Below are 56,926 nucleotides of genomic sequence, written 5' to 3'. Positions count from 1 at the left end.
CAGCTGCAGACAAGTGTGTAGGCAATCCAGGCAAGTAAATTAATGAGCTTTGCTTAACAAACTGCCCCAGGGGAATTCCTGAAGCAATTTACTTTTTAGATGTATAGCAGTAAACATTTATAGATGTATAGCAGTAAAAATTTAGACTAGCTCTTTATGAGGCATAAAATAGCAAGGGATTTGTAGTGAAGAGGAAATATGACTTGGTAACTAGATAGGAAATTAATAGCTCAGCTAAAGGCAGAGTGCAGACAATGAACTGAAATGTTTTTTTAGAAGGATTTTTCCATTAAGGCTAATTGTAACAATAGCTGCTCAATAACATAATCCTCAAGCAGCATGAAATGCTTCTGGTCCCATGCACTTAAGCTTAGCTGAAAGAATTTACAGGCCTCTAATAGAACTCCAATTTTATGAGAAAGCTTCTTGTATTTGTATTATTGCTGCTTCTGGACTTCCATCAGCTTAGCTGACCACTGACAGCTCTTAGCTCTGGCCACTGCCTATTCTGCAGGCAGACTCTTACAGTCAGCCCTGATGCAAACTTACTTTTACAGAGTTCAATTAGCCTAATGACCAAGCCCCGTTCTGGTCCTGAGTGTTGCATTCATGCTTGGAGAGGTGCAGGTTAGTTTTCAATTAGCTGTGTAGACAAAGGACTTGAGAACTTTGCTACACCAGAGGTAACATGGAGGTGACCAAAAGGCACCAAACATCTCACATGTTCTCAAGAGGTATTGTGTTCTTCCCATTCTCACACTGAGTTGCTGCAATAATCAGTTGCTACAAGCCACATGAGAAGAAATTCTCATCTCTTCTTTTTCTCAGCAGTGCCCCCATTCAAAATTAAATCAATATGTGAAGTGGCCCAGCTGTTCCTATGTCTATCATTGAGCAGCATATGCAGGGAGCTTGCTGGCACACTGTAGGTGCTACTGTGTGTCTTTCCATTCCTCCTTATTATTTGTCTGTTCTGGAGGGCTGGGAGAACCAGGGTGACGTTCTGTGATTTTCCTGCTGGGCTGGTCACTGCAAGTTTCCAGGCAGCTTCTGAGTCTGGATAATTTCAGCACCTGGCTGTTCCTCTGTCACTGTTTTGGGAAGTGAGTTGTTTATTCCCAGTTCATCTGGGGCCGATGCTCCTACCTCATGATATTTTGCAGCTGGGATGTTCAGCCACCACCCAAGCTGAGGGTATAGGATTAAGAGAGATAGGGTCATGAAAACAGAACTTCTATCTGTTTGGAATTATATCCTCAGGTCACACAAGCAGGGATGAAATCCAGGATGTCTTTTGCATGCATAGAAATCTTCAGTTATAGGGTTGTCAGTGAGTATGTTGAGCCATACATGATGCATGGAGATTGGAAAGAAGAAGGAAAAAATACCTCCTGGTCCTTTCTGTGTGATGCTGCCTTTCAGCTGCCAGCAGTGAATGCAGGAGCTCTCCAGTAGCCCTGAGTCACTGGAAAGCCTGGCTAGGCTGGCTCTATGGGACAGGATTGTCAGGATACCTCAGCCCAGAACCAAAACCACATCTCTTTTACCACGGGAGGAATCAAATTGTTTACAAACTCAGGACATTAAAGCAAGTAAATGATTAAGGGTTCTCACAGCAATTTTTGCCTCCTCCAAGGAGTTTGAGAGGACAGAGATATTACATTCCTGCTGGTTTTATGCTAATTGGATACAGGTCAGACCTCTGCCTGCCCAACACTCCTTTTTATTTGGGGCATATGTAAACAGTGACTTTCCAGTGCTCCTACCATAAGCTAGTGCTGAAAATGAAATGATGTTCCCATTTTCTGTTCACTGTTATACAGCTCCTCCAGACTCTTACTTGACTCTTACAGAAATACCTTCTCTGACTAAAGGTGTCAGCAGTCAGCTGAAATTCCTTTGTACTTCAGCCAGCAGCCAGGCAGCACAGCCCTAGAAAACTCTGCTCCCCTGCCTCTCCTTTCACTGCTTCATTGTTGTTGCCCTTTATCTAACCAACAAGTTCTTACTGTTTCATCACTGCCTTGCAAGGTCTGTGCTCCTGGAGTGATCATCAGTATTCATGGGATTTGTCAACACCATGATTTTATTGATGCATTGAGCACATTGAACGCTTTCTGTGGAATTCCCAGCTCCTGTGTCACTGTCATCTGGTAGAATCTCAGCTTTTATGAAAGAAAGTACTCTTGTCATGGTCACAAAGAAAAGCTGGAACACAAGGTCCTGGTGCACTCTGTAAAATCATAAAGCTGTGGGCAGAGGAACCTTAAAAAGAATGGAAAATATTGCAGTTCTCATTTCAGTGTTTACAGCATGGCTTTGGGATTTGGGGTTGGAAGTGCTGTGAATGTTATCCACAAGCCCTGCAGTGAGCAATTGTTAGCATGGGGTTGGATTGTCTGCAGCTCCCACAGAAAAATTGTGTACCAGGAGGAGGCAGCAGAAAAGTCTGACAAAAGCTTCTTACAATGGATTTAGCCTCCTGGAGGGGTAGAGTGGACTCTGCAACCTGGCAGGAGCAGAAGGTACCCAGTGCTGTGAACATGCAGACTCAAGCGAATGGTGCTGGCTGCCTGCCTGGGGTCTGCACTGCTTTCAGCCAAAACTTTTGCCTGCTTGGTGTGGAAATTGGTGACTTCTGACCTGCAATTCAAACCTGGCTTCTGCCCTGAACAGCCTGCAAACAGCCCATGCACCAGCCTCCCACAGCTTGTCCAGAACCTGCACTGCTTCAGATTCAGATGCGACACCTCCCTTAGCAGTGATCCAGCTCTGCTGCCTTCCCTGCCATGTTTGGATTGATCATCAAACCAGGTGTCCATTCCACACAGTCAGTGATCTATAGAACAAACTGTTGGAATCATCAGACATTGACCTATTCAGAGGAAGACAGTGAAACAAACTGCTATTTCAGGATGTCTTGTGGCCTTTTCATTGGAAAACCTTAATAAAAAATGCTTATGTTGCACAGGAAATCTGGTTAGTCTCCACGAAAGAACCTCTCAATTGTTAATCTCATTTCTGCCAGAGACTAAAATTTGGCTGCCGTGATCATTGTCAGCCTGTTGATCTAATATTCGTAATCATATCCGTAATTACACAGCCAATCACTTTTTAACGGGCAATAGGACCTCAGAAAAATGCATCTGGATGGGCTAGCAAATCCACCCACTCTGGAGATTCCTGCTTCTAGCTTGTCTTGCTTATAATATTGAAGAGTTTGAAAACTTCCACTGAAGTCCACACAAGCCATGATTGATATTGTTCCCCTTCACTGTACAAATGCATCATTTGTGTACCGTTTGTTTTGATTCCGTTTATCTTGTTGGAATACAGCAAATAACCCAGTCATGAGGTGAAAGACAGATCAGCTGCTCCAAATATCTAAGGGAGACACAGACTGAAGTTAGTTAATAAGAAGAGAGACATTCTTCTTACGAGGCAATGAGTCAGATTCTTTTTTTAATTTCCTTATATCCTATAGATAGCATTTTGATTTCCTTATATCTTAAAGACGGCATATTCATGGCTTGGCATGTAGCATAAGTGAAAATACCATGACTATACATGCTACAGATTTTTCTGTCTGAAGAACAGATATTTAAAACTGAGACTTTACTAAACTATCATAATTACAGTACCATGCCTGCTTCTCGTCTGCCTCACTGTGGTTCATACTAGAACAGGGGAGTTTGTAGTTACTATAGAGATAAAGGCCATAAATTTAGATTCTCAAATGACCAAATGTCAAATTGGACGTGAGAAATCCACCAAAATCCTCTGGAATTGCATAGTTGTGAATTCCTTCTTGTCACCTCTTGGAAATCATGACTTTCACTTGACTGTGGGAAATGCCTAGTAAAAGTCAGAACCTCCAAAACAAGATTCAGAGTGTTGGGCTGTGTTTAAGACATGTTGTGTAGTATCTGCTATAGAAGAAGTTTTGCATCTTTAAAGAATAAACCAGGAGCAAAATAAATGGAATTTTCACTTTCCTTAATCACAGCTGATTCCTGAGACTTATCAGCTTTCTGGGAGCACACCACTGCCGTCTAGATTTCAGAGGAGTGCCCTACTTTTCTTGTAAAATCACTTTCTAGATAATATGGTTTGCATTTGCCCAAACTGTGGCATGGGGATTTCACCCTTGCTGGGATACTCACTTTCAAAGCCTCAGTTGTTTCTCCGCAGGAATAGTGCTTATGTTAAGCAAAAAAGAAATAATGTCTCATTATCAAGAAAATGTAAAAAAGAGAAAAAAAAGAATGTTATTTGTCACTCATATTGTAGAAAAGGAGACTATTTCATGTCTTTGCAAAGTCTTCCCCCCAGAGCAGAGAGGAGGTGGACTAAGAGTGGAAGTCAAAATAATGGGAGAGGGCTCTTGGCTACCTTCCAGGGAAACAGAGTGGGAGTTCCCATTGAATTGCAATAACACCAACTTGGAAATGCTTCCACTTTACCATGTAGTAACTGTGCTCCAGTCTGAATAGCCAAAAGCCTGAACTTCAAAGCTTAAGCAGAAGACAGAAAATGAAGCATTAAAATGTTGACAGTGTTGCTAAGGAACCAATAGCAAATGTGGTATGTTCCCCTTGATTGCTTTCTGTAACCCACAGCTGCCATCGAGGCTCTGCAGAGCTGCTGCAAGGCCAGGGCCAACTCCACCCAGCTGGCCAGTGCTGAGACAGGGGGCTGGAGGGAGAGTGCCTTGAGGGTGCTTACCAGCTTTATGTAAATAAAATAACATATCCCTTGTTTGTCACGCCATCTTTGACAGTCTTGTGCACTTTTGGCACCACATAAGAACCGAAGTGGTGTTTGGGGTCAGTCAGAGCTGAGGGACCACGTGAGCCAGCAACGAAGAGAGATTTGCATGTTCAGAGGGCACTTCCTAAGGAAACTCCACAGTCCTTATGTGAATAGCTGAACTCAGGGTTTTTTTCAGGGAGTTTACAGAGCCACAGGTAACACAGTTGCCCAAAATAACAATGCAGGACCAATAAATGGTTTCCAACAGCCACCTAAATGCAGAAAAGGGGGAGAACGCTGTGACTGTGTGATGCAAAATGCAGTGTTCACCACTGTTGGATGCAGAACTGAATTTATTTTATTGCAACAGTGCTACTTTCAGTCTCAATTAAATGCACCCAATAGACCCATTTTCAAGTGTTATTCATACTGTATGACAAATTCTTCATTTACAAAAGGAGCATCCTGAGATAAAAATTAGTAATTCTTTTTAACAACAACAAAAAAATTCCCAAGAAAGCAGGTTTCAAGAGAAGGAAATTATGTGCCACATACTACTAGGAAGCAGACAGTCCAAACACTTCACACTATAACCATTGAATCATAAAATGTTTTGGGGTAGAAGTGATCTTAAAAATCATCTAGTTTCACCCCCCTGCTGTGCACAGGGATGCCATTCACTACATCAAGTTGCTTAGGGCCTCATCCAACCTGGCTCTGGACAGAGTATTAAGTATATTATCCTGATAAGTGTAAAATTTGAGTGATATGAAGGAAACCAATATAGAGAGCTGTATTTACAGCAGGGAATACAGACAATTTAATCAGCTATAAGCATATATCTGAAAGCCTTTGCCAGGGCTGACTTAATGTGAGAGTGGGGAAAGAAATCTGTGTCAGGGAGGGACAAAGTTTCTTTAACAGACATGTTTGTAGAAGATAAAATACAGCTTCAGAGCCACAGCACCTGCACAGCTCCAATGCTTTTCCAGACAAAATTAGTATCTCCAAATACTCTGGAATTCATCACCCTGACAATTATTAGAAAAGCCCATATGAAACGAGATCCAAAGCAAACAGGGATCCCCACATTTCTCATTTGTCACTCCATCTTCCAGTACCACACACATTAGACTGAATTCAGGGCCTTCTCCAGATGTTTTGGATGGACAAGCATAGCCTCTACAGTACATGCTGACATGTCCATGAAGGGGCTGTGGCTCTTACTTTCAATAAGAGTATATTTTCTGTGAAAAAGCAAAGGAGAACAAAAAAAACCTTCCTCAGCAGCTAAAGGAATCATCTGTAGAAACTGCTTCTTGAGGATGACTGACTTGACTAACTCAACAGATTCAATTTGCATTATTAACAATAAACATAATTACATAGATATATCAACAATACTTCCAGATAGTGCTGCAATTACAGGCTGATTGAACAGACTGTGCATCATGAAATCAAAACCACAATTACTCAACAGAGAATGTGAACATGGTGAGACACTTGTGCAGTATTAGATTACAGTGCTGCAGGAAATGACGGAGGAGCCATTACATTTTAGTCAACAGATTAATGCAGAACCAGTACTTCAGGGAGGAGCGATTAAAGCCAACATATCTTCAGTTCCAGTGGCAAGGTGGTGAAGCTTGTGGCTCCCAGGTTACCAGGGCCTTGTTTTGCTGATGTCTCACACAATTACTTCCCATTCCCCTACACTAATGATAGCTCTCTCCCTTCTTTCCAATTTCCACTGCCTTTAATAGAAGTGCATTCAGCCACTTATGCTTTTCATTGTTAGAGTCAGCCTTTCTTTCTATCCACCTCGGTGGGCTTTGGGACTGTCCCTAAATGCTTTCTGACTTAAAGACTCCTCCAGACTCCTGTCTTTATTGAAGGCTTTGCTGGTCTATTTGTGTGGATGGCTCTGCCTCTGGCCTCTCTCTGCACTGTGAGGAGAAGACCTGGAGCACGCATAATGACTTTCCTGGGTTTTGCAAAGCAGGAACACTTGCAGCATTAGATGAGTAATTATAACAACTCTGCCCTTTCATGATGGAAAACATACAGATCATTAGCAGTTAATAAAACAATGGAGCACACAGATTTGGCAAACATTTATTACTGTCTAGGAATTTCAGACTCACAGCCTAAGTAGTAGCCAGTATAATATTTAGAAAGCATTTGTGTCTTTAGAAATACTGCTTTCTCAGAAATGAAAAGAAAAGCCTGTTTCTTTTTCTTCTCTTTACATAAAAATTATTTCACTATCTTTTCATAATTTGATTGAGTCCTGCAAAGTGAATCCAACTAATTTATGTGAATATTGATGTAATTACTGAAGAAATGTTCAGTTTGTTAAAACCCTCCTCAGCTATTAGTGTATCAGTGGGTTGACTCTGATGACCACTGCATGATGGGATCTTTTCAACATCAGCAATCATTAATTAGCCAGGTGAAGAACTCTCTATTCCATTTAGAGGATAACTCCATATTTGATCACTTATCTTTTTCTCTTTGCCCCAAAGGTAGTAAGTTTCTTATCCCATAGTCTTTTGTTCCATCTTTCCTAAAGCTACAAAAAACTCTACAGAATTTTAACCAGCTAATATGTTAGACTTCACAAAAAAATCAGTTTCTTATTACATTTTCCTGCCACACAACAAGGAAGCAACATAGCAACATCATTCTGGTGCTCACTGCTGAAGTACCACAGGATCTTCTCTTACCAAAATACGAGGCCCAAGAAGCCACACTACCTGGTATTTGCTAACCTCTGCACAGTGAGAAAGGGAGAAAGGTATATTCTTCTTACACTCACTTTCCATTGGGTTTAGGATTCCACTTTGCTCTGGCTCTGCTCTCACTCCTTGGAATCCTTTGGGCCAAACTTTGCCATCACTTATGGGAATGTATTTGCCACCAGGTGGGCGAGGTGTCTCTGATACTTCTCACACTAAGGGAGAAATAATTTCACTTCAGCTGTGGGATGGTAAGACTGAGGCAGTCTCCTTCAGCTACCAGCCTGCCTGCTAGACTATGAGGCCTAACTTGGGGGAATTGTATGATCCTCTGAGACTTCCAAATGAGATCATATAAAGACATAGGATATTATAAACATAGTTTTAAATAAAATTACTTCTTCTGCAACATTCTGAAAATATGTATGAAACAATCTTCAAGGTGTCAGAGTCTGCTACAACATGGAAAGATTCCCAAGAGTTTTATTACCAAAATTTTTGAAAGCATTCATGCGCTTCAGATGTTTTGAATTCTGCTTGTCCAGTTCTAAATAATTCCTGCTCCAAGAACTCTGCTTTTCATTGGTAATCAGACCACAACAACCACACATTATCAGTGGGAATTGATGTGCAGATGAGTCAGTAGCCAGAAACTCAGGTGAGCTATCCAAATTAATAGATACTGCAAAAAAATTAAACATATTAGTTGTGGCACTAATCAACACCTACCACAGCCAGAAGGCAAACAGGATGGGACAGAGACTTCATGATGTGCCAGCACACCTCAGCCCCTAGAACAGAAAAGGGAACTAAAAATTATGCCAGCCTGTTTATGCTGTAGTAAAGCACAGTGGGATTAATACAGCTCTGAGAGTGAACACTTGCTGTACTGCTCAGCTGTCTCCTTAGTAATTATTTAGCTAAGAAACAAACATATATTTCCATTTCCTTACCATTCTTGCTGTTCAGCAGTTGGTAGTTTTTCTTCATTTCCTGATCTCCCTCTCTCAAATACACACATTTTAGTGCAATACCTTCCTTCAGCTGTAACAGTATGTCAAAATGAACTCTGCCCTTTGCAGATAGAAATTTTTTTTTCTACTCTATTCAATTTGGCATCATTTGCCCTTCAAATAAATCTTTGATATATTAAATTTGGTCCTTTTGGCTACAGAACCAAAACCAGATTTGCTCAACTTTATTTAAGGTAGTTGTTAATCTGGAAAATGGACAAACATGTCACTTCCTCACAAAGCTAATTACGAATATCTGGTTGGACATTTTGACATTTCTCTTTGCAAAGTGTTTGGGGGTTGTTTTTTTTAGACTATGGCAAGGGTTGGTTACAATTCATTTCCTTATTCAAAGAAAGCTTGAGAAAAAACTTCATTGTCAACTAATTCTACTTGCTTTTTAAACTAAAAACATATATTGCCTTTCCATGTGGATGAAAAAAACTTAATTCTGTTTTCAAAGAAAATGTTACAGTATACTCCAAGTTTAATTAATAAATCTCTTAAACTAGTTATGGTTAAAATTGAGTGCATCAGCTATTTTAAAGAATGGTCTCAGCAACCTTTCCCTTTCATATATGATCTTATTCTAACCAATATGTATAATCAAAGCTTCACAGCAAGTTTGTGGCTAATGCTGTCAAGACAATTAGTTTTTAGTATACCTAAATGTTGCTTTAATGTGGTTGATGCCAAGAAATAAAATTTTACAACAGCAAACTATGCATAATTATGTTTAGGAATATAATAAATGCCAACTCAGATTGTGTAAATGGAGGACAGCATATCCAAGAACATGAAGTTCATCCAGATTATTTCTAGCCATGCAGAAAATTTAGTTTTCAAATTGTTTAGGAAATAAGAATGTAAGGACTCCTCCTCTACTTCAGCATCCCCTTTCCAATGCACAGTAGAATCTGTGCACTTTGGAAATTGCTTCAATTGGAGTAGCTGAAGATTCTCACTGGAGTATTTGGTATCACCAATGGTGGGAACATGCATTGCTGTTTCAGAGGGATAAGCTCGTGGAGCAGCCCTTCTACTCTGCTGCAGCTGCTTGGTGCTAATCCACAGCCATGAGGCTGCACTAAAGATGGGCATCTGTCTGGGCTCTCCAGAGAAACAAGGAATTAGCAAGGTGCCTTCATTTCCTTTTCTTCCCTTCCCTTGGCAGCCTGGCCAGCACAGGGAAACAGAGGCAGGGGAGAGCTCTTTGTGCCTGGGGACACAGCAGAGCCACTGCAGAGGTGCTGGAGCTGCTCTCATCCACACTGGGAGCCAGGCACAGAACATCAGGAGGGCAAAGGACCACGGCCCTTCCCAGCTGAGAAACACAGCACCGTGCCAAGGAAGACTGGAGAACTTGTGACTGATGGTTCGAGTCAGGAAACATCAGTGAATCTTTTCTAAGGGAATGTCATCTGTGTGAACACCCAATCACTCACATCAAAGGGGTTTCAGCTCAGAGCCATTGATGGAGCTAGGGCTGAAGCTTGTTGGCTTCCACTCCTGGAAATGAACTGGCTCAAATGTACAGTAGAGACTTCAGGAAAAACAGTGGAGGTGCAGGTGACATTCCTATTTTTAAAACCATTTTAAAAACCATATTTAGTGATGGGAGAAGGAGGAAGCAATCATGTTGCCTGATATCAGGCACTTATTTGAGCACCTTAATTTTAAAAGTCATGTCCATAGTCCCATGGATGGACAATATAAAGTAAAAGACTTTCAGAAGGTGAGAAGCCTTATTTTGAGTTTGGAAGAGAACCTCTGCTGAATTGTTTCTGTGAGGAACCCATAAGGATTACTATTCTGCTCACAATTATCCTTCACATTGTTACTAATTAGTAGGTGGTAGGAATACCTTCCACCTCTGAACTGTTTGAATAATTTGTAAGCATCAGAGAAGCTTAATGGTTAATTTGCTACTTTGACACATGCACTTTTTTCTTTTCTAAAAGAAAAAAAAAATCCAAATGGTCCTTAAACCCTTGCAATTTTATTCATTGATTGAAGTTAATGTAAGTTTAACGCCCATTTATGAAAAGAAGGTGTCCAAATTGCAGCTTTTGAAAATGAAACCCACTATATGTAGCTGCAATAGCAAGATTAGTATTTTTCCAGTCTGTGGGTTTATTTCATTTTATGCAAACATAAAAAGCTCTAGGCAGCTAGACATATACTAAGACAAATTAACATCAACAACATAAGCAATCCTCGTAATTTCCTGTATGTGCAAAGGGAAAATAAACCTCTCTGCTATTTATTAATCCCAAGCCCAATATCCCCCAGCCCTCAGCTGCCCTCTCCCTCCTCAAAGGCCTGGGAACAGAGCTGAGGGCTTTAGAGTATGCCTAAAAGAACAGCAGTAAGCTTACTGCAGAATAAAGAAGAGGGGCACTAACTAAAAACAAAGCACAAAAAAATCCATCCTCTCTGAACAAGTCTCAGTATTTTTTGATATGAAGAGGTTTTTGATGCCCCTAAGGCTATGTTCATCTTTAACAAACAAGGACTGTGTGTTCCTTCCTGTTACCCTGGCTCACTCTTTTGGGTTTGTTTGTTTTTTTCTAGTAAGCATAACCCTAGAAATCAGGGGCTCTTGGATAATTTTTATTTTTTATACAATATTTATTGTTTAAAGTTCCTAATTTGACATTATCTGTACTCTGCAGCCAAACTAAAATTCAGGATGCGTAAAGTTAGGGCAAGCAGCCAGGTTACAGAACCATATTTGTATTTTGCTTCCAGTTTGCCAGCACTATTCACCCCAAGAACTGAAAGCCATTAACCAGATCATCCCAAACACAGTGTTCCCCTCCTGCAGTTCATGTTTTCTGTCACAGCTGTTCCACAGTATGTCTTTAAGTGAATGAGGTGGGAGACAATCTTGCCAATAACCTTTTACACTTGTTCCCATATATAGTTTCCTAATATTTATTAATAGTAAAAAACCAGATAGGTGTTACAAATTTGTCTTGTCAGCTTATAAATGGAAAGTTCAGCTTTTACACTCATCCTACTCCACTACCATTTAGATCAGTTTATGCCATAATCCTCACAGTTAAAATGTCTGCAAAGCTACATGGCACTAAAATCAGGCTTTCTAAAGAAAAAAGTGATAAAAATTCTCAATTATAACCAGAACTACCAATTACAGGTATAATTTAGAATAAATATGGGTATATCTTAGTCTAAAGGGAGGTTAAAGGGAGTAAGAATTGTGTGAGGGAAAGAATGTTCTAGCATCTTTACACTATAAGGTTAAAAGAAATACAGATGCAATCCTGTAAGACTGTAAACTCCAAGAAGTGAATGTTATTAAAGCAAAGAACACCTGTTATATTTAATTTTGTTTCAATGCCCTTAAAAGTTACAGAACAGCTGATACTGTAATAAAAAGGCAGCTAATTCAAAAAACAATAAAAACAATAGAAAAGTCAAATCCACAGTGCACAACAGTAACCCTTGTGAGCAAATGGAACCAAACCAAAGTAAATTATCAAAACCTCACACCTTTCTACACAACTTAGCCAACGACATTAATAATTAATAAAGTTCCCTACTCAGACAGGAATTCTAGAGAAAGTGTGAAAGAAAAAAACAGCATCAAAGCAAAGCATCCTACTGTCTGCTGCAAACCGAAGCCTCTTTTCGCAAATGCTCTGATCCCTACCCTGAACACTGATGGATGTAAATATGATCTATATGCTGGCTGACTGGGTGAGAGCAGGCTGGCAGTGTTTTCAGGCTATGCCTTCATCTTGGCTGTAACCTCCCTGCTGTCAGTGATGCCCTTCCAGCCCAAGGCAGAGGAGGAACCTGCAGACTCCGGAGGAGCAGAGCTCCGGCCGTGGCGGGCACGGTGTCACGGAGCTGCCGCCTGCAGACTCCAGAGGAGCAGAGCTCCGGCCGTGGCGGGCACGGTGTCACGGAGCTGCCGCCTGCAGACCATGGAGGAGCAGAGCTCCGGCCGTGGCGGGCACGGTGTCCCGGAGCTGCCGCCTGCAGACTCCGGAGGAGCAGAGCTCCGGCCGTGGCGGGCACGGTGTCCCGGAGCTGGCGCCGCCGGTGCCGTGGAGCGGGGTGGAACCGGCGGGACCCGACCCTGCCTCGGCTCCATCGGGCTCGAGTCCAGGCCGAGCTGTGCCCTCGGGAACGTCAGAAGCGGACACTGACAGGTTCTCCTGCATTTCCCCAGGAGCACCACAGACCGGTAGAACTCAGTGTGGGTACAAAAGTTATGTTTTTATGGAGGGAGGGATTTCCTGAAAACTTTACCCATGTTCCTAAAGTGCGGCTACAAGAGAAACAATTCTTACAGCACACACAAAAACCTTTTTGTATTGGCTAGCTGATGCAAGAGACGGAAGGAAGGATCAGGTCGAGGAAAAAGCCCCCTGTAGCTTTAAAGGTTTGCCTCTCTTTTTGCCGTGCCTCAGCCGCGCTCCCCTCACAAGCCGCGGGCAAGGGCGCCCCCTGCCGGCCGCTGCGGTGCCACACCCGCGTTTGGCCCCGCTCGCTCGCGTGTCCCTCTCCGCTGCCCGTAGTGACGCGGCCCGTGCGGTGCGGGCGGTGCCGGTGCCGGGCGGTCGCGGCGCGATGGTGAGAGCGGCCCCGGCACCCCGGGCAGGCCCGCGGCACCGAGCGCGGCCTCGGGGGGCAGAGCCGGGTTCTGACTGCAGCGCCGAGCCGGGGCCCCGCGCCCCTTCAGGCTCCGCCGGCGGCGCCCGGCGTTTTGCGGAGTCACCGCCGGTGCCTGCAGGCCGCGGCCCGGCGAGGGGGGAGCGGGGGCGCCGGGCGGGACGCTTCTTTGGTTTTGGACAATAAGTTAAATAAGTTAGCGCTTTGTTTAGACAGGAGAAATCAAATTACGGGGTTTCTGTACGTGGAATTGCCCGCAGGCGTCTCGATTCATAGAACTGTACCTATATTATTGTTTTTGTCGTTTGTTTTTTTACCTTTTGTCTAGGGTCAAAGTCAGAGTGGTGGACACGGTCCTGGTGGTAGCAAGAAGGATGACAAGGTAACTGAAACTAATAAATACTACAGAATGAACAAGTGTGATGCTACAGAGCCTGGCTGCAATAGACTTCTTAAATTTACTTCTAAAAATTATTGTTGTATTTGGAACTGCATAAAATTATGCTCTTGCTGGGTCTGATGAACGTCTTTTCTGGGTGTACATTGGAGAAAACAAGTGTTGTTCATAAATAAAAAAGGGAGTTTAAGAAAACTGAAATTTCTTCACAGTGACTTGTTTTTCTGAAAAAGAAACAAACTATAAATGTGTCAGGGTTAGGAAACACTAGTTGCCTTCAAGCTGTCACTTAAGGAGCTGTTGTTGGCTGGGAAGCCACATTGCACAATGATCTGCTGTAGGAGTGTTCTTCAGGTTGGGGGACATCAGGGGCCTCCCTGGTCTCCTTTGGAAAAGGAAAGTTCAATGCACATGGCAGGCAGTGACTAGGCTGGGAAGCTGAGTGTGTCTGGTTTATTGACTGAAGAGCAGCAGGAAGGTAGAGATTCAATATTTTTCTCATTGTCTCTGTTTGTGATTTACTTCAGGCTTGAGCCTTCTTTGTCCTGTATTCACTGAAAAATGGCAGAAGTTTAAATTAGGGAGATGTAAAATAAGCAGGAGAAAATTTTTTGAACATTCTTAAAAAATAAGAGTAATGTTTCTTTTGGGCTTATTGCTTAGAGCTCATAAAATTTTGTTATGAAGTCTTTCACCTTGAGCCCTTTTTTAGTCTGTGCACTTAACACCTGTGTGTATTGTTTACTTGTTATTATCCCAATTTTTTTTTTAATTGAATTCTTTTTATGAATAAGGACAAGAAGAAGAAATATGAACCTCCAGTTCCAACCAGAGTCGGGAAAAAGAAAAAGAAGACCAAGGGACCAGATGCTGCCAGCAAACTCCCTCTGGGTAAGCAATCTGCCTCTGTGGAGGTCACTAACACAGTGCCAAATGTTTTATTTCTAATTGACATAAAACAGCCTCCCACAGAATAAGATTATTGTTTTGCAAGGTGCAGCCCATGAACTCCAGGTAAGAGAGAAAGAAATTGAACTGAGTGAAAATGCAGGGGAAACACTAAATCTGTTTTTCACCTGGAGTTACAGTGGGACAAGTAAGGTACAAGTTACAGTCAGGAAAATAAAGCAGGATTTCTGGTAATGAATTAGTGGTTAGTTGGTGCCATGTAAAACTTGTTCTAAAATCCTGTGATTCTGCTTTGGTTACAGTGACTCCCCACACACAGTGCAGACTCAAGTTGTTGAAATTGGAGAGAATTAAAGATTACCTCTTAATGGAGGAAGAGTTTATCAGAAATCAAGAACAGATGAAACCTTTGGAAGAAAAACAAGAGGTGAGGTTTGAATGAAGTGTTACTTCTAATGTTACAGTAAATGATCTTAATTAATGTGAGCTGCTTCATATCAGAGCAGTGGAAATAAAGTACCAGCAGTGTTGGTGCAAGTTGATGCAAACATATCAGATTTATCACAATTCCTCATTAATTGGCTATATTGTTTTAGACCAAGCACAGATCACTACAGGTGAAGCCATGGGGATTTTTTGTTTGTTAATGCTCAAAGTACAGCTCACAGATATCCATCAACAGAGAGAGAAGATTCTAGTTATTCCCATCCATATGAATGGTGTCCATAGAGTAGCTCTAAATTAATAGTGGGTTTTGTTACCGAGCTCTGTCTTTTTGGGGCAGTAGAGCAATAGAAAAGACTGGTTCTGCTGTGTTCTGTCTGAATTGTTGAGCCAGTGTTGTACAAGAATGTTTTTGCCTGTGTTGTTCAGCTGTTTCCTGGATTTTTGCTGACAACAGGAGGAAAGGTCCAAGGTGGATGACCTGAGAGGAACACCGATGTCTGTGGGTACCTTGGAGGAGATCATTGATGACAACCACGCCATCGTGTCCACATCAGTGGGATCAGAGCACTATGTCAGTATTCTGTCTTTTGTGGACAAGGACCTGCTAGAGCCAGGCTGCTCTGTTTTGCTAAATCATAAGGTAAGTTGTTTTTATAAAATCAAGTTTCTTACAAGTTCTTATACTGTTTTTATAAGAACTTCTTACAAGTTCTTATACTGTTTTTATTTCTTTTTCTGAAGACCGCAGAAGAGAGAATGCTATTTATTTCACACACCTAAATAAGTGGGCATAGGGATTAGACTTCAGCTTGTATTAAAATGCTGCTTGCCTTCTTTGACAACTCTTAATTCTTGAATTAGGTTCATGCTGTGATAGGAGTCCTGATGGATGACACAGACCCTCTAGTGACTGTGATGAAGGTTGAGAAAGCTCCTCAAGAAACCTATGCTGACATTGGTGGCCTTGACAACCAAATTCAAGAAATCAAGGTATTCAGTTGTACTCATTTACAGTTAACCAGGAGTGTAACTTGTGCTAGGAGTTGAGAAGGGAAGCAGCAGGACTGGCTGCTGTTCCTGTAGTGGTGTCCTTTATCTTTCTGTAGTGTATTTCTTCATTAGATTCCACTAGGCAGACTTGTGGACCTCAATTTTTTAAGTGAGTCACCAGAATCTGTGTGCACAGGAACCTTTCGCAGTGCTCGGGAACCTGTAAATCCCAGAGCTGGTAAAATCTCTCTAATAGCTTACTACTTTGCAACAGGTAACGTTTCAGTTGTTGCAAGATGAGGGTTAAATTGTACAAACTGCAGAGGCTATTCTGAGTGTCTGATGCCATCCAATCTAAACTTAAGGATTTAGTCTTTCAGGACAATTGCTTGTTTTGTTTTTGCATTTGTTTGTTGTTTGGTTGGGGTGTGTTTGGTCAGTCGATTTTTTTCCCTACCAGCAGAACTCTGCTTAAACCTTGCTAAAACTCAGCCCTTTTGTTCTGGCTAGGTGTCTAAAACCACAAATGCTCTTAAAATCGATGGTATTGGGTAACTCTTTATAGAAGGCACCCTTTCATAAAGAGTTCCCTGGCCCCAAGGTCATCCATGGTTGTTTGGGGTCCAGGAGCTCCAGGGTTCTAAATGTGGGATGGTGCATTGAGGATGGAGGAGGGGGAATGTTCACTGCTGCTCTACCACACGTCAGGTGGGAACAATAGGAAGAGTTGTGCAGATGGAGTAGTTGTCTGCCTTAGAATTGGAGGCAGCAGAGGGTCATACTGTTTGATGTGTGTCTTGAAATCAGTTAAGTTCTTTTTGTCTTCACTGCTTTCATTATTGCTGTTTTGAAGATCCCTACAGATCTCTGTTGGAGACCACTCAGCCTTATAAAAACATGTTTTTCTTGTGCTTCAGGAGTCTGTGGAGCTTCCTCTCACCCACCCTGAATATTATGAAGAGATGGGTATAAAGCCACCCAAAGGAGTCATTCTGTATGGCCCACCTGGCACAGGTATTTTACAGTCAGTAACATCTGTGCTGAGATAATACAAGTTAAATTATTTACACTTGGTTAGCATTTAAAGCATTGCCAAGTCTGTCACAAATTTCATACAACTCTTGTTAGGACACTTTTTTCTTTCTCTTTTCCTTCTCTGCAAACTAATCACAATGTTTCTTTCTAACTAAAAATAGGCAAAACTTTACTGGCCAAAGCAGTGGCAAACCAAACATCAGCAACGTTCCTGAGAGTGGTGGGCTCCGAGCTGATCCAGAAGTACCTGGGGGATGGCCCCAAGCTGGTGCGGGAGCTGTTCCGCGTGGCCGAGGAGCACGCGCCCTCCATCGTCTTCATCGACGAGATCGATGCCATCGGCACCAAGAGGTGCGGTGCACGGGGAGCGCCAGGGCAGCAACAAACACAGCTTACAAAAACACTTCTTTTGCAGCTATACTGAGACTCACTTTCTTTGCTCTGCTGCTATTTGCATACACTGTTTTGATGTAAGCTTTGTAACACTTCAAGTAACTTCGGTGGAAATACAATTTATCACAGCCTTGTCATACTAAATAGACGTGATCAGAGATAACCTCTGTTCTCTTGTTACATGGCAGCATCTCCAGGAGAGAGTGTCAAAACCAGAGACACTGTGTATATGGCATTGCCTAGCTGCAAGTCCATATACAATAACTGGATTCAGTGATCCAATGTTAAAGCAGAATAGTTAATATAGAATATATCCTTTTGTTGTTTGCCTCTCGAGTAGGTGGCTAAATGCTTCTGTTCTGAGAGTATTTTACAGAAGGTTACACAGTGTATGTCATGGAGAAGCATTGCTTCTGCCACACTAAACTGTTGTTCAGCCCATATCCAAGCTGTATTACTTTGAAAATTCTGTAGGTTTGTTGGAATGGTCCAGGGCAAATAGTCTGTAAAGTAGTCAGTGTTTTTTAAATAAATAAGAAAGTAAGAAAAATACACATTTATTACAAGGCCACCAACCCAAAGTGCTGCCAGCCCAAAGTGCTAGCTGCTGCCTTATGTATGGATGTATGTGCTGTTAAGAATTAGATTTTTTTCCTTTTTATGTTGATTTTGTTAGGTGGGAAGAAGATATTTCCAAATATATAACAAACATGGAAAAAAATCCCACATCTCCTTCACTTGATGGCTGTTACCTTCCCCAGCTACCAGAATAGTTCAGTCTCTTTACTTAACCTAGATGTCACAACACGATTCTGGAAATCTATGTTTTGTTTATATGGATAAACATTAATTTTTTATTTAAATCTCTTATGGATATTTACAAACAAAATACCCCTCTCCCACCTTTGTGCCAGTTACTTAGTGCTTTTTCCAACTATGTTTTTTTTCTAAAAGGTATGACTCAAATTCAGGGGGTGAGAGAGAGATCCAGCGCACAATGTTGGAGCTGCTGAACCAGCTGGATGGGTTTGACTCTCGGGGAGATGTTAAAGTTATCATGGCTACCAACAGAATAGAAACACTGGACCCAGCTTTAATTAGACCAGGTAAGGGATTTCCCTGCTGTGTATGCTTAAGCCACCTCTCTTGTGAAAGGACTTGTCATAACTGGACAAACACAGGCTGGTAAAAAGACTGCAAACTTGTTCTTATTCACCATCTCATCTATGCTGCTGCATCTGTTGAAATCAGAATCTATTCACAAGCTTCTAAATAGGAGAAAAATCTTTGGAAGTGAAGAAATGTGTTAATTCCTTTATATATACATAAACAGTATGAATATTCTTCCTTTGTATTAAGATGGCACAGCCATTTTAAGTAGTTATTAAGCCAGCTGTGTGCAGCAGCAGCAGCAGCACACCTGCAGCACCTGGGGAAGGCAGGGCAGCACCCCCTGTGTTTTGAGGGGTGAGAACCTAGGCTTTACCAGAGACAGCCTGGATCCTGGTGCAGGGAAAGCAGGCTGCTCCTTACTGACCTGGCACACTCCTGCCATTTGGGGGCTGAGTGAGGGAGACATGTTGAGCTTGAGCAGGCACAGGAAGTATTTTTAAATGGCCACTAAAAATGTACCAAAGCATAGGATGTCTGTGGTGTCTGTTAAGTTGGAAGGTAGAAAACAACACAGAGATGAAAAGAATAAGCTGAAATACCTCCATGGTATGAAGTTGCTGAGGTATGTTTGGCCTGGTTTTGTCATCACTTAACTTTGGACCCCTCAGCTCAAGCCCAGTGCTGTTAGAGTACAGAGGAGATAATACTGTGCCAGAATTGAAAGAGATAGTCTGACCTTGCTTTCTACTCCAAGACATGATTCATTGTGGCAGGAAGAACCATGGAAGTGCTCAGTTGGAAAGAATCTTTCAGGTCATTGAGTCCAACCATTAAGGTGTCATGGCCAAGTCCACCACTAAGCCACATCCCCAAGTCCACTTCTACACCTCTTTTGAGCACCCAGGGATAGCTTCACCCCTTCCTTGGGTAACCTGTTCCAATACTTGACAACCCTTTCCATGAAGGAATTTTTCCTAATATCCAATCTAAACCTCCCCATGTGAACTTTCGGCCATTTTCTCTTGACCTGTTACCTGCATGAAGAGACCAACCCCCACCCAGCTACAGCCTCCTTTCAGGCAGTTGCAGAGGGTGATAAGGTCTCCCCTGAGCCTCCTTTTCTCCAGGCTAAACACCCCCAGATGTTCCTTCAGGTGTTCCTCACAGGACTTGTGCTCCAGACCCTTCACCAGCTCCACTGCCCTCCTCTGGACATGTACCAGTTTAAGTTACTGCCAGTTAAACCCTTCAGGTGTTCTTCCTGCTGTTTCCAACAGCTGCATGCAGAAAACCTAAGGCTGAACTTCTCTTTTGCACAGGACGTATTGACAGGAAAATAGAGTTCCCTCTGCCTGATGAAAAGACGAAGAAACGAATCTTTCAGATTCACACGAGCAGGATGACCTTGGCAGATGATGTGACTTTGGATGAGTTGATTATGGCAAAAGATGATCTCAGTGGTGCAGATATTAAGGTCAGTGCACATCACCATTGTTTATACGTCAAAGCAAAAATCAAATCTCATTTTTGCTGCATCCAAAACCATTGTCACCTGAACTGTTTGCCAGTTTTCTGTGCATACATCACCGAGGGACAGTGGGATGGTTTAAAATACCTTTTATGAGTATCAGGTACTCTGCTTTACAAATGGGAAATTATCAAAATCGTAATTGTGAGGTAGCTTGTGCTGGTAGGAGTATGTACCTGTGTTACCTGAATATGAAATTTTAAAGTAGTGAAGTAGAAACTAAAAAGAGAGCATGGAATCTTGTGCAAGGTATCTTAACAGTACTTAAGATAGTTCCTAAAAATGCTACTTATCCTGTACTATGTTGCAAGGCAGATAAAAATGCAACTGTATATTAGGAAGCTTCAGCGATCCTGTCTGCTTTTTTAAAGCAGATAGAGCCCTTGCTACCGTTACCACACTCGTGAACTTAAACCACCATGACACAACTGTGACCTCCCTGCAGAAGGATCACACAGCTGGATGTGTAGGTCCTTGTACAGAGAAATTACTGTTGTTACAAAGCTGCCTTTCTGTCAGAGAAGTGTAACTCTTGACTACCTCTGTCCTTTCAGACAGCTCACCTGGCTTTATCCAGCCTGCTTCAGTGCTACAGAACAGTATCAAACTTTAGAACGTAGATTTTGTTAACAGCCTCCCTTCTACAGTTACTGCAGCAGTAGGAAAGATGCCTTTGAGGGTGTGGTTTGAAGGGGTTGCACACTAACTGTAACTATTCTTGCTTCCTGTGTTGCAGGCAATTTGTACAGAAGCTGGATTGATGGCTTTGAGGGAACGGAGAATGAAAGTAACAAATGAAGATTTCAAAAAGTCTAAAGAGAATGTTCTCTATAAAAAGCAAGAGGGAACTCCTGAGGGATTGTATCTTTAAGTCATCTTGTCTCTTTGGGAACTATACAGAACTTTCTGTGTTGGTGAGAGTCTTGTGTAAAACCACACAGCTAGTTTGCATTCATGAACAGGTTAAAAGCTGGTGGGTTGTGGTTCTTCAGTCAGTGTAACTTTTCACTTCCCAATAAAACATTTATTTGAATTGAGCTGTTTTGGTGGCACAGCCCTGCTATTTACATGAAACTGTTGCATTCACTGACTCAAGAAAAAGTGCTGGTGCCCCAAGTGCTTGTCTCAGTGACCCACACCATATGGGGAGGGAGCAATGCAGGTGCTCCAAATCTTAGTCCTCCTTAGGCATAATGGTCTCTTACAACTACTCTAGCACTGCTGTTGTTCTTGATTACCTTCTTATATCTTTTTTTAGGGGCTAACTAGGACAAGTGTCACTTTTGAGTAACCTCAGTGTCATCAGTCATTTATACATGAAAATCAATGACAATTATGCAACTGTGAGTTAAGAGTGAGATAAACTTTAAAGGTACCCATCTCTAGCACTTGCAGCTTATAAGGGCAAGATGGATGCTCATTAGTAATCTTACCTTAAACATATAAACATGTTTGGATAGGGTACTTTTAAGATTAGAGTTTATAAATTTGTTTTTCCCAAAAGGGTTTCAGTTCCTTAGATAAACATCCAAGGTAGAGAATGTCTTTGAAAAGAGCCAACAATAGGAAGAGGTTGTGCACACTCCTAAGGCACCAGCCCCAGTGCTGGAGGTGCAGGGTCTGGCATGCAGCAGATGTGCACAGATAAATTTTACTACATGTGCCAGGCTTGGTGTTGTACAGCATAACCTTGATTTCTTCCCCCTGGACAATTCTGTTGCCTCCAGCTCCATTCCAATGGGGCCAGGTGTCCACTGGCTCCATTGTAGCCATGCAGGTACTACTTACCAAGTGTCCTGTGTAGTACTCTTCTGTGAAGGCCTTGTTAAGTTCTCAGGAATTCATTTCCAAATGTTGTACATGTGATCTTTAAGGTTTATATAAAAGTTCCACATGCAAACCAGTTTTGCATTGTGTGCAGTCTTTGTTCTGGGAACTTTCTGTGGGAGCAAATGCAGGCCAGTAATAGACAGTGGAGAGTTACACCCAGAGCAATGCCTTTCCTCACTGCCAGTGCTCCAACAACAATGGCAGCAGCAGAGCCAAGAGATTTTATTCTTCTCTGTAAAAATTATGTGGCTCATTGTTAAAAATGAACCCTACAGATGAATGGAATTCTTTATTTAATCTGGATGACAGAAATCCTGAAATAGAATTGTTTTTCATCTGAAGCTAGAAAAACAAATTTTATTACCCATTCTTATAAATCTTAGGAGATCTGTCTCCTTGGAAAGGTCACAAAAAGCTAGGGGTTTTTTAGCACTTTCTAATCATGGCACTTGATCTCACTGTTGCTTGAGGGGCTGAAGAGATGTATGACATGCATGGCAAGCAAGGCACTTTGATTAGGGACATGGCTGTTATTGCTGCCTCAAAGCAACAGCCACAAAGAGATGGGTTCAGCTCCCTGAAGAACAGCTGCATTGCATTAAATGAACCCAAGGACTCTGTTCTGGTACCTTGTCTGCCACCCCAGGAACTGAAAAACACACGTTTGAAAATTCAGCTCTTAGCTTTTGCAGCAGAATTTAACTGCTGCCTCTTTTGCCAGAGTTTCTGAACTTGACAATACAAAAGTAATAAATATCAGGAGAAAGTGAACAGCAAGTATATTCCCCACAAGGACAGGAAAGCTACTGGGGATTGAATTAAAAGGCAGGACCTGCTCCAGGAGGCCTCTGACCATCAAAAGGAAGGAAGCAGCCCAAATGCTGCTTTGGGAGAAACTGCAAAGGAAAGGACTTGGGACAGGATGCATGGAAGAACAGAAGAGTGATGGATACAGAAGTCATTGCTGCCATCACTGGAAGTTTTCAAATGTGCCTGCAGCCAGAGCTTGTTAATCTCATCCAGGCTCCCTGTGCTACAGAAGGTTGGACCAGATAATCTTTCAAGGTCCCTCTCAACCTGGGTTCCTCTGTGACTAAGCAGGAGCACAATCAAGCTTCTCTCCCTCCCCATGGCCCTTTCAGGGCTTTAGAGGAAATGGCATTCTGCTGTGATGGCGAAGCATTAACAAACACAGGCATAATTTGTCCTGTTACTGTGCAGGGTACAGAGTAACTTTACCTCCAATTCAGGAGCTCTGTCATTTTTGTAGAAAGTAAAGATTTAAAAAATAAACTGTATTTTTCACAAAGACTAATTGATTACAGCAAAACCAGCATCACTTGCAACTACATCAATACTATAAGGCTCTTCAGAAGTGCTGAAATGCCATTTAAAATTATACATATTCCCTGCAATATTTAAAATAATTTTAGAAAGGAATAAATGAAATGCAGCCTGGACTAAAGTGTATTCTATCTTGTACCGTGGTGGCAAACCCAAGCTAGAAGTTGTGTGGCTTGGTTCAGACACAGTTTCATGTGCAATAGGATCTCACCAGCTGGATGGTCCCAGTTGCTTTAGTGCTGCTAGTGACAATTCGTTATCTCATGAAAACTGTCTGAAGCAGTTGAGGGTATTCTGTGGCTGCAGGTACACTTGTTTCAGATGAAAATCCAGTTTCTGAGTCCTTGGGTCTCAAGAGCAGGGATGCTAAACAATCCTTTCCATGTTTCAGCATGTTCTGTTTTACAAAATAAATTTATAACATAACTGTATCTGTAAATTGTTACTATATTTCATACTATTTCTCTAGGAGCTTGCTAAAAGCCTCATGGACTAGAAGCTCCTTTTAAAATCATCATAGAAGACTATGCCTTCTTGATGAGAATCAAATACAGATCAAACCTCTGCTTCTCTTACAACAACTGCCTGGACTTGAGTCAAAGCCAGTAATTAATTACAAAAATTTGTTTAGAAGTGAGCTGCTTAGAGATGCATTATGGACACATTTTCATTTTTAATACACTCAGTTCTATTTTTAATACCTAAGAAACAAGTTACTTTTGAATTTTCAAATATTCAGGTATATTTTTCAGAAAGATTTACATTTAAATGGTCATCTGTCAAAACATATCAAAATAGGTGCCTGCTCAAACAAAAATTTAGCTTTTACAGTATATGTACAGATGTAATGGCTGTTTGACTTGGCAGCTGCATATGCACAGCCACACCATGCTGAAGGAAATTACTGAAGTCTGCCAACTGGAGGACAGTGGAGCATCCATTTGGCAGATGTTTATTTCCTGTGCTGCTCATCAAGCCATAGTTGGCATGTACTGAACCTCTACTGAGCCCTGGGGAATGTAATTTTAAACAATAGAGGAAGAAATGCAGGCAACTTCCAACAGGAGGCTATTTAAAGAGCCTGTCCTTCTGCAGGAGCCAGCAATGCTGCAGAGAAATGGATCCATTATTGTGGGCAAAATGCAATTCTTGATTCCAGAAGACTTGCAGGTAGTAGAACTCCATTTTGATAGGAATTTATATAAAATATTTAACAACAAAAAAATGCCAAGTACATAGTACCCAAGTCCCAACAGAGTTCCTGTATGAAAATGGATCTAGTTATTAGCTTTGGAAGCAGCTTCTGTACTTCTGTAGCTTTTAAATCTCCAGTAGTAGATCCAGCTCTTCCATAGGCACCCGCACTCTCAATTCCTTCTCAGTCATTAGATCAAGTGTCTCCTGCAGATCCTCAGGGAAATACTCGACTGCATCCATGTAGAGCACCTGGAAAGACAGCGAGAACATTTTCTGTGCTACCTTTCTAGCAAGAAACACAGTTTAAAGTGAGTAGACAGCAACAACTCTGTAGCAAGAACATAAGAAATACCATGTATTATTTAAGGTAATAGGAACACAATTAGCACTCCTTCAGTGACAGCCAAGTAGATGTTTAATCAAGTCTTCTCAAACTTGTACTGAGAAACTTTATTCAAAAAGATAAAATGGAGGTCAAGACACTGGAGCATTTGCAGCAAATACAGACATTACCTGAGGAGTTGCAGGTTCTCTCAATAATTTTTATGTATTATTACATAAATAAATTTTTATTTAGCTATGTATTTCTGATACTCCCATGCTCATGATAAAAGTCTGAAAGACTCAATCATTTCTACATCACAAAGGATTTCTTACTGCCATGCCTCAATGCAACACCTTTCTGTCCTGAACACAAACTGCAGTGACTATTGATCATGTTTCCATTGAAGATACATCTCTTATTTGCAGAAAATCCTAACATTACATCCTCAGAAACCTCTTCTTTCACTTGCATATAAATTCTTACAACAACTACTAAAGCTAAACTTTTTTTCAAATACAGAACTTCAAAAATTAAAGTATGATGACAAGTTTACCTGTTTTCTGTGCTTACCTTTGCCCAAGGACAGTTCTGAAGAGCTTTATAAAATAATCCTTTACTTTTTTCTTTTTTTCCTAGTGAAGCCTGTGTGATAAAAAGACATTCATACTTCAGTGCAGTAATAGCTGAAATACTGAAACAATTACTTCTGAGACAAAGAAATGATTGCTGAAAAGCTCAGTGTTCTTCTGTTGAGAAATCATTTTTATGATACATTGTAGTAGCTATGTATTTTATCAGGTTACACTCTTCAGATGTCTTACAGGAGTTTCAAGGCTTTACTTGTAAGATAAGGAAGAGAACAAGGACTCCCAGCTATTCTAAGGAACCTGGACAGACCAAGAGCAGAACTTGGTGCTTTGGCCACTCCTCTTGGTTTGCTGATGCAAACTTGCTGATGGTACAGACTCTCTGATCACCCAGATCATTACTGAAGATGCTAAAGGGCACTGGTGCCAGTATCAATCCCTGGGGGGCAGCACCAGTGGCTGGCCTGCAGTTCCTGCTGCTGACTGAGGCCTTTGAGCCTGGCAGTTCAGGCAGATTCCAGCCCTCATCCCTGTCCACTCACCAAACCTATGTTTCATCAGCAAAAACACAGATCTATAGAACTTAGAGTAATATCAAACAATCACAACTTCTTTGATGACTATGTCTGAAAATGTAAATGTTTCTGATTGATTTTGCTTCTCTAAATAATGTTATTCCAAGCTATTACTGCATTTGCCTCCATTTTATTAGCATCTAGTAAATACTCCTAGTTGTTCTTGTGGAAAAGGTATCTTCCATGAATGAAGCACTAGTGATAAAATACATAATGGCTGATCTTTAGCATTTGTGCATACTGGGGTGTCATTATTAGTTTGTAAAGAATAACAGTAATTCAGTTCTACATTCCTACATACAAAGTTGTATAACATATTTACAAGCATGTATTTGTGTAGAAATGGTCACAATTAACAGTCCCACACAAGAGATCTTCTCAAACACAGAACAAGATTTCTTCTTCTCCTGCCTCCTCTCTATTTCACAGCCTTCTGACTGCTGATCCCCCTCTCACAACTTATTACACCAGGGGACATGAACAGAAGAGTAACACTGGGGAATGCAAGTTATTACTTGAGTGTTTTCATCTTCCATATTGTACTTTGGAGAAGCAAGAAAACCAAGATGGCAAAGCTGACTATATGATTTTATTTCTGTACTTCCATGGGGAACTATGGAAGAAACAAACATTATTGCTTTTCAGCATTAAACTGCAATGCCAGTTAATGTAACTTTTATATGCAGCTTTTAAGAATCAAAAGACTGTCAAAATTGAAGGCAAATTACAGAAGCTATAGCTATGTTTTGCCTACCATGCATTTATTTTGCATATGATCTGCACCTCAAGTGTTGAGGGAGCTGGCAGATGTCACTGAGAGGTCACTCTTGACAATCTTTGATTGATCACAGCAACTGGGAGAAGGACCCAAAGACTGAAGAAAGTAAAACATCACTCCTGCTTTCAAGAAGGGGAAGAAGATGTACCCAGTGAACTACAGGCTGGTCAGCCTCACCTTGTACCTTGGGAAGGTGACAGAACAGCTAACTCTGGAAACCATTTCCAGGCATGTGAGTGAGAAGAAAATCAGCAACAGTGTCAATTCACTGAAAGTCATGACTGAGCAACTCAATAAACTGCCATGATGAAATGCCTGGCCTGGTGGATAAGGGGAGAGCAGTGGACATTGTCAATCTGGACTTCAGGAAGGCCTTTGATACCGTCTCCTGCAGGAGCCTCCTAAGTGAGCAGCTGACAAAAGAATTGGATGCACAGACAGTGAGAAACCTGTCTCCAAGAGGGCCCAGAGGGTGGTGATGTGTGGAACAAGTCTGGTTACAGGTCAGTGACTAGCAGTGCCCCGGTACTATTGGGACAAATCTCATTTAACACCTTTGTTAATGATCTGGCTAATGGTGCAGAGTACACCCTCAGCAAGCCTGCAGACCACACAGAACTGAGAGGAGTGGCTGATCTCCAGAGGGATGGCAATGGGAGGAAGGAATCAGCTGACAGAAACCTCCAAGTTCTACAGGAAGTGCAAATTCCTGCACCCAATTTACACTGGAGTCCACTCCACTGGAAAGCAGCTTGACATCTACTGGTATCTCAGGACATACTTTCTTTTTATCTATGTAAGATGACAGACACAATGTCTGCATCTATATTAAGACTACACTGTCAGAAGCTATTACTCCTAATCCACATGAATTACCTTCTCCTTAATGTTCCCAACAATAAGGAGCAGTACAAGTCAAATATATCACCCTGCAAATCACAGAGGCATGGCAGCATTTAGTATTCCTTTTTCTAAGCAGTATTCCAGCTGTGTTTATGAGAATTCCAAATATGGCAAAACAAACAAATATTTTTCTTCTTACCATAAAGTTCAAATACATTCTCCATAGCAGTGGACAATGGGTACCATTTTCACTCTGAACTGCATGTTCAAACAGAGCTACAATCCGGTTTGTTAATCCAGTTTCAGGAATAGTACAATGTATTTCACCAACATCTGCCCTGAAACACAGAGAACAAACAACAGTCCTTTAAACCCAAGCCAAGGGACCACATCTGGGTAAGAAGAGGTAAAGAACAATGCACTGCCTCTGTTTTTTATAGCCAGGCTTTTTGCAATGTGTGCTATAAACTCAATGTTATAAACCAGATTTTTAGCACTTACTAATGCAATCAACACATTTCTAAATAGGAAAATTGGGAAAAAATATAAATTCAGTATTTTGGTGAAAATTCATGTAGTATGTTCAAAAATAATTTCTCTTTGAAAATAAAAATCCACTATCATATGATCTTAAAACATCTTAGCCTGCCTCCAAGATAATTTATCATTCTAAGCTTGGCAGAGCAGCTCAAAAGAAATTCAAGTCTGGATCAGCACATCTTCTGGTGCCCAGGCAAGTTTGTTCAAATTTACCCATCACTTTTGTAATGCCATACATTGGTCTTTGATCAAGGTCAAAATGACAACTCTGAATTTCAACCATAATTATAACAGTAATTTTCACCCAGAGATTCAAATTCCCTGAGTTCCAGGCAGAACACAAAAGCAGTTTTCACGAAAGCACTGATTTCCTTCAACAGCTGATACAGACTGGCTTACTTTTGATGCTTGAGCTTGACAAAACAGGCTGGAGCACTGATGGCAACATCACTGGTCTGTACATGTTCTCTCAGCCTGCCAGCTTGCTCCACTCACCAGTAACACCCGGCTCCTAACCTCTCTCTTTTTTTCCTTGTGTCTTTGAAGTAAGTTTCCCCTCATTTTAACCTTTGCCATGAGGGAAAATTATGTAACCTACTCTGCATGAGTCAAACATTTGAAGCCTTGTACCTAACAGTGACTTAAAAACATTCCTGTTTTAACCTTTGTGCCCATTTTTTCATCTGAATTCCATGTGCTTAAGGAGAAATACAACCAGAATATGAAATAGACAGACACAACACAGACATTTTCTAATTTTGTCACAACATCACAAAACATTAGTTTTATGCATGACTGACAGGCCACTTATCTCCCTGTTGCAGTAGCTCAGCTCTGCTCTTGCAAAACCCAACTTGTCCTTTATAAATGCAATCTATAGGAAAGGCTTTGCTAGCAGTGAACAATCTGGAAAGGAACTCAACCTCACTGAGAAAACAGTTCTGAAATTTTCAGTTCCAAGTAACAATAATGAAAACCTATCAGTGTTAGTCTGAAATTAACAGTAAATCAAATCACAATCCTCCTTTACATTTGGTGGCTGTAGAATTCTTATAACAATTTAGGATGACACAGACTAACAGTTCAGGAACGTCACTATCATGTCTGAATGCCTGTTGTCAGCCTACAGCAACCAAAGTGGATACATCATCATTTCCAAGTATTGTGTAATTTCACCATGTGTGAATATTGTGAGCTTACAGCCCTGTAAAACTTCCATGTAACTGTTTCCTAGATATCTGCTGTCATGTGCAGACACAAACAACCAAGCTGTCAATGTCACTGCAGATATGTAGGCAGCAGTGGAAAGGCAGCTCCAAACATTGAGAAGACAAGAGACTAAGCTCTCAGAATGAACATGTACCTTGCTCCCCATATCTCCTACCCTCTCCTCCTTTCTCAGGAGCAAAAAATCTGAGCCCAGACCACTGTGAATTCACGGAATTTCCAGCCTCTTCTACCTAGTAACAGCCCCACACGAAAACTAAACTGTCAAGGACTCACTATGGAAACAGATCTGCCACAACTGTATTTGTGATTCAGGAGTAAAGTAGGGCAGCCAGCTCAGGCAGGAAGTGCAGCATAGCTCTGTATTATGCTCTTTATTGCTGTAGTACTAAAATGCAGCAGTTTCTAAGCTCACACTGTCTATCTTGGCCATCTAAGCAGGCTTAGTTATTTAAAAATTCTTTAAAGAAATGTGTACCATCCTGATATTAGTAGGAAGTAATCAAACAAACTCAAACACAATCTGGCTCAGGAGAAAGGACATAAGGCTATCACTCAGGGCATTTATTCTGTTCAAGATTCTGCCACTGACTCCCTGTTCAGCCTGGAGCAAAAAACCTCCAGCTACAGCTGCTCTTGCAGCTACAGCTTCTTCACCTGCAAAATGAGAACTGTGATAGCATTTTCTCTCCTCTGCTGAGTGATTAGACAGATTCAAAACAGCATAACTGTAAGAAGCTGCAAGGTGTTACCTTTGGACCTTCTCTGTGAGCTTTTTTCTCATCTGCTCTGCTTGGATTGCAAACAGCCATGGCTCTAAAGAGTTAGTAGACCTTGTGACACTATCAAAAAATCTTCGTGCTTTGCTGGCACAGTGAGACTTCCTTTGGATGTGGATGTATGACCTCCAAAGGGACTGGTTGCTAGGATACCGTTTCAGAGCCTCTGTCAGTGCCTCTCGCAGGGGATTCAAAGGATAAACACTGATTTTCATGTGGAATCTCAGTAAATTTGTATGCAGCAGTGTGACAGCTTCAAGAGCACTGGGAAAATTTAGAATGCCAAAATTCTCTCCTGTATTTTCACATTTCTGTGAACCAGAAACTTCAAGTTTTTCTGAAGCCTGCGTATATATTAATACTGCAGCATCAATCCCAAGAGTCAAATACTGAAACAGTGCATAACAACCAACCAGGTTAACCAGCTGATCAGTATCATTGGCCTGATCCTGATCAGAAACTGCTGTTTTACTTAAATATTCTTGCAGTGCATGCTCATATGTTTTACGAGCTTTCAAGACATTGACAGGTGACACTTGTCCACTATAGGGCACATATGGTCCATTTTCAGCCAATTTGGTCAATATATGAACAGCACGAGAGGTGACAGCTCCTTCCAAACTTTCCAGCAGTTCCACTTCCAGCTGAGCATACAGCAGGCTGAGGCTGCAGAGCTGAGCACTCTTCAATCCTCCTGTCCCTGCTGTGCAAAGAGCTGTGTCAAACACCTTCCTGGAATCATCTGTGTTACCAAGCAGCCACTCCAGGTAGGCATAGAGCTTCCAGAGAGAAAGGTTGTTTCGGTTGTCAGGTGCTTTAAGGAAATTCTTGGCCAACTTTTTACTCTTCCTCCCTTGTGCTTTTAGCTTCTTTTTCTTTTTTGCTTGGAGACACTGAATTACCTGCAGGGAAAAATAAACAGGGTATATTTTGAGAGGGATGGAAGCAGAAAGGAGAAAAAAGCCCCTCACAGCAATTTTTTATAATATAATTACAAAATTATATATTATCATATAATAACATTTATGCAAAACTTCAAAAAATAGTTTGCTACAGGTATGCCACTCTTTAACATGTACTGAAGAAAAGGGGTTTTTGGTTTTCTTTTTCTCCCCCCTTGTGCAATCTTAACTGATATTTCCTGATTTGAATACTTAGTCCTGCAAGAAAACTTTTGTCAAGACTTTTTAAAATTCAATATAAACATTATTACAGAAGAAAGCCACACATCACAACATTGATTCTATGCAGACTCCTCATTACCTTAGATATTTCATACTGTAGCCAACAAATGGCCAGGTTAGATTTTTCCTTTCCTGTAAATATCTGGGACAGAACATGGAAGACATTCTGTATGAACTCCTCTCCTTCTTTATAGTGTCCTATCTGATGTCTGCCTCGTGACATCGTATCCATATGACCAATACTGTTGAATCCAGAAAGTGGAAAATCAACAGAAGTCAGTGGTTTATCATCGTAAAGCACACTGTCAAAGATGTTGTTTTCATCCATGGCAATATAGAGACTGGAAGGAAAGAGTCTGCTTGTACATGGAACTCCCAGGAATTGCAAAAAAGAGTACAGCAGTTGGTGTTGAAGCTTTGGATTAGAAAGACGGATTAAAGATGGTCCAAGATCATCAAATAACACCTAAAAAAATCCAAATTAAAACAAATTCCATTAATTTATGCAATCAAAAGCAGCAAAACTTTATGCAATTAAACAATTTATGCAATTAAAGAACCTTCTGAAATCAATAGCATTCAGAATTACCATTAAATAGTATCAAAATGTCATTCAAATTAAACATGGACAAGTTAAACAAACAATCTGTTTTTCCAGTCAGTCTGTAAATTTGCTATCAAGAGATTTCTTTGCCTGTGAACAACAAAGACCTCCACAGAAAACTTACAAAATGAAGGTCTGGAAGATTTTATTCATAGGCCTTTTAACACATTCAAATTTGAAAATCAATGTTTGACTTGACCTATTTCCCAAGGAATAAAAAATATCCAACTATCTGACTTGAAGGCAATGAAACCTTTGTTTATTTAATGCACATCTCTTCTTAAACACATATTTCTGTGAGATTTCTCCACACAGATGACAGGAATCATGGAACAGCAAAGACAGACTATTTTGCCTGCAGACTTTCTAAAGTTTACCATGAGCTTCCCATGGCTTTCAGAAGTCTCAGCACAAAACCTCAGGCAAATTTTGAATTTCAAAGAAAAAAAATCTTTTTTCCAAACAAAGAAAAGTATTATTCTTCTAAAATATCCACAAACATGGCAATGAATTAAAATTAAAGTATAGCTAGTATTATCATCTCCCCTTGTTCTATTTTATCACAGTGACCTGTCTTTCTGGATCTTCACAATCTTCTTCAGTTTCCTTTTTGGTTTTGTCTGGCCTCCAAGGTAACCAGTGCCTTGCCTCCCGGGAATATTCAATATCCAACCAAATATGCCACTTGGGAAGAGTTTTATCTTTTATTTCTTGATCTTCATCTATGTCTTCCTCATCCTCATCATCTAAAATCAAATCAATATATATATACACACACAAAATTATTAAAGAAAAATTATCCCACCAAATCCAAAGGCCAGGCATGACATACACTTTAACTACTTTAACAATGGAAATAAATATAGTTAATAAAAAAAACACACAAGACTTAGCTGAGATTTTCCACATCACAGTTCTGAGTTTTGACACCAACTCTGTAATAGGAAGGTAGAAAGCTTCCAAACTTTTACAAGTTGTGAATCAGTGTCAGCACTCAAACTTTTTCACAGAGGAGAAGAAAAAACACTGACAGGCTGTGGAGCACTTCTATCAACAGCAACTTGCAAGCAACAGCCAAGAGTCAGTCATCCTTTTGTGCAATTTACATTCTTCACTTCATACCTGAGCATAAAATTTCAAGTATGCTCTATCAATACTAGTTTGGATAAAACATTTTGAGAAAACCACTGAACATGAAAAATGGTATTTTAATATTAAACACTGCAAAAGAAGTTTGGCCATGTTGCTTTATAACAAGTAGTATTTTCAACATTTTAATTAATGTACAGTTGAAACAACCCACATAGTTACACACACGCACTCTAAAGGACGTGCTTAACCACACCCCACTTTTATGATAATCTTTCAGGACTATTGGATACAATTACCATATTTTTCTTCTGACAGCAATGTATTAATTCTGTGCAGAAACTGATGAGCACCTATAGGCAAAGGGAAAGCTTGTAGAGATGTTTCTTTTTATTGCTGAGGAAAAAAATTGCCCTCAAAATTTGATGGTTGCCTGCATTATAAAAATCAAGCTATTTCTACACCACCTCCAAATTCTTGATCCTGACATCTGCCATCTGAAACACTCCCAATCCCAGTTCTTCTTAAATTTCAGGTAAAACAAACAGGTGGTTGCAAGATTTTTACTCTCTCTATATTTTTGTGATCAAAAATATCCCCTTTAGTCAGCAACTCTATGAAAAAAGACAGCATTTCAACAATCTAATCAAAGTGTGAAGAAACCTGACAGTTTTTAATGAACACACTCAATTGAAAATTGCACCTGGACTTTAGGGGTTGACACATATGGGGAAACCAGTGGTATATACTGGAGCTGCCCAAGACTGGCAGTGGTCCTCTTCTTATACTCACTCTTCTCAGTTTGTGAACAAAACTAAAGCCATCAAAAATAAAACTGCTGAACTCAGGGGCCAAGGAAATTCCATCTTAATCCAGGGACAAGGGAGGCACATAATTATCTTTCAGTTCCTTTGTTTACTAAAAGCAGACCCAAACTTGCTTCACCAGAGTTGCTACAGCAGGAGTAGCAAAAGCAAAGACAGTTCATCTTTGGTCAGACACATTCCAGCCTCCTGCTTCCCTGCAAGCTGTATCTGCATGAGAAATAGTCCTTGACATGAAAAGAAGCACTGTAGACCACAAGACAAGGTGAGGCTAAGCAGCAGGGAGTGTTTTCTGCATCCCTGCTCATCCAGAAGCACTCCAGCCAAGTGAAGACACAACTCCTTCATTTTCTGCATCACGATGAGAAAGGAAATGTTTTCCTCCTATCTTAGCTATACCTTTGCTTGAGAAACTAAAGTCTGATTCTGGAGATAGAATCATAAATCTAGGTATCCTTGAAGCAACTGTCATCTAACAATATAATCCCACTTCACCTTAATAATAGGGTGAAAGGGTCTTAAGGGAAGCAGCTTCCTCTCACTTTTGATGGGCGTGACTCTCCACCAGGTACTCACACCTCTGGCTTTTCCAACATGAAGAGGAGGATATGCCATCCTCCTCTAATTCTCACTGTAGGAAGGGCAACAATGCTCCATAAACAATATCATAGACAGAACATTCAACACCTGCTATTCCCTGTGAAGTATGATATACATTATCTTGAAATCAGTAAATATTTTTTAAAACTTGTATGCAAAATTATGGCAAGACTCAGATTATATCATTCTAATCAAAATGTTTAGAAGAACACATAGACATACAACTGCACATATTGTGACAACATACCAGGCTTAAGAACAACCCAGCCACCCTTTTCTTGTTGGTGCATCCATGCTTTCCAGCCTCTTGCTCCTTTTTCTCCAATTCGTGGTTCTCCACTATCCCAAAAGGGTTCAAAGAATTCCACCTATTGTTTTTGACAGGACCAATCAAAAGAAAACATATAGAGAAATAATTGTTGTTGTTCTACAGACATTATCTCTGTCAACTTAGGTTTCTCAGACCCTACAAGCATGTACTGGATACAATTTCTGTATCTGAAGACTCTGTTAGATACTGCTTAAGATTCAGCAGGCACAACTGAGTACTTCAGTTACAGCTGTGGCACATAAGGACTGTCATCAGCTCTTCTCATGAAAATAAAGATTGTTTTAAAAGGTAACAGGCTTTAAAGAAAGCAAAATACTTTTGTGCCCACAGTCCTTTATAGATCTTTCAAGGATAAAGATCCAAAGTCCCTAAGGTGTGGCTTTCAGAACCCAAAACTCCCCTCCTCCCTAAGTTCTATGGGACCATGAAGAATTTGGCTAATGGAATGATAATTCAATCACACACCTATGGTCAAATCAAAATGTTACAGTTGCACATAAATATGACTAAAGACAGAAGAAAAAGATCCATAAGGACTTTAATCCTTCAGGTTGAAGGATGGCCAAAAAGGTCAGGGCACTTTCCAGTGAATCAGAAGTTCAGGATTCTAGTCCTGGTGACTGTCACTGCCAGTACGCAATCAGTCATCTCTAGATTTATCAGTTCCTCCTCTGCTTTGTGTATCCTAAGCTCTAGTGACAATCTCTCACCTATTAAATGCTTCTGCTGTTTACCAACCCTTGGCTTGGACATTGAGATGTGACTGTTAATACAAATATTAACAATAAAATTTACTCCAAGAAAAACCAATATGAGAAAATTCCAGGCTTACAGCAAACTGCCAAATATAATTCTGCTCCTTGTGGATTTATTCTTTGCTGCAAGTGAGAAAGTGAACTGTGAAAACAGTACAGAAACAAGTAATTCCAGACTGAGTCATAACACTTCTGTATCACAGCAGAATGTGTGATCAGCTGTAAATCTGGCATTTTCCTATTTTCAAGAACTGCATTTTCCAACCTAAACATGGGCCTTTTGAATCAAGGTTCCTTTTCATCCTGCTCTAAGATTTTTAAAAAACTACAAATGCAGTTTTTCAAATGACTGGAACTGTAACTACACGTACCTGTACAACTACTCCATTATAGCTATGACTGAACTCTCAATTTTAGCTCTTTAAGAAGACAGCACTGATTTTTAACCTGTAAGATTGCTCTATTTGTGGGTAACAGTGCTAATCAAGAGAGCAAGAACAGGAGTTTGAGTTTCTGGGAAGACTGTGAGGGAGTGGCAGCAAATTTAATTTTATCCTCTACAGCAGCCCAGCTGCCTAAATGGCAGCCTCTCTACCACTCATTAAAAAGGAAACAGTTCCTAACAGTTCAGTGGGATGATGCTACTGGCAACTAAATATTAACTTCCTTATTATTAGTGGGGTGCATGTGCAACATCCTCCCAAACAAATTAAGAGAAAAAGTGATTTAGTACTTCAACATTTACCAGTATAAGCTGAACAAAATCTTATGGGTCAAATAAAAGGCACTTGAAAGCACAAAAGTGTTCTTAATGTAGCCATCAAATTAATGGAAACAGGTAACAGAGAACCTAAGAAACTTTGGCAAAAACTGTGTGAACTGAAAGATTTTATGTCCTATCAGCTCTCTCCATCACCAGTAACAAAACAACAGCATTTTGGGGGAAAAGAAGCAGGGCAAGTGCTAGCTAGACACAGACATTGGTCAGCTAGCTACATTTTTTCCATTTTAATTATTAAAAAAGATACTTCTATAATATACAGTAAAAGCAGCCAATTGGCCTGTAGTTCCAGAGGACCCACAAGCATTTTTTTCAATGCAAGCATCACCTTGAAGAACCTCTAAGCAAGCTGTTATCCAAAATATTTCCTTATGGCCTTAAAAAGTCATCAACATTTTTCTGGTACAGCATTTTCTGTAATACATAAAGACACACACCCATTTAAATGGAAATTGCTACCTGTCCCCTTGTTGGCAGATCTTTTACACTGTCAGGTTTAAAGAAGGTGAAGTCAATCAGAGCCTGAAACAAAGACACTGCTTTCTCAGAATGGCCAGCCTGTCTCAGAAAGTGGCACTGCTGAATAAATATAGCTGTAAAGAAAAGAAGATTAAAGTTTAGTATTTCAGATTTTGTTGCAAAGTGTTTTATTACAGCCCACAAATATAAAAATACATACACGACATGCTGTAGAACGTAATTGTTTTGGAACAGTATCAAAATCCAAACTATGAAGGGTAACCAGCACAAATGCATGTCAAAATGGTCACAGTTTAATGACCTTTGAGACTGCTCACTTTAAATGTGCCAAAGAGATGACTTTTTATTCATGCCATCCATGCACTGTCCCTACTGGTGGGAAGTTGGACACAATGCTCTGCCCTTCACTGTACCAACATCTGTCAGTGGGTCACAGCCCTCTCTGAAGATACTGGGTGTTATCACAGTGCACACAGGAGGTGATGACAACAAAAATCCTTTTTGCCTCAGTTTTGCACGAGATATTTACACTGATAATATGTAAGCAATATATAATTTTCATTCCAATTGTCATTTCCTTTTTCTGTATGCAAGACCTGAGTCAGAAATCCAGTATTCTGGTCAATATATTACTGCTTAAAAGTAGGGAAAAGCCCTATCCCTCACTCTTCAACAAATTATTTGTCTAACCACTGCCAGATTCCCACTGCACACTGAACTTCAGTCTCAGCTTAGAAAGGGAAGCAAAGTCCCAGTGTTCCTCTCCATATTTTGGACAAGAGTTGGAGAAGTAACAGGTATTATAAACACCTCCATTATGAGGCAGCTCAAGGACACTTCAGTGATCCTCAATCACTCCAAATGACACTCCAGTCTTAAGCACAATAAAAGCTGTTTAAATTGCTTTAAATCATAACAGACTTGCAAAAAACCCCAAGCCCATAAAGACTTAATCACTGACAGCTTGGAAAACAGTAAAACAGTTCTTTAAATACTACTGTTCCTTCACTAAACACACTGTCTTTGGAGAGTTTTAAACAATCCAAATATTAGGTGTCTAGATACACACACGTATCAACACAGGTTAGCAGCAACTGCTCTTCATCATCATCATCTTATATTTAGCCCATGGGAAATTATTTACTACTTATATCTGAATTTAGATACGTATCAGACACATAAAAAACCTGAATTCAGCAGAATATATACACTGGGCATTAAGTAATTTTTTTTTTCTGCAAAGTCAATGATTATTCCTGCTGACAAAGACTCTGGGATTTCTGAAGGTATTTAAACAAAAAAAACAATTATTAAGTTTATAATACAGTCTTCCTAAGTATTTTAACTAATTTAGGCACTGTGTCAAACTGATACTGAAAAAATTGTCCTTTCCTACTCTCCCAACTTCAGAAAGGAACTTTGATTGAAAAACTCTGAATGCAGAAAATGCCTCATCAGGATTTGCTGCCAAACTGGTGCCAAAAATAAATTACAGTGTAAATTTTTCTGCATTAGAAAAAAAAAGGTATTTGATGAAATGCAAAGATCAGCATTTCGTTGTGGCAAAAACTGAAAAGAGCATGAATACATACTTAATTCAGTCCATGATGCTAAGACAATTCTGCAGCTGAACTGACCTAGAAGATAAGGCTGTTTCTCCCCAACCAGGAGGTATAATTTGAAAAACAGAACTCTGTTTACACAGCAAAAATTAAGAATACTTTATATTAATCTGCTTTATATTAACAGTTCCTAGTAAATTTAAAGCATTATAAATTATTATCTCAAAATTTATGTAAAGGCTGATCTACTATTTTAAATTCAGCTTTACCTTTTCAAAATTTTTCAATACTTAAAAAAAACCACCCAGCTATTTCCCAGCAGACAGTACTCCATACTGAGCTGAACACTAGATGGCACAGTTCCCCACTATTTAAAATTAGAGCTCTTACACTTTGTCCCTAGGAAAGGTCAAAGGTTGAAGATATAAACCTAATGTACATCTACAGTGCTACTCACCTCATAATAAGTTTGTGAAATATTCTGTATATTTATCTTAATGAACAATTTGGTAACCTTCCTAATAAGTACAATATCAATTAAAAGTCAGCCCAAGAATTACATAGTTGAATCACAAATGAAGAAATCTCAAATCAAGAAGTCTCCCAGTGAAATTTCTCTAATCCTATAATTTGAATTCTGAAGAGGAAAACTAAAATACTTGAGAATATTCATAAACAAATCACTGTAGGCTTAAGACAGAACAACAAGAAGTTACTTGTGGTTCTGTTCCATTCATGAATTTGAATTCATTTTCATTTTTAGCTATCTATGGATATTGCCAGCAAAAAAGGATTTAGAAAAACATCAATCTAGTATTGGTTAACTTGCTAAAGGAACTCTATTAAAAAAATCCTCATAGCAGTTGACAAACTGCTTCATGAGTCATATACCCTCAAATATGTGCAGGAAAACAAAATGAAAGAAAAACCTTCTTGTTTCCAAAACTAGATTCTGAATCAAACCTTTGTCCTGAGTATCATTCATTTTGGTGAGTGTACAAAGTGACTGAAATATTGGAAATCAGAGACAGTAGAAGCAATTAGAAGCTATCAGGCTGTACAATATGCACTGGCCAATAGAGCATTTTTCCTTTGCAGCACTTTTTGCAGTGCTTGATCCAAGATGAGTCAGCCAAAGACCATATGAGATCTGAACACCTGAAACCAATTTGGTAACCCAGCATCTCTATCTGTTAGTCCAGACTGGATATTGCATAACATCATTGCTCCAACAGGAATTACAGGACTGGATAAAAACAAGAGGCTTCTTGGACTATGATGCACATGAAAAAAAGGACTCCTCCATAATACTATCTTAGATTGAAAATTAATTTTAAAATTAAAAAAAAAACAAGTCAAAAATACTCATGGTGACACTAATCTTTTCCCCTCCTCAAAGTATTCACAAATCAATAATCACAATGACACGCCAAGGTAGAGAAGTAAAACTGAAATGGATAAGTTAAGTCATTTAGCTCCAAATAAATTTAAATACCATGCCAGAACTGAGCATGAACTCATTTCTTCCCTGAATCCACTCCAGCATCCTAACTATCTGAATTATTTTCCTTCCAAGGATAATTATATAATAAATTATAAAGTGGTAGATGCATGCATAGGAGAAACACAAAAGGCATGATCACATGGTATTACAGCTTAGAATTCTCCATCTACACACTAGGATTCTCAAAAAAAATTCACATCAGACTTGTAATGTTCCTCCTCTTTTCTGGATTAAAGTAATCAATTGTAAAACTTCTGAACAAGAGATAATTCTTCTTTTCACAAGTCTCCCTTTTATAAAAGCACATATCCTGGCTGTTGGCTGTGATTCTCCAGTCTTGACATTGTGCTATAAACCACTCAGCACAATAGACTTTAATGGATGTTGTATCATAAACTGTCCTGGGGAAGAGAAGGATCTGCCATATCCATATTTGGTTGGAATATCTGCTTTAATTCTCAGCTAAGAAACCAGGATGCCAGGCATTTTGAAGAGAAGAAAAGCTTCATGCAATACATAGGGAAATCTGTTCCTAATGCAGTTAGCTCCTATGAAGACAATCTGACCATAATATGCAGAAGGAACCTTACCCAGCATAGCTTCTTCAGTGCCAGGCAGCAGAGGGTGGGACACCATGCTGCCATCCTGTACAGCTGCCAGTGTTGTCAAACATTTCCCATAGAGACTGTTGATCTTTGAAACAGAAAAGGTAGTGAATTGACTTTGACAGAACAGAAGGTATTTCTTCCACATCTCTGGATTATTGGGATGTAAAAAAATTAGCTTCTGCCATTCTTTGATCACGGCTGGTGGTTCCCAGAATTCTGTGCAAAGCTTCAGCCTGGCAAGTTTCAGATCAACGTTACTTGGATTGCTTTCAATTGCCCTCTCTAAAATGGCCAGTTTCTTTTCCAAGATTAACTTGAGTGATTTTCTCCTTAATTCCTGCTCTCCGTTACTGGCATAAGGGCTAGGTCCTCTCATTAATTCATCCTAAAACAAAAAGAAACACCATTACAACCTTAGGAAGAATGATCACTAGAATAACAAGAATGCTGACATTTGTGAAGATGAGTTAACAGTTCACTCTTCACCAAGAAAATACATCCAGTTCTAAACAAATGAAATTACAATATAATGTTCATGTATTCATTACTTATAATAAGCAACAAGGTCTGTTAGAATACATACCTGAAAGGAAATAAATTCCATCCAGGCATTAATATCTCTTGGGTTTTCTCTAACTTTCTTGTTATATTCTTCCACTTTTGTCATTAGAATGGAGTTCATGTTTAGCCCAGGCTCTTGAACTGTTTGCTGTGTATTTACAGACTCATTGTCTGCACTCTTGCACCCTTTTCCTTGTAGCCACACTGTGGTTGATGGATCATAAATCCCAAGAGGATTTACTTCTGTTGTGTCAGAAGAATCATCACTTTCCACTTGGGCAACTGGTATAAAAGCAGGTGGATCAGATGGAGAATTTTTATTACAGACAAGAATCCCATCTGTGTTCAGCATCTTCACATTGCTCTTTGTAAAGTAGCGTTCAGGTCGACTCTGTGCCTGCTTCCTTTTTGATGTAGAACTGTCCCAAGTTATGCACTGTTTCTTTGCATCTATGCCAAGACAGGACTCTCCTTTCCTTTTATACCTTGAAAGGGAAGATAGAATTAAACATCTTCTAAAATACACATCAGAAAATATACCTCCTTTTTGAAAGAAATACTTTCTTTTGGAAGAAATACTTTCATTCAAATTAACCCAAATAATGTATGCATATACCTTCAAAAGTTTAGGAACCTGGTAAATTTCTGCTTATTTAAGACTTCAACTTACAAATTCCTTCACTGCCATCACACTTTTACTATCACACTAAGCTTCCTCTGAATTCAACAACATATATCATACTCAAGCAGAAGAAACCCTTTTTCCTTTCCATCATTTTAAACCATATAGACAAACCCAGAGGAAGAACAACAGACATTATTTAGGGTTACTTAGATTAGACTATTTTAAACTGAAAATGAGACACCAGCTGTTCAGTCCAGCAATTTCCTTCTGCATCCCTAAGCCTCTGTCCATTTCATATGCCAAAAAGTGGAGAGGGGTGTGAAGAGAAAAAGAAAGGCCATGTTCATAAAGGCCACAATAATCCTATGGATTAAGACAGGAAAATACCACCTTTAAATATTATCAAAGAATGTAATTTCAGTGGCAGATATAGTGACATGCAACACTAAAATAATACTTTTCATCTCAGAAAATAGCTGACAATCCAAAGGTGATAGAAAATTGAAACAAACTGTAACCAGGCAATTTTATTGCAAAGGCATATAAAGCTACAAAAAATATAACCTATAAATTCTCCCTCCTCCACAAATAATTATATACAGTATTATTGTATATACAGTAAACAATTTTCCTGAGAAAATCAAGAAGTGTACATACATAATGCATGAGCCAACTGCAGGCTCCTTTGGATGGGCTTCTGTATTAATGCAAGGAAATGTTCTGAAGGGTCATCACAGCACCAGTAACTCACTAAGGATATTGAATGTGCAATTTCATCTATACTAACTTGAAATGTAGCATTGCATAGAACAGACACATTTTAGTACAATGTCTGGGTGAAATCTGTTTTCTAAGAAAATACCTCTAGCTTTTTTTTTTTTTTACAATGGTATTAAACTACTCAAGTAAACCTCTTGACAAATCTAGTATGAAATAATCAATACCTTCACTTTCCTTTCAGACACAGAAATGGAACCATAGAGACCAAAAGACAATTTATAACACAACCTCAGATTTCTGACCTCAAAAACACACCTTTGAATTTGCCCCATGCTGCCACCTCCAGATGGCCCTGTAGTTTGCTACACAGAGAATGTTTTTAAGAGCAATGAAAATCATGCACATTATACCCATTATTCATGCCATCTTTTGCCTTTTAAATAATTTGTCCAAAAATTATAGAATGGTTTGGGTTGGAAGGGGCCTTACAGATGATTTCATTCCAACCCCATGGGCAGACACCCTCCACTAGATCAGGCTGCTCAAAGCTCCTTCCAACCTGGCCTCAAACACTTCTAGGGATGGGGCATCCAAGTCTGAGCAGCCTATTCCAATGCCTCACCACCCTCTCAGTAAAGAGCATAAAAAGACCCTCTCCATCTTTCTTGTAGGCTCCCCTCAGGTACTGGATGGAGCCTTCTCTTTTCCAGGCTGAACAACCCCAATTCTCTCAGCCTTTACTCAAAGGAGAGGTGCTCCATCTCTCTCTAATCAATCTGGTGGCCATTCTCCAGACTCCCTCCAAAAGGCTGATGTCCTTCCTGTGCTGGGGACTCCAGAGCTGGATACAGCACTTCAGGTGGGGTATCACCAGGGCAGAGTGGAGGGGCAGAATCCCATCCCTTGTCTTGCTGGCCACACTGCTTTGGATGCAGCCCAGGATACAATTGGCTTTCTGGGCTGCCAGCACATATTTCTGACTCCTTATCCAGTTGCTTTCATCACTGCTCTCATCCCCCAGCACCCCCAAGTCCTTCTTGGCAGGGCTGCTCTGATCTGTTCATCCCCAGCCTGTGCTGATGCCCTGAGCCAGGTGCAGCACCTTGCCATTGTTAAATCTCAAGATCCTTGCCCAGGTCCCTCTGGATGTCATCCCATCCTTCAGGAGCACTAACTGAACTACTCAGCTTAGAGTTGTGAAACTTACTGAGTGTGCACTTGATCCTGCTGTCCATGTCATTGATGAAGAACACATTAGGTAGCAGTACAGACCCCCTAGGGATATCACTTGCCACTGACACTGGTTCAACACCAAGTCAAATTTTGAAATAAGCTACTCAGTTATCTTTTCTCATCTTCTACATAAAAAGTTGCAGACAGACTCAAGTGACTTGGATACAAACAGATACAAACGTTCCATACCTTGCTATGTCCCCACGATACAAGGATTTGTAGGCCCAGTTTGCAGGGTCTGGTTTCTTGTCTATCCGGAAGGTGTCTGCTCTGGGGGCCTGGATATCATCGAGCCAAATGGAACGACTGCTGGTAACACCTGATGCTTTCTTACCTAGACTGCAGACAAGGAGAAGGAGGATATTCTAAGCATTTGTGCACATATTCAGCATTCACATAACCCAAGTTACATTAAATTTCGCCAGTTCACAGTAATTTAACTTACTCAAAGTCATTGTACATAATCCACTCTTGCAAAGTCAGTCCACGCTTTGAAAAAAACAATTAGAAATACCCTAATAGTACCATCAAATCAAAACACTGAAAGTCCTTGCACTTCCAAAAACTGAATTTATGATTATGAAAGGTAATAACCAGATTTAACCAATCAATTTAATCAATAGCTTGGCATGCTATAATTCAAAAGCCATATATTACTACTTTCAAAATTTACTCTTGTCTTGCTAAGATGCTACAATCAAGAAAAATAAGATAACCTGTAAGAGGATTGACTAGCTGTAACTATACCCATGCATTTGATAAAACAGTGTGTATCAAAGTGGTTTATGGATTACAGTTATACAAATTAACTTAAGTGGAAATTGCCACCTGCCTCTGAACTCTAGATAACTGTGAATTTCCAATCTGAATTCATGGTACAATTATGTTAGTTTTAGAGTCCTGAAAAGTTTTCTAAAATTTCACAACACTTTTCATATTCAGAGCAATTTTGTGGTTCAGGTTTCAAAACCAGTCTTTTGAAAATTCAATATTCTCTCAGCATCAAACATTTCTAGAAAGTAGTCAAAAAAGACACCATGAAAGAACTTCAACATTTTTATTCAGGCAAAGCACTGGCTGTCTGGCCCAAACCTGGCAAAACCTGGCCCTATGAACCATGCCCAGGCACCCTTCTAGCACAGATGAGTGATGGGACTGAGCAGATGGGTTCAGCACCCAAATAATTTTTACTGTCCTTCCCAAGTCAAGGAAGCCTTACCCACCACAAGCCAATAAAAGTTGGCTTTTATTGTTGGCTAAAGGAGGGGCCAGGTCGGGCTAGAGGTATCAGACAACACCTGCAGCACCTCTGCCACTCCTCCACAGGGAAACAATGTTACCTAGGCATAGACACAGGCCACCAACCTGCACTTTCAGCTCCTGAGTAACCCCCTTGAGAAAAGCAGTAAATTGGGGGAAATTCAAAGACTACCCAGACTGCATCAATTGTAACAACAATTCCTTAATGTCACCAAACCCTCACTCTATACAGGAGTAGCTATACAGTAGAGCCAGAGCTGCTGATGCCAAAGAAAACACAGGAGCCAGGGAATCAAAGAGAGGCAAAATGGCTGCTCAAACTAGCAAACATGGTGACAACCAGGAGAATGTGACTCACTGCCAGCTGGACAGGGCCACCTTGAAATGTTAAAAACCCAGCAGCTTGAGGAAAGCACAGCTAGGTATGCCAAACCTGGATACTTGCTGCATTGACAGGACCTCTTTTGCTACTCAGACATCCTCATAGTCACTACATGCCTATTTTCTTGCTCTATAAAAACATGACATCTCCACTAATTACATAGTACCTTAGAGCTCCTGGAATTAACAAAGAAGACTTAACAAAACTATTTCAATTGCTCAAATACTCATATAGAAATATTACAAGTAGAAAGTATGAAGTAAAATATATGGATATAAAAGAAGTATTAAATCATAAATTTTGTCTTAAAATGAAAAAAAAAGGAAATGTAAACTCTGTGAGGAGGAAGTTATATTACAAGGCAAACCCAGCCACATATTAATAATTAAAAATGTTTAATGCAATCGTTCTCCAAACCCTCACAAAAGATCAGTGAAAGGAAACAAGATGCTTACAAAAACTGAACGTAAGCCTCTACATGACTTCAAAAATTTATTTCATAACCACCATACCATGCCTTGTTCTGTACAACAGCACTTCACTGAATATTTTAGTCAGTTTTTTATATGATTAAACAAGTAGCTCTAAATCTGTTTCCCTTGCTTTGAATGCATGTTTAGTCAAACAAAGCTTAGAAAAAGATGATCAACCAATGGTAAAAATTTCAGTTGAAGAGACAAGCACAAGAACAAAATGGATTTACATCTTACACAATGTTAATATTTACATACTTTGCTGCTGCTTCCTTTTCACTACTTTTGCCACTTCCTTTGTCCTTGATGTGCTTAGTGTCCACCTCTGATTCGCTGCTACTGGAATCCCCTTTGGTTTTCTTTTTTGTCTTCTTACTGTGGTGATGCTTTTTCTTTTTCTTTTTCCTTTTCTTACTTGTCTGTTTCAGACTCTCATCTGTATCACTCTTCTCTGACAACTCAGATCTGGAAGAAGTCCTGCTTGGAAAAAAGTATATACATTTATATACACTATACAGCTAAGCAGTAAAACTGTTACAGACTAGCACCGTAAGAAAGTTCAGAACATTTTATTCTTTACCTTTATTCTCCCTCTATTTTTTTGAGATGGTAGCAGTAACATATACAGCAAAAGTGAGCTAAATCTGCATTAAATCACAACTACATTTTTCAGCTGCTGGAATTACGGACGGCCAGTCTTAATGTTCTAATTGTCAAGGCATTTAGATGTGTGATCTCTATAAATAACCATCTGTTAACACTGCCAAATTAAAGAAGATGACCGAAATGATAAAATTTCCTAACTTTGCTAAACAGCTTAGGTCATGTTAAAACACTGAGAAGTCTTTCACTGTGCCCTGCAAAAGAAAAAAGTCTGAATTTTTTCCCCTGTTTTTTTTTATGATTTATATAAGAAGTATCAAATTCCAGATAAAAAAAAAAATCAAAGATTCCAGATTAAAAAAATGAAATCTACCAACCAAGAAACAATTTTTGATGGCTACTCAACAAATGTTATCATATAACACAGTATAATGTAATAAATAACACTATGTAGAACAGACAACTGAGTTATTGAGAGATCACACAAAGGACACATAGTTTTGGCAAAACATGTGTATATTATTGTATATTCCACAAAAACTCCAACACTTAATAATCAAATGAATAATGGAAGTCTTCTCTAACCCTTAATAAAAGCAGAAACTCTTTTAAAACTTTTTTTCTACAGTCTTTCAATGAAAAAAAGGACTGACAACTCTCATTATTCATAATATGTCAACAAAAGAAAATATTGTATTTCAGAAATAAGGCATCTCAAGCAACAGCCCTGACAGAATTTTTTTAGGGACACTAAAGAAAAAGAAACCAAAGAAGAACCATTAGCAGACCTTTAAAACAAACATGCACATTTCTGCAAACCAAACAAAGCAAACCCTCTCAAAACCACCTACCAGGTTGGAGCAATTACTTTTTATTGAACTGAGATGTAACCAATTAGTTTTTATTAAAGCAAGTACCCAAGTAATAGGCAAAACAACCCCCAAACAACAAACACCCAAACATTTTTCTGCACACTATTTTTTGACAAAGTCCTTTTCAAAGATAAAATTAATATGGTAGATTTATTACGTCATTCTATCTGATGGTAACTTGCAAAATCCTTAACTTTATGACATGAAAGTCCTAAAAAGATTTGAAGAAATGCAGCAGAGTATATGACTGATAAACAAAACATTGATTGCATTTCAAACACACAATGCATGTAAATGCAAGACTAAGTATGGAAAAAGATGTGCTTGGTATTATAAAGATATTCTCTATCATGACCACCAACAATCAGCATAGACAAGGGAGCTTGTATCAAATTAAGAGAGACTAAGGTATTGAACTTGACAACTACAACCTGACTGAATTCCCTGTTGAGTGCTAGTTACAGTGTAGATAAGCCAAGCACCCAGCCCAGTGAACATATTAAAACCAGATCTTCAGCAGATGGCTGCTTAAAGCTCATTTCTGCAAAAGGATATATATAATCACCCACTTCAGCTGACCAGCATGCTCTACAGCCACACTCAACTTCATATATGTAATATTTCATTAGTTCACATCAGCAACTGTTTTTCAAAAAGTAAAAAACTCAACGGTGAAATGGCTGATTTCTCTGGTTTCCCCAGAGAAGGCACAAGATGATGCTTAATCTTTACATTATTTCAAGGGTCACTTTAGACATTCAAAAGCTAATAAAGAATGATGATTGCTCAGTTCCCTCTACATTCCAAAATAACAATCATTTAAATGCAGCTCTGAGAAAAAGAAAATAAGAATGTAATTGCATACACACAATTTCTCATTATTTTAAGTTAAAAGACATGGAAGCATTATTCATTCTTTTACACATGACTCAGTTCAGGCATTTTTAAATACTGAACAATAGAATGAAAAGCAGCTTTTAGCTTCTGAATTTGGTCTCATGTAACAAAAGATAAGCAGGACAAAAGAAAGAAGCTATTTCAAAAGACATTGAAGCACATTCTACCTTATTAATGGTGATTTTTCAGGAATGAGATTGGCAACTTCTGTAGAGCGCTGGTGCAGTAATAGTGCATCTTCTGCAGAGAAGCTTGGGTTACTAAGCCAGTCTAACTCTGTAGGTAAAACAAAGTGTGAGATCAATACAAATTAGGCTGCCATGCTTTTTAAATTTGGGGGTTAATCTAGTCAGCAGACAGTTAAATTCACAGTAAATGTCACTAAGTCATGTGCAATAACTGAGCATACTGGAAAGCACTCAATGAAATTTCATTTTAGCTCAAACTGAAAGCAGACTCCATGTTTAAAACCCAGCTCTATACATAAAAAAAGAATCTATCTAACATTCATTTTTATGATTTAAAGGTTCTAACTTTATATATTTATAGACTGTAAAAATTTGTTATATAAGATCGTTTACTGTATCATAATATATTTACTACTATATATTGATTACACATTAATTTCTATATACAATATAAAATAGAATTAGTTACATATTTTAAAAATGAAATTTAAAAATTACAGAAAAGCCTAATAAAACAAAAGGTATAGTTAATGAATGTGATAACGCTTATACAAACTAACAAAAGTGTACTTTACTGACTGTGTGGAAAATATTTTTAACACAGTTTTATTGATAGGCACATCCATTACTGAGAAGACTACTCAAGTGTTTTATACATGGCTAAAACATGGCACTGGATTCTCAGTTCTCTAACCACTGAAATATCATTAGACTTTTCAACAGTGTGAAAGAAAGCTATTTGATGCTAATTTGGATACACTAGTCAGCATTAAGCATTCTGCATCTAAGTCACCAGATAAGATCAGACATGGACAGAACATGGAAGAGAAACTTTTTGTCACAATTTTACAGATATTACAAGTTTTATAATGATTTTCACAGGGTTTTCATATCTAGAATTCCTTTAAGCATGTGAAATTTCTTTGCTATTTAACAACAAAAGTTATTTTGCATAAATACAGAACTTAAAAGCAGTCCCTCCAGTGCCACACTGACAGAGATAACATGAGGAACAAATTTGGTCTCCCTGCCTCTCCTCCAGGCTTTTTACAATCACTTTTTTTTTTTCTTCCTGTCACATTCTTGTCTTTGTGCTCTTGACTACACTGACCTCTACTCCTTAAACAACAAGAACTCACTGTCTATCAAGCCATATACCCTCCTCCTTTCAAAGTATTTATTTCAGAAACAGAATTTTGGTATGAAAAGCTTTCTTCTGTCTCATATCCCTGAGCTGTTGTCCACAAAAGGATTTAAAGCAGAGTAGGCTGCAAAACAGTTTGTTAACCTAAATTAAACACATCAAGAAATACAAAAAATAAAGCAAAGCTACAGTGTGTGCTTCCCACGAGTCCATCCCCATTACAAAAGGCCCCATGAGGAGTGATCACCTCCCTGGCCCTTGAGCCTCCATCTCTGTGCATAGGAGAATCCACAATTCATGGCACTGTCAAGACCAAAACACACTCCACATGTCCAGCCAAAACCAACATGCTGCAGAACACCACCATGCACCATTTCCCAGCCTGTGCCTGGAGCTTGGTTCTACCTGAGCAGGTAAGATCAAACTGCATCTTTAATGCATTGAAGAATCACTCTGTGAAAATCAAGCCCTGTGGCACAGTCAATGCACCTCTGTGGCTACAGCAGGGAAGCTCAGAATTCTCCAAGTACAGTATCTTCTGAAGAATTTAACCAAACTGACCTAATACTCAGAAAGATAGGAGCAATTTTTGCCATTATGCAACATTCAAGTTCAAACTGCTTGCAAATAATCTCAAATGTTCAGTTAGCTGGATGCAAGCATTTCAAACATCACAATGCATTCCAAACTTTAAAACACTATCTCTTCACTTGTTAGGCTTTCTTCTTGGGGAATGTCTAAGAAGTTTATAATTTTTGCAGAGGAGATATAAAAGACCTATTTTTCAATAATATGCATGTACTTGTTACATGCTTATGAGCAACAGCAATCGAATGACATTCTCTTTATACCTTCTCAAGCAGAAAGAAAAATTAAGAATTTACAGTGCATGTCTACAGAGACAATTTTTAAGAGTTACATGAAGTCTTTTGATGCCTCTCAGGATCCTGAAAATCTGCTTTCAGCAAAATTCACTGCATTGTCTGACCTACAGCATAGTTCATATGCAAATAATGCTTTCTAATGTCAACAGGGTTACTTATCACCACTGCTCTCTTCATGGCTACACATACATTCACAGTTTATCTTCTACCAAACACTAATTAAGCCTGACAACAACATATGCTTGTATCAAAGCATATAGAAAATTGCAGCACCCTAGTGGCTGCTACAACTCAGCAATTGAGCAGCATAGGAAGCATAAGCACCACTTCTGTTTCTGTTTCAAACAGCACTTCCACTTCAGAAATGGTTTAGGAAAGTTTTTAAAAGTATGAGACAGAGTGGTTGCTGCATGAAACATGACCAACATATATACATTATTACTTCAACTTTTACAGTAAAGCTATGAAGCAGTCCTAAATGTCTGCTAAAAGCACCTTAGTTTTACTTAACATTAAAATCAAAATACTCTGGGATCTCTGTATTATGATGCACTTTGGCTTCACATCAGGTCTGAGCAGAGAACCATCTATCAGAGAGACAGATGCCTGTCAAGTTCTCAAGTTCTCACAAGCTGAATGTGTGAAATTTGATATACACTGCCATAAATGTAGTTCTGAGTTAATATTTAATTTTTATAACTCACATTAAAATGTCGTTGTCAACAACAAAGTACAATATTTATTAAAACATAAACCAAACAAATTATGTTCCAGGTTTGTCAATAATTCTCACAGAAAAAGCTTTCAGTATACCAAAATGTAAGTCATATGCAGTGCTAACAACTGAAATCTGGATCCAAAAGTCAGTCTTACACCTTTTTCTGTATAATCTGATCTTCCAGACAGTGGAAGGTGGCCTGAAGCGACATAGGCTACTGTAACAAACTTAAAGGCTAAATTCCTAAAGTTTTAAAATATAACCGAAGTCTTATTACCAGAAAATTTTACTGTATCTCTGCCTGACAGAGCAGTTCTTCTATTCCTACAAACTATAGTTTGGCATCTTATTATGTCCACTACTCCCTACCCCAAATGTCAGAAAGGATCCTGAATGCAGCTAGAACATCTCTGTACAGGCAGAGTGAGTATCAACCACTGCTATGCCATCAGGGGTAATGCAGAACTGGCTAGAACAAAAAGCTAATGCACCATACGACTGGACCAAACACACAAGAAATGGAGCCTAGGGAAATAATTCTTTGGTTTCCTTTTGCTGTGGTGTCCAGGGAATGGGAAGATTTAAGGGTGGCAAGCAAAAGGAAGGGTTAGTTTAAATCCCGTTCAGCAGAATAAATAAACTTAGTACCTACTTCACCGCTTGGCGTTACACCAGAAAGTGTTATTTACTTTAATATTATTATTTATTTTATTAAAAGTATAACTCGCTAGACATCAACAGTCAATGTGATACAATGAATCACAACCTCACTTGTAACCTTCCAAGAAAGTCCTTTCCAACTATGATGTGGCTTAATAAGCAAGGAATTAAAAAACACTTTTCAAGACACCCAAAGCTAGTGGAGAAAAAAGAAAAAAATAAAAAGAAAAGAAAAAGAAAAAGAAAATAACAAAACTAACGATAAACCCAAAGCCCCCGTGCCGCGCTCCGCAGCCTCTGGGGGCGATGGGCCCGGGCCCGGTGGCAGCACCGCCCACGCCGCCGCTACACGGCGGAGCCAAACACGGCCGGAGGGGGCCGGTGGCGGGTGCCGGGGGCCGCTGGAGAGCTGTTAAGGGAAAGACGGTTCTCCCAGGACTTTACCTCTCGTGGAGCCCTCGGAGCTGCCGGCGGGGGGCTCCCCTGGCTGGGCGGCCCCGGCGAAGGCCGGGAACAGCGCCATGTCCCGGCGCCGCCGCCCCCCGCCCGCGCTGCCGGCGGCAAGATGGCGCCGCGGCGCCGAGCGCGCTGGGAGCGGTAGTTCTTCCGCCCAGCCCCAAGATGGCGGCTGGGGGAAGGAGGGCTCGGCGCTGGGGTCGCTGCTGTGGCCGGGCGGCTTTTTGTGGGACTCCGCGGATTGTGCGCCTTACGCCGCCGCACTGCGGGACTGGAGCAGGGAAGTGCTGCGGGAAGAGGCGGGAGCAGTTTCCAGAGCCAGCCCGTCCTTCCCACCGCCCGCATCCCTCATGAAGCTCCCGGGACAGAAGGCCCGAGCGGTCTCGGGAGCCGGGAATGCTCGGCAGTGTTAAAGGCGCTGCTGGGAGAGGCCAGGCGGCCTTTGCTGGTAACCAGTGCATGCCCGGAGCGCCGGCCAGCCTGGCAGCCTGTCCCAGCACGGGAACAAATAACCCCCTGACCCCGGAGCCACCCTGCGTGTCCGATAGCATCCAGGAGCCTGCCCTCCCCTAAGGAACTGGAAAAATCATTTTTTATGTTTTTCACTTTGTGCTTTCTTGGACAGGATGTTCCGCTTCTTAATTATGTATTGTCTGAAACAGTATTTCCTTTTTTTCCTCTAGCCAATGCCTGATTCTTGAATTGTGAGGAAAAAATAAGCACCCTATTCACTTTTTCTGCAAAATTATATACCCTATTAATATACTTCAGTATTCTTCTTTGACTATTTTGAAAAGTTTGCCTATTTGCTTTGTATGCTAAAGCCACTCCATAATAGTGTCCTTGTTGAATTTCATTCGTTCTTCGAAATTCTTACTAATACTATTGCATGACCACAATTTCATGCAATGATTAAGGTGTACAGTGAGTTTAGGGATTATATGGAATTACGATGACTGGTTTGTTTTGTGCTCCTTTTCCAATGCCTTCTGATCATTCTGTTTGACTTTTGTCTTCTCCTGAGCTCCAGAATCTGTCAAGAGACCATTTGTGATTGGCAAAAGATAACAGTAACTACTGTTTCTAGATGATAGGGTTAGCTTCCCTATACACACTGCTTCACATATACCAAACTGACTATTTTGTCATTTTATAATTCATCTTTTAAAAACTTCAGTGACCTTTCTCAGTCAGATTTCCAGTTGATTGCTGTGAATACCTTTGCACCATCTGCACACTTTGTCAACTCCATGGTCCCTGCATTTGCAGCCCTTTTTTAGATGTTGATGACTTCATCCTTTAGAAAACTCTAAAATTATTTCTTAATCCTTGTTTCCTACCTTAAGTTTATTATTAGTTCATAAAATGCTATTAATCAACAGGAGATAAGTATGAAAGTACAGAGAGAAGAGGATTCAGAACAAAGCAGTGATCTGATCATGGACACTTATAGTCTGGAAGTCACCAAATGAGTGTGGCCTGATTGCACACTTGGAAAGTTTGTCTTTAAGTGTACACTCACCTACTGATGTGGAGCCAAGTTTTTGTTCAGGTATGTTATCATCTATGAAGTTTTGTAGTAAAACATTAGAATGTAGAAAATGTAGTATTCTATATAATATATAGCAATATATATCCACCTAGAACTCATACAGGAGATATATATCCACCTAGAACTCATACAGAAGACATCTAAAAGAAGCACATTACCAATTTTGAAGAGAGAATTACAAAATAATTATCTTGCCACATGCATGTTTCGGCCTTTATCCTGAGAACAGAAAATGTATGTAATTTTGCAACCTGCAGTTGTCTTTCTGTCTGCCTGGCATAATTTCTCCAAGTAGTTTTAGAACTCATGATTAGTATCAACCAAATTTAAAAGAAGGTTCCATGTTACTACATTACTGCAAATCAAATGAGAACAGATTGGAACTCAGAGCAGGATTTTGAGTGGGAGCAAAACTCCAATATGCATGCAGTTCACATTGGGAGACTGACCTACTGAGAAAGTTGAGGCAGAACTCTTCTGTTAATGGAAATATTTCTTATAGTCATATTTGGATAGTTCCTGAAATATGCCAATGTGTTTATTTTGCATACTTCAGCAATGGGAAAACTACCACCTATCTACAGAAGAATAATTATTTCCCTCTTCTCTTATGAGTGAGACTCAAAGCCCTTTCAAGATTTTGATGCTCTAGTGCAAGATAAACTAAATAGATTTAATAAAAAAAAAATTAGTCAATTTGCTGAATGTAATTTTTCATATAGTCTCTGAGCTGCTCACTCTGATGGTAGCTAATGGTTTCTCAACAAAGACAATAGAGAAAATGTGCTTTTTGAGAGTAAAGCAAATGGCCAAAGAGAGAGTTTATAAGAATCCTAAGCACAGATTTATGCCATGTCCCTGAAAGTAAAACCAAATTATGGCAAAAGGATGAGAAGGATACATTAATAAACAGTTATTGTTGCCATACATCTGGTACTGTGACAAAGAAAAACCCCAACCAAACAAACATATTTAACACTACCACAAAATTGAAAGCAGTTATCTTCCATTATCACAAATGAAGTTAAACTTGTGTCAATGTTGCTTTTAGATTATTACACAAGTAGTTACTATTTAAAGTTGGCCCTGTGGTAAAATTTCCTGCTTTGACATTTCCTTGTACTATTGAGTGAGCAGTGTTCATGCTGATGAAGTGGAGTTTTCTGCAACATATCCAGTGTATTAAATAAATTGGTTGCCTCAATGCAGTTGAGCCACACTTTTCCTTAGGATTCACTAAAAAGCCTGACCAAAGGACCTCTTGATGTCTAGAGTAAAGAAATACCCAGCAGTTTCTTCAGTTCTATCCTAATAAAAGCAAACCATCAAGCCTTTTACATTACAGACAAAACCACAGTAGCTGCATATTTAGCAACAAATTTCAATTACTAGTGTTCTCTTCAGTTTTACTTATCTGTTATATTACTGGTACAATAAGTATTCTAGGTGATGATATTGTATAATACTGCTATTACATTTAATGCATCACATTTTCTCCTCAAAGGACCTACTTTGCAGGTCAGTATGTTTATGCTTCCTAGAGTCTTTTATACAGAGATTTTGAAAACTACATTATAAAAATGCAATTCTACTGCCTTCTTACAATGTAATAAACAATACCTGAATAAAGTCTTAGCAGTTTAAATTATTAATAAAATAGGGCTATAAAATTACATGTGAAAGGTGCAAACATTTTTCCTTCCACAGACAAACTTAAACAGAAAGTAAACATATACAAGTTGATGGATGCATTATTGCTAATATTTTCACAAAGGCTGTCAGGCCCTCTTTCTAATGCTTTAATAAATCTGGTGGTTTATTTACTGATCCAAGTCCTATCTGTAAAATCTTCACTTATGAAAAGCTTGCTGGGCTATCAAATGCTTGCTGGGTGGATCAGTTATTGCAGGTATATTTGTGATGGACATATGTAATAAAGATAACTGGTTCAGTTCAGATATGCATTCAGATATGCTACACTTCAAAAACTTAAAGGAGTTCTCCTGACTTGATTTTTTCAGGCAGCATGGAAGTGCTGGTCTTGAACTTCAAATTGAAGCCATGGTCAGACTGATCCTGTAGGCAAGTTTGAAATATGTGTACACTGTTCCACTATACAAAACAAAACCAGCAACAACATTATTATGAAAAATCTGTATCAAAGCCATATTCTAGACTGGTCTGTGAGGTGTTTAGACATAAACCTCAGACTTGTAAAATATTTTAAATTCTGCTATGTATTCATGTATGCATATGTGAATATAAGTCTGTATTTCTATATCATTCCAAAAAAAGTTCCCAGTACATTTACTGGGAACAAAGCACATTAGGAGAGGAAGGAGGTATTTTGCAGACATAAGCATATTTTGTGTGCTAGAATGGCCCACTCGCATTTTATACAAGCCTTCTCAGGGTGAAGACTAGAGAATTTTAAGAAATCCAGAATGATTAAAACTTCCTATACATATCCAGACCCATACCATTTTATCCAGTTTCTTTTTGCAGAGAAAAGATGAGAGGAATTTTAGTTCTTAAAAAAATACAAACCAAATCTACCAAACAAAACACCCCATCCCAAATCCACCCTTATTTTTGGTCTATTTTTATATTTTGTACCCTGTAGTTATTCCACCTTTCTTTTTAAAATACCATAGGAATAGATCTTCCTTTAAGAAAAATGCACTTGACATATTTCTTTTATTCTCAAATCAAAAGAAGTGTTAAATGCTAATGTTAAAGTGTTAATTTGGTCAGAAAACATTCAACTTACTGCATAATTTTGAGGTGACTTTGTGACATTATTTGTGCAGCCATAGGTGAAGCTTCCAGTTACTGTAATGAGGTGGGGTTTTTGGTGCCTTGGGATCATAGGATCAGGTTTTAATTTGGAGGAGGAGTCATATTCCTAATGAACCTTTCAAAATGCAGCCTATGAAACAGCATGCTTAAATAGTCAGTATTGTAAAAATAAATAAGCTATACCAACAGTCAGGATTTTCTGTTGTGTTTAGCTATTCTGCATTTCCCTGGATTTAATGATTTCTTATGTAAAACCCATGATAATTTCTCATTAGGCTTTTCCCCAAAATAAAGTTGATCTTGCCATTTATCCCTGGTCTCTAATCTTTTGTGGACATATGTCTGGAAGGGATGGTCTGAGCCACTGAGTTCAGCCTTCTCTGCAGAAAACCTCACCCCACAGGTGTGTTCAAATATTCAATTTTCAAATTTGTTGTCCTTTTCTACCCACAGCTCCTGCAGAGAGACAGGTCCAGAACCATTATGTTCCAATGCTTAGAAACATCCTGACTTCCTCCTTAATTCCATTTATGTTTATATCCATCTCTTTCTGGGCTAGCAATTTCCTATGGCTTAAAATAGCTCTCTGCTTC

The 56,926-nt window shown here is 39.6% G+C and overlaps 2 protein-coding genes and 1 long non-coding RNA gene across 3 annotated transcripts; 2 read left to right on the top strand and 1 right to left on the bottom strand.

Moving 5' to 3' along the window:
• Positions 1-12,997: 12,997 nt before the first annotated feature.
• Positions 12,998-20,996, top strand: PSMC1 (proteasome 26S subunit, ATPase 1). The gene is made up of 11 exons (XM_071426634.1): positions 12,998-13,108; positions 13,476-13,529; positions 14,339-14,435; positions 14,756-14,880; positions 15,355-15,540; positions 15,762-15,890; positions 16,808-16,904; positions 17,087-17,276; positions 18,273-18,424; positions 19,751-19,905; positions 20,696-20,996. The coding sequence occupies exons 1-11, from the start codon at positions 13,106-13,108 to the stop codon at positions 20,828-20,830; spliced, it is 1,323 nt and encodes a 440-aa protein (XP_071282735.1). The 5' UTR covers positions 12,998-13,105; the 3' UTR covers positions 20,831-20,996.
• Positions 20,997-21,994: 998 nt separating this feature from the next.
• NRDE2 (NRDE-2, necessary for RNA interference, domain containing) lies at positions 21,995-52,185 on the bottom strand. Its single transcript, XM_071426633.1, has 14 exons — positions 51,971-52,185; positions 48,100-48,208; positions 45,819-46,037; positions 43,635-43,784; positions 40,890-41,352; positions 40,289-40,691; positions 36,612-36,745; positions 34,533-34,653; positions 32,343-32,518; positions 31,248-31,634; positions 29,958-30,886; positions 27,638-27,776; positions 25,226-25,297; positions 21,995-24,579 (listed from the first exon to the last, which is right to left on the bottom strand). The coding sequence occupies exons 1-14, from the start codon at positions 52,047-52,049 to the stop codon at positions 24,454-24,456; spliced, it is 3,507 nt and encodes a 1,168-aa protein (XP_071282734.1). The 5' UTR covers positions 52,050-52,185; the 3' UTR covers positions 21,995-24,453.
• Positions 52,186-52,411: 226 nt separating this feature from the next.
• Positions 52,412-56,643, top strand: LOC139589846 (uncharacterized). Its single transcript, XR_011679145.1, has 2 exons — positions 52,412-53,534; positions 55,556-56,643. It is a non-coding gene; the product is annotated as an uncharacterized lncRNA (long non-coding RNA).
• Positions 56,644-56,926: the final 283 nt, after the last annotated feature.

This window comes from Agelaius tricolor, unplaced genomic scaffold (assembly GCF_023055355.1).
Source record: "Agelaius tricolor isolate 1412-34295 unplaced genomic scaffold, bAgeTri1.0.p SCAF_5, whole genome shotgun sequence".
NCBI lineage: Eukaryota > Metazoa > Chordata > Aves > Passeriformes > Icteridae > Agelaius > Agelaius tricolor.
The sequence above is the reverse complement of the archived record's forward strand: the minus strand, read 5'-3'. Positions and strand labels throughout refer to the sequence as shown.

Coding starts and splice junctions, on each gene's coding strand:
- PSMC1 (XM_071426634.1), top strand. Junction 14,436..14,755: donor TGCCAGCAAACTCCCTCTGG/GTAAGCAATCTG, acceptor CTTTGGTTACAG/TGACTCCCCACACACAGTGC. Junction 19,906..20,695: donor TCAGTGGTGCAGATATTAAG/GTCAGTGCACAT, acceptor CCTGTGTTGCAG/GCAATTTGTACAGAAGCTGG.
- NRDE2 (XM_071426633.1), bottom strand. CDS start 52,049: ATGGCGCTGTTCCCGGCCTTCGCCGGGGCCGCCCAGCCAGGGGAGCCC. Junction 32,519..34,532: donor CTGGGTTGTTCTTAAGCCTG/GTATGTTGTCAC, acceptor ATTTGATTTTAG/ATGATGAGGATGAGGAAGAC. Junction 24,580..25,225: donor AGAACTGTCCTTGGGCAAAG/GTAAGCACAGAA, acceptor CTGTCTTTCCAG/GTGCTCTACATGGATGCAGT.